The sequence below is a fragment of the Bidens hawaiensis genome, unplaced genomic scaffold (genome assembly GCF_021521415.1).
Source record: "Bidens hawaiensis isolate Kalapana, Puna unplaced genomic scaffold, B.hawaiensis_p1.1 tig00005482_1, whole genome shotgun sequence".
Classification (NCBI taxonomy): Eukaryota; Viridiplantae; Streptophyta; class Magnoliopsida; order Asterales; family Asteraceae; genus Bidens; species Bidens hawaiensis.
In genome coordinates this window covers 1,124,361-1,196,449 of record NW_027491351.1, presented here as the reverse complement: position 1 = coordinate 1,196,449, position 72,089 = coordinate 1,124,361, and the positions used below count along the sequence as shown (strand labels likewise).

The window sequence follows — 72,089 nt, the reverse complement described above, 5'->3', positions numbered from 1 at the left end:
GTGATAAGGCAAAGGAATTGATGAACACGTTTCAAGAATGCACCATCAAACAAGTCCCAAGATCACAAAATAAAAGAGCCGATGCCCTGAGCAAACTAGCATCCCTCACATTTGCACACCTCACCAAGAAAGCTTTGGTTGAAGTGTTGAAAACTCCTTCAATCCAAGAATTGGAGGTTCAAGATGTAATAACTGAAGAAGGTCCCAATTGGATGACTCACATAGAAAAGTTCCTCAAAAATGGTGAGTTACCTATGGACCAGACAGAGGCTGAAAGGGTTCGAGTCAAGTCCCGACAGTATGTGTTGCAAGGAGAAACCCTTTATAAAAAGGCTTACCTTGCACCACTACTAAGATGTGTGGGCCCTAAACAAAATCAATATCTAGTCAAAGAGGTTCACGAGGGAATATGTGGAGCTCATTTTGGACCAAGAACGGTGGTTGCAAAATTGATGAACCTTGGATACTTCTGGCCCACAATGCACCGAGATGCAACAGAACAACTTAAGAAATGTGAAGCTTGTCAAATTCATGCACCGGTTCCCAAAAGCCCCAAACACGATCTAGTTCCCATCTCCTCGGCTTGGCCATTCCATAAGTGGGGAATGGATATCGTTGGTCCATTTCCACCAGCCAAAGGTGGGGTATAATTTTTGTTAGTAGCCGTTGACTACTTAACCATGTGGCCAGAAGTCAAACCACTTGCAAAAATAACGGGCAAACAAGTCATCGACTTTGTATGGGAAAGCATCATTTGTCGTTATGGGCTGCCAGGAGTGTTGGTCACGGATAATGGGAAACAATTTGCCGAGAAGCCTTTTAGCACATGGTGCAAAGAGTTCAGACGCACTCAAGTGTTCAGCTAAGTTGCATACCCACAATCCAATAGCCAAGTCAAAAGAACAAACAGAACCATTGTGGAAGTAATCAAAGCAAGGCTGGGAAGACATAACAACAATTGGCTTGAAGAACTCCCATATGTTCTATGGGCAATAAGAACAATCGAAAAAACAAGCCACAAACGAACACCTTAAAGCCTAGTGTTCGGATCGGAAGCTGTAATCCCAGCCGAAGTCGGAGTTGTGACTCAAAGAACACTCAACATGGATCTCGAATCAAACAACAATGAGACCATGTTGAATTTGAAACTCCTTGAATAAATCCGAGACCAAGCTGCAGTACAAGAGGCTAAGTACAAGCATAAAATGGAAGCTTATTACACTGCAAGAGTGAAACATGAACGTTTCAAGCCAGGAGATCTTGTACTCTGAAACGAGGTCAGCAAGAAAGAAAACCAAGGAAAACTCGGCCCAAAGTGGGAAGGACCATACACAATCCTCGAAGCTCACAAGGGCGGATCCTACAAACTGGCCGACGCAGAAGGCAAAAGGCTTCCAAGACACTGGAATGGCAAAACCCTTAAAAGGTTCCATGTATAGTCATGATCTTAAAATGTATCTCAAGAGATGTATAGCTCTCCTTTTTGTAAACAACAACCTCTTGAATGAATGATGAAGTCTTTATCATAACTTGTCTTTACTATCCTATAATTAGGTTGAGAACCTAGCAAGAAACTCCATGGCAAGGGCCATGTAAGGGGATGAGCTCCTAGGCCATATCGCTCAATAGGTTCAAGGGTTAAATGAACGTATATAAGGGATTAAGGGGTGAGTTCCTATATCCATCCAACTCCATGAGACTTAGAAATTGTTTTCAAACAAAACTTGTCTCATAGACAGGTCTGAACAGCCTACATCAATTCGTTCCTTAAGCTTTGAAAAAGTTTACGAAACAAATATACACTAAGTAATGGTATAAAGGATAGACAACATGTGCTTTTTACCTAATGAAGCCTTGAAGCTAAAGTGATTGCAGAACTAAAACTTCTTAAGGAAAGTTAGTTAAAAAAACACATCAAACAAACAAGACAAGCAACAAAAATGTAACACATCGAACATTACGATTCATAAAAAAGGCCTTTTAAGGCCATAACTAGCATCATCCATAATAAGCCATCTAGGCTAAACAAGGAAATCACAAGGACTCCCATATAAGTTTTCAAACGGCCAACAAAGGCCAACAACAACCATAAAACAGAAACCTTAAGGGTTTCATGCCAAACCTAAATTGTTCAAAGTGCATAACATTGTTTAAGAAGTGCTAAGAAAGCTACGAATAAAATATTCAAACATCAGAAACAGGCTTTGAAGTACTAACCTCACCACTCTTGCCTTTCTTGCACTTCCTCGCCTTCAAATCACCAACGACAGCTGAACCTTGGAGGCTAGCCGCATGAGACCCGTCACTATCTCCGGATAAGGTCTCTTCGCTGTCACCAGAACGAGAACGCTTCTTGGACAAAGACTCAAGCATCTTAGAGCAAACCTTCTCATCAAGCCTGGACGGTTTTAATCCCTGCAAAACGGAAAGAGGTTTACCGAAACAAGATGAAACCTCACCCACATAGGGGTAAGTAAGCCTTTCCATCGCTTGAAAGGAATCTGAAAAGAGCTTGGAAGCTTCACGGTTGAACATAGGCGACTGTTCCAAGGGTTGACCAGCTTCATGATGTTTGAATCCAGCAACAAAGCCCAAGTGTTTCCCATAATTAAGCAGCTTTTTGTACACACCACCAAGCACAGAGTTGAATTCAGATGAATGAAGCAGGTAGGTCACAACCTGATGAAACCGGTGCTCAATCAGCCACCGGTTGTCATTAGTGGCTTGGGTGACTGAAGACTTCAAGCCTTCCTTCTCTATATCAAAGGCTTTCATCTGAACCTCAAAGGCTTCTCGATCAGCTTCCAGCTTAACCCTGTCAGCTTCCATCTTTTTCTTCAAACCGGCAATCTCAACCTCGTGGTTACGGGACAACTCATAAATCTTCTTCACATAACCCTCCTCCTTCTGTGAAAAATCATCAACCTCTTTCTTCATGACTGTCATGGTATCCTTCATCTTTTCCTTCTTCTGAGAAAATTCCTCATACTCTTGCATCCCCTTCTGAAAACGAGTAACGCCCTCAGCTAAAAGGGCAGAAAGGTTGCAAGAACTAAGGATTAACCTTGAAAGCATGGCATCACCTTCCATCTCAAAAATGGTATTACGAACCCCAGGGGGAGCAAAGTTAGCCAGAACATCGGCACAAACCTCCGAATCCTTGAAGCTATCACCAACCTTAACGTTCCACTCAGGAACATAAACATCATTTCCATCCAGCCCTTGAACCGTAGCCATCACAGACTTTTTACCAGTTGATTTCTTCTTCTTGGAAACAACCAAACCCTGCTCATTCTCCGCCTCCACACTCGGACCTTGATCCTCAACAACTTGAACATAATCACTAATGTCCACTGGTTCACGAGAAGATGATGGACCAGGAGATTTCATTAAACGCTGATTAGAACGGCGGGTAGAAACCTTAGGAGCAGCAGCCTTGGTAAAGCCCTTAACGTTCGGTATTCCCACATACCCAGAACCTTCGAACCGACTCTCTTTCCCTCGAACCACAGCAGTATCCCCGGCAGTAGCCGCATCATCCGTAAACCCAACATCTGAAGTGTCATCACTCTTCAAAAAATCCAAAGCCGACATAACTACAAAAACAAAGGAAGTTTGTCAATAACCATATCATGGAAACAACACAAATGCAAGATAAGCAAATGCAAACCCTTATCATCTCTCATAAGCACGGGATCCCGCTAGGCTTATCCCACAACTTGATAATTCCTAAGAAAACGAGAAGATGTTCGGGAAGAGGACGAAGACGTGACAGATATTTCCTAATAGATTTTAAAAACACATCATTCAACTCCGACTCAGCCGACTCCGGCTCATTTTAAACGGCCTCGGGTCGTCTCCAAACAGGTTTGAAAGGAAGAATGGAATCGGAAACAAAGAAAAAATGATCCTTCCAAGAACCAAGGGTCGTAACCCTCGAAGAGACCAAACACGTATCAACCTGAGTATGTTCAAAGGTGAACCAATTGCCGTTCTTCACTAAACGAAAGAAACAGCGAAAACACAAAACCGACGGGTCATACCCTAAAGCCCTACACAAAACCTCAAAATGTAAAATCCTAGCCATCCCTAAGGGGTGAATTTGACCAAAAGACACGCGATAGTATTCCAATACATTCAAAACAAAAACCGAAAATGGATGACGGAGGTTCGAAAACTCAAAATGCCGACAATAAAGAGCAATCGAACCAGCCGGACAACGGTTAATCGAAGCGTCGGCCGGCGGAGCAACCGGTTTAAACTCTAAACCTATACCCCAATCGAGGCAGAATGATTCAACCTCCTCTTGGGTTAATCGGGAATAACTCACCAAAAGATCCTTACGAGCACCCATAATTTTGAAAGAAAAAGGAAGGATTTAGACTAACCTGGTGAAAGGTTGAAAGAAATTTGATGAATGTGTTTGGAGGATATTGTGGAAGTTTAAAAGAAAAAAACTGAACAAATGAATAGTTATTGCAATTGATAAGAGTAGTTATTGGGAACCGCAACCTGCAGTAACCATCACATCAACTGTCTTGTCACCAATTCAAAAAATAACCAAAACCGTTCAAAGCCTCGAAGCCTTTAAGAAATAACAAAATGTGTACAAAAGTCAGAAGCCCTTGAGCCTACTTTTCAAACACCTCTGACTTGGGGGGTTGATGACGGGGGTAGCCCAAGGATTGATAAAATGGCTTTTACACATTAACGCTAAAAAGATTAGAAGGTTAAAAGGTTCGTTTCCCGCCCAATTTAGGAAAACAAGTACGTGAATAGTACAACGTCAAATCACTATTCACATCTCTGTTCCCTCTGAAGAAGGGACACGCTCAGAAAAAGTAATATTATTATAATCGTTAACCAACGGTCAAAAGCTTCCCGCCCATAAAAGGTCAACCCTCTAGCAAACTGGAGGTCCATTAGTTTATCCACTGGACAAAAGGCTTGCATTCCTCCTTCTATATAAAGGAATACAAGTCAGCCATAAGGGACACACCAGATTGGAGAGTTAACATATACTCTCTAATCTTATCTTCTCTCTTGAGAAACTTGCACTTTGCTTGTTTATTCCTTACTTCAAGAACAGCATAGCTTCACCAAGAACTTCATCCAAAAACTGGTTCTAAACATCACGGTCTTGGATCTCCGGTGAACTATAATAAATAACAATAAACTAGTGAACCTCTCTCTACATTTTGCAAACGTAGAAGGACACCACGACCTGCGTTAGGTTAACCGAAACCCTTGAAGTCTGTTAGCCTAACCAGTCAATTCACTATCATTGATCTTATAATTATTGTAGCAACGGTTACTATTTTATATATTTTATAAAGTAATTCCTTAAAAAAAAACTACAAGTGTAGATTAATACTATGATTTTGGTATGTAATAAAAAGAGGAAAAACTTCATCCCCCTTAGATACTTAAGGTTTTTATTTTTAAAATATATTTTGAAATTTTGAATTATTACCTTTTTCAAACAAAACTAATAAAAAGAGTCCCACTGTTTACTCAATCTCCTCTATATTAATCCACCTTTTATGATAAATTATCCAATCATCTCAAAACCTTTAAAGCCCTTTCAATCCCCAAAAAATGCTCACAAATAACCCGAAAACAGGACGTGGTAAAATATATCGGTTCCGAATCCACCTCTGCAAGGTGTACCAACTGTTGAACCGGACAACACGTTTGTGGCGGACTGAACAACACTTCGATTGTTTAACGGGACATGGGTTTGGTTCAAAAAGATGGTTGATAAATGTCGTTCTAGTCATGCAAAAAGTTAATTAAACTATAAGCTAGAGTTAGTTAGGTATTGTAGCCACGAGAAGCATGTGGTCAATATTACACGATCTGTTTGACTATATATAAGTGGACAAACGATGGCAATAGATGTTTTAAGATTGGGATTGTGAAAACACTTTGAAAACTTAACTTAAGTTGTAAGGCAATGTGTAGTGGGCGACAATGTGGAAGAATTTCGGCTTGAACACCGCACCCCTAGGTGACATTCGGGGCGATTGGGGGGGGGGCACGAGAATTTGTCGTTTGTTGTGTTTGTTTATTATCACTATGATTATAATAGTATTTGTGATATATATTGTTTTGGATAAAAATCAGCTAAGGATAATGTATCCAAATCTATTATGTGAGTTTTAGAGCTAAATTGATAACAATGAATATAAGAACGAAACTGAGACGAACACAACAATTTGTTGCGAGGAAAAACCCTTTGATCTTGTTCAGATCAAAAGAAAAAAAAACCCCTGGTGATGACAACTTGTCGATCACCAATTTATTAATCAAAAAAGGTTACAAGTGTTTGGAGATTGTGATCGATGTTACAATGGAATGCTAGTGTATAGAGAGAAATGTAAGTTCTGCTCTAAGTGTGTATGTATACAAGTGAGTCTTAATCGATCATTATCTCGATGTTTATACAAGAAATTACACATAACAATAACTCCTAACTATCCGCCACTCTTACACAACTCCCCTAACGTTCGTTTGACCACGTGTTGAGAGCTTTCCAGTAGCGTATATTAAGGTAGACTCAGTCATAGAGTCGTTTCTCTTGTTGAATAATAACCTACATACGTGAAACAATTGTTAATAACACCAACCTCTGAGGATCCTTGATCTTTGACATGGCTCTGGAACTCTTCGGGAGGATAACTGATCCAGACAGATCTTCAAGGATAGCATATCCTCAGTATTGAAAATATCAGTCTTAACAATTGTCCCCCAAAATGGCGGGTGTTTATGCCTTATAGATGGCATTTTGAAATTTGAATCTTCTGCGAAAACTGAGTGATTAGATGGTTTCCAGAAATATTTACCATCTTGCCCTTGATATAATCATAACCGCCTATATATGCCGTCCCTATATTTCTCTTATAACCACATATCCAGGCGACTATCAGGTATCCTTTCTTTTTTCTCTTATTTTCTTTATTTGATAATAATGTCAGTTGCTTTGTCTTCTTCACCTCCCTCTAAACCATTTGACCAATCTTCCGAAGATTTTGGGTTGTCGGAGATGCAACCACAAAACCTAATAGCCAACCCTTCTATCGAAATCTGCAAACTCACGGATCCCGAAGTCGATGAGTTCCATTCTTTGTTTCCGCCAAAAACCGTGTTTCGACCGTATGATTCCGGCATTCGTTGCGATGTATATTCACAGGCTTAGGTGTGTTTTCCGGCTTGCCCTTTCCTTATCGGCTATAGTTATCCTTTCCCTTCCTTCACACAAAGCTTCTTCGATTCCACAGGCATAACCTACATCCAGGCTATGCCGATGCTTTGGAGAGTGTTGGGAACCATCGAAAGAATTATTGAGGATGAAAAAATTGATTTCGACCTTCTAGAGTTATCATATCTTTACACTCTCACTACCCATGGTCCAGCCCGATTCCTTTTCAAATCCAAGCCTCGACAACCCCATCCACTTCTAAAGGTTACCTTGAATGATTCCTTTTGGAGAAATCAATTCTTCTTCATGAGACGTGATTCCATACCCGGTGGGACTGACCTTCCTTCAAAGTGGGTTAGAAACGGTAGGATCCTAGATCCTTAGTAACGATAGGATCCTTGATGATTAATCTAACTTTGTGTCCTCTTTTTGATTGCAGTTGAGAATTTCGCTTCATTGGCTAAGTTACCTGGTACAGAAGAGAAAACAAAACGGTTCTTTGCACTGGATACCGAAGTTAGAACTTTTCAAGCCCGATTTATCGAAGCTTTTTGTGAGATTTCCTCAGATTCCGATATGTCAAGTAAGTTTTAGTATAATAATTTTAAAAGTAAATAAAATTAGAAGGAATACTTATCTGTTAACTCATTCTTTATAGGCGCCAAGAGGTCTCAGAAATCTGCTAGCAAGTTCTCCTTGGAAGACATCAACAGCATGATCACTCCCCAAGATGTCAAAAAAAAGCTTTCAAGGCAGCAACTAGTTCCGAGCCTAAGACCGTAACTACCAGAGCCAAGTCAGCTGCTTCTAAGAGAAAGAGGTCCTCTGATCCCGAAACCCACTATGACATGGTCCTCACTGTAAGTATCCGGTATCATATTATATTGAATTTAAGGATCCAATATCCTTTTAATCCTTGTTTCTCGTCGGTTACAGGCTATGAATGCTTTCATAGATCATTATGAAAAGATTGTGGGCCTGATGAGTGATAAACTGTCTGGGTTAGGAAACGCAGTGGTTAACAAGGATAAAGCTTTAGCTCAGCTCAAGAGGCATCTAGAGGATCAAGTATCCACAACTGATGCCTAGCGCCATGAGGAAGTTAAGCAGGCTACAGAAGAGGCTAAGATGTTGGCTGATATAATGCTAAATATATATGTTTCCCTTGTTCATTTTAATTAATATTTTAAAAGTTTTTGTTCGTTTTTAATCGAGATTTGTATACTACTAACATTTCTATGTTTCGTAGGTTCCGAGATTTGATCGTGATTAAAAAGTGCGAAAAACGAGCTAAAACGAGCCAAAACGGAGATCCGGAACGCGTCAGGAAGAACCAGAACAGAGAACCGATCATGGGCTGCCAGGTCGGTGCTGCAAGCAAGGATTAAGATGGTGATGGAGGCTGGTGATCCTGCTTTCGATAAGGCGACTTGGAATGTGCAGAAATGGAAGACTACTCTGGCGGCTCTTGGTGGCGAGGAGGATATGGAGATGGCTGAGGAAAACGAAGCTGGTAAGAGCGGAGCCAAGGATGTGGCTGAAGCCCGTGAAGGAGCAGGTGCTGCGGATGGTGAAGATGCATCTTGAATGGGCCATGAAGGATATTGAAGACAAGGCCCGAGCCCATTTTTTTATGTTGATGTTTTCATGGATAATGGTTTATGGTTTGTAATAGACAATAGTAATTAGGATTTAAGGGTCACTGATCCTTAAGACAATTCTCAGGGGCACTGAAGGTGGATGGATCCTATGTTTGTGGGGATGAAACCTTTGGTGCCTCTGACTTTTATTTTCCTACACCTTAAGAACAATTAGTAACACCTTCTTAACCCGGGTGGATGGTCCATCTTTAGAATGGTGAAATCCGGGTTAAGGATTTTAGATAAGTCCATGTGACTTATATTAATAATAATCTAAAACTTTTGACTACTTGCTTGTTATTTATTATTTTGAAAGTTTGTCTGTTATAGTCTTAGCTTCATTGAAAATTTTAAGAAACAATTTTGAGCATACATTTTAGGATAGAAGATCCTTAAAAGAAAATCTTTAGGATAGAATATCCTTAGAAAAAATTCAAGGATTTGAAATCTTAAAACCAGAAATATTTATAAGAGTCTTAGTTAAACAAATGTAAATGGGCAAATAGAAATCATACCATAAGGTCTAAATAGACCTGAGTTATCATAGCTATAAAACCTTCAGTGATCTTTATAGAAATACGCTAAGGATTTTGAATCCATAAGTCTTGATTCTTGTTATTGTACTTAAAATATCTGTTGCAAAGAACTTATAATATTAATTGGGGTTAAACCCGTTAAGCTGGGGACAAGCACAAATAATAAACTGGGGACAAGCCCGTGCAACTGGGAACAAGCCCGTGAACTGGGGACAAGCCCATGAACTAGGGACAAGCCCAAAACTGGGGACAAGCCCAAACTGGTGTTAAACTGGGGACAAGCCCAAATACTGGGGACAAGCCCAAACTGAGGACTGGCCTAAGGATACGGATGTCAACTGGGGACTCGCCCAAACCGGGATTTAGCCCAAACGTGAGTGACGTGAAAACACCAAAACCTTAGCTAACATGAAAATGTTAGAAACCTTTGTCTTGATATAAAGTGAAAACGTTATAAACCGGTAGTATGGTACGTCTACCATAAATCGTAGGATCCTCCATATAGCCGAAGACAACGAAATTGTCAGCCACTAAGCATGTACTGGTCCCGCTGCCTCGGACTATACGTTGGATAGCGTGCGCTCCAGGCGAGAGTGTAGAAACTCTAATTTATAAGAAAGGTGAAAACCTTTAAACCTTAGGGATATGACCATCGGGAGTCATATCCAATCGTGAGCTAGGCCAAGAGAAATAGTAAAGTACCTTTAATGTGAGGGAGAGGTGGCACACCTATTGATCATTAAAGAAATTACTAGAACCCTGCATTGTTATTTAAAACTTAGAAGAAACAAATCGTTAAGAATATATTATTCTTGAAATAATAAATTGAAAAGAATAAGTAATCAGATAGATATTACCAATTTCAGGATCCTTGATCCTTTAAGGAAAATTGATCCTCAGAGGATACTTGATCCTGATCAGAAAAAGTATTTCTTGAGGTGGATGGCATTCTATGCTCTTAGTAACCTATTGCCTTCCATGGTGAGCAAATGATATGGCCCCTTTCCTGCCTCCGACTCGATCAGATAAGGACCTTCCCATTTGGGTGCTAACTTCCCGTCAGCCAGATTGGTTGTGTTTTGGAAGGCTTTCCTTAAAACTAAATCTCCTTCATGAAATCTTCTGATCCTGATATTCTTGTTGTATGCCCCAGCTACCCTTTGTTGATATGCTGCCATTCTGATCTTGGCCAGGTCTCTGAGTTCTTCAACAGTATCCAAGTCTTCAAGAAGGATTTCTTCATTGGCCTCAGGATCACGGATGCTCGTTCTGGCTGTAGGAACCTCCATTTCTGTAAGGATAACTGCTTCTGATCCAAACACCAATGAGAAGGGTGTTTGGCCTGTTGCATTCTTGGGTGTTGTCCTGTCAGCCCAAAGAACATAAGGTAGCTCTTCAGCCTACTTTCCTTTCTTGGATCCTAGCTTCTTTTTCAGGTTGTTGATGATGATCTTGTTGCTTGACTCTGCTTGGCCATTAGCTTGAGGATGCACTGGAGTAGATGTAATCATCTTGATGCCCCAAATGTCACAAAAGCTAGTGGTTCCTTTCCCGAAAAACTGGGAGCCATTGTCACAAATAAATTCTGAAGGAATACCAAATCTAGTAATAATATTTCCTTTAATGAAAGATATCACCTCTTTTTCGCGAACTTGAACAAAAGCTTCTGCTTCTATCCACTTTGAAAATTAATCAGTCATTGCAAGCATGAATACTTTTCCTCCTGGTGCCTTAGGCAGTTTACCCACGATATCCATGCCCCACTTCATGAAAGGCCATGATGAGGATATAGGATACATAGGTTCTGCTGGTTGATGAAGGATGTTTGCATGCCTTTGACAAGCATCACACTTCTTTGAGTACTCCATGGCGTCTCTCTTCATTGTTGGCCAGAAATATCCTGTTCTCAGGATTCTAGAAAACAAAGCTCTACCTCCAGTGTGATTACCACGATCACCTTCGTGAAAGTCTTTAAGCACCTCTTGTATTTCAGGATCCTCGATGCACCTCAAGTATGGACTTGCGAGAGATTTTCTGTATAGCATATCATCTAATAAAATATATTGTGATACCTTAAGTTTGAAGGATTTCGGATTCTCCGTGGCTGGAATTTCTCCAATTTGAATGTACTTCTTGATTGGGAGGATCCAGGATCCTTGGCCAGCTGAGGATAGTGGATCCCAAAGTACAATTTGTTTGTCAGTTGTTATCTCCCCAGCTTCTTGTTCTCCTATTGCTGGCGAGAGTATATGAATGATTGGGATCTTTGTATCTTCTAGAATCTTCAAGGATGAGGCTAAATTTGCTAAGGCATCTGCCCAAACATTTTCGTCCCTTGGTACATGTGCTATACTAAACAACTCGAAGGATTTTGCTAATTCCTTCATAACTCCTAAATATTTGATCATTTTTTCACCTTTCACGGTATAAGAACCGTTAAAGTGGTTAGTTATTAGTAAAGAATCCATATGAACTTGAAGATACCTGATCCTCATTTGTTTGGCTAAAAGTAAACCTGCGATAAGTGCTTCTTACTCTGCCTCATTGTTGGTGGCTTGAAATGCACATGCAATGGACTGGGGTATTATGTCCCCCTGTGGCGATTTCAGTAGTATTCCCAAACCCATTCCTTTTACGTTGGATGCTCCATCTGTGAAGAGGATCCAAGGTTCCTTGGTTTCTTCTAGTTTTTGAACCTCCAAGTCGGCTTCTTTCTGCATGTCACTGCTGAAATCAGCCACAAATTCTGCGAGTGCCTGTGATTTGATGGATGTTCTAGGCTCATACTGAATGTTATATGTACTCAGCTTTACAGCCCACTTATCTATACTACCTGACAATTCTGGCTTTCTAATAACATTCTTAACAGGATAGTTAGTTAAATAATAGTATGAGTCTCAAAATAATGTCTTAATTTAGTAGAAGCCATAATAAGTGCAAGAATTAACTTTTCTAAATAAGAATACCTGGCTTTTGCGTCTAAAAGACTCTTACTTACATAATAAACGGGATGCTGTTCACCATAATGGTCCTTCACAAGGACAACACTTACTGCCTTTCCTGAAACAGCTAGGTAGAGATATAAGGATTTTCCATCAACAGGCAGCTGAGGATAAGTAATCCTTTAATGCTTTGAGGGCGACTTCATGCTTCTTTGTCCATTCAAACTTCTTGTTTTTCCTAAGGATATCATAGAAGTCTTTGTACTTCTCCGAGGATTTGGAAATGAATATGTTGAGAGCAGCTATTCTTCCCGTCAACCTCTGGGCATCCTTAGCATTCATAGGATACTTCAAGTTGATGATGGCTTCTATCTGCTCAAGGCTTGCTTCTATTCCTCTTTTGGTCACCATGTATCCTAGGAACTTCCCAGCCCTGACACCAAAGTGGCATTTTGAAGGATTCAGTTTCATATTGTACTGATCCAGGATGTTGAAAGGTTCTTTAAGATCTTTTAGGTGATCCTTAGCTCATTTTGACTTCACCACCATATCATCTATGTAGACCTCCATGGTTTTGCCTAGCTGATCCTTGAACATCATGTTGACCAATCTTTGATATGTTGCCCCTGCATTTCTTAGTCCGAACGGCATAACAATATAACAGTATATTCCGGTAGGAGTCATGAATGTTGTATCCTCTTGATCAGATGGTTCCATCTGAATTTGTTGAAATCCAGAGGAAGCATCCATAAAGGTGAGCATCTCATGTCCTACCGTCGCATCCACCATGGAATCTACTTGTGGTAACGGGAAAGGATCCTTGGGGCATGCCTTATTTAAATCGGTAAAATCGACACACACCCTCCACTTTCCATTCTTTTTAGAAACAACAACCACATTAGCTAACCATCGAGGATACTTAACCTCTCTGATCATACCGGCCTTAAGAAGTTTTTCAACTTCTTCTTGTATGATCGCGTTCCTCTCAAGAGTGAATTTCCTTTGCTTATGATGGACGGGTTTAATAGATAAATCAAGGCCGAGCTTGTGAGTAATTACCTCCTTAGAAATACCTGTCATGTCTGAATGTTTGAAGGCAAACGTAGACTTTCTTCGTTTTAGGAAGGATATCATATTCTCCTCAATTTCTCTAGGGATACTGGATCCTAGAACACTTTCACAGCTGGATCCTCGGGGTCCAAGGATATTTTCTTTAAGTCCTTCTCATGAGCTTCTAGTACGTCCCTAGGATGTTGATGTGGTTTCTATGTTATCGTTTACTTGGCTGTCAGCTTCATTGATGAAGAATAATAGTTCTTGGCCTCCACCTAATCACCGTTTATCCTCACTACTCCCCAAGGACTTGGGAGTTTAATGCATTGGTGGTAAGTAGAAGCCACCGCCTTCATTCCATGTAACCAAAGCCTGCCTAAAATATCATTGCAACAAAAAAGGTTATCAATAACACAAAATCTTTGGTAAGAATTTAACCCTTTGATATATATTGGGAGGTTAATGTCCCCCAATGTCTTCTTGGTTTCTCCACTGAAACCAACTAGCACTGATGTCCTTGGGATGATCTCGTATTCTGGTATGTTCATCTTCTGAAGAACATCATGTTGGATGATATTGACCGAGCTCCCACCATCTACCAGGATCCTGCATACATAATGGTTAGCAATAAATAGAGTGACAACCAAACCGTCGTGATGAGGATCCTGAATGCTTGATTTATCTTCTTCATCAAAGAATATCCTTTTGTCGGTCGTCAAAGTGGTGGATATAACCGGTCGTTCCCCATTATCCAACTTGGTTTCCTTGGCAAGTCTCTTAGCTGCGGAGAAGGAAGTGCTGCATATGTCTGATCCTCCGGAGATGAAGTTAATCACTTGAGCATCTGGTGGGGGCGGAGTTGCTTTTTGAGGAACCTCTTCAGGATCCTGGATCCTGGACTTTTTCCTTCCCAAGAGCTCCTTAAAGTGACCCTTGCTCAGGAGGTATCCAATTTTCCTCCTTAAACAGATGCAATCATCCGTCATGTGGCCAAAATCCTCATGGAAGGCACACCATTTTAATTTGTCTCTGAAGGTGGTTGACTTTTCGTTCTTTCGGGGCCACCTCGCTTTCTCACCTAGATCCTTCATGGAACAAATTAAACCATGAGTATCTACTGAGAAGCAGTATTCTGAGATGCTTGGGTAGTCTTCATCATCGTCTCTTCTTCAACCGCTCGGACGTTCTGATTGTTGAATTTGGAGTAGGGTTTCGAGTTGTTGTTCTTGAACGAGAACCCTTGCTTCTTGTCGGAGGATTCTTGCTTTGTTTAACTCCCCAGACAATCCTGGATCCTCTTGTCATCTTCCAACTGTATGAATCTGAGTACCCTGTTTCTGACTTCGTCTAAGGACCTGCAATGAGTCATCACTAGATCATCATAAAAGGGGGAGCCCCTCTGAAGTCCCATATTGAATGCTTCAACAACAGTAGCTATGTCAAGATTAGGGATTTCTAAAGCTTCCGTGCCAAAAACTTGTAACAAAATCCCTAAGGGATTCATCACTAGGTTGGATAACTTGGTATAAATCACTAGTTAACTTCTCAAATTTCCTACTACAGGAAAATTGACAGTTGAACAAGTTAACTAGGTGTGATAAAGAAGTAATTGAAAAGGGAGGAAGACTTAGATGCCAATTTAATGCAGATCCTGTCAGTGTGGATCCGAAACCCTTGCATAAACAAGCTTCCTTAAGTCTTTCAGGAATAAGGTTGATCTCCATCCTTTCTCTGTACTGAGCTACATTCTCCTCAGGATCAGTAGTCCCATCATAAGTCTACATGTTGGGGGTCTGGAATCGCTTCGGGATTTCAGCATCACAGATAGGTGGAGCAAATCTGGATAACTTGTGGCTTCCTTCTGGTATCTCGGGAATTGGACGGACCACCCCCGGTACACTGGATATCATATCCTTCAGCTTTTGTAGTTCCTTAGCCATAACTTGGTTGATACCTTCATCCTACATGGAACCTTGGTTAGCATCTAAGGATATAGGATCATAAAAATTACCTCTTTGCTGGGTGAAGGTTGGCATCCCGGATGAGTAGCTGAGGTAAGAAGCGTCCGCTACAGGGGTCGGTCCATCAGAAGCGATGGTCTGCATGGGGATTATATCTCCTTCATGGACCTCGGATGACCTTTGATGTTGAACCCTTGAGGATCCTTGATCATGGAAGAAGGATCTTTGACTGGGGTTGAAGGATCCTAATGGTTGAGAGTTGAAGGATCCTTGAAGATACAGTCCTGAGGATCCTGGTTGAAGGATGGATGATCCTTGTGGGAAAGTTGAGGGTCCTTGAGCTAGTTGACCTATGGATCCCGGTTGAAGATAGATGATCCTTGCTGAAAGTATGAGGATCCTTGAGTTTGCTGACCCAGGGACCCTTGTTGAAGGATAGATGATCCTGGCTGAAACAGTGAGGATCCTTGAGTCTATGGACCCATGGACCATTGTTGAAGGATAGATGATCCTTGAGTAAACTGAGCCAAGGATCCTAGAGTTGTGAAATCCAGCATCCTAGGCATCAAGGGAGTGTGATCCTCCGCTGGCCTCTTAGTCTTATTGAGATTTTCTATCTCACGAAGGATCCTCTGGTTGGTCTTGGTTTGCTGCTTCATATATGCTTTGACCTATGAAAACATATTAGAAACATCATTGTTAGCATTAACCACCAGAGTGGTAGCAATGGTTCTGGAGCTCTGGAAGACTGGCAGCCTGTGTCTTGCTTCCAGCAGCAACAGGCCGTGGTGCTCCCGTGATTGGCGAAGGCATCGGCGGCAAAGTCCTTGATGAGAGAGTGATGTGCTAGAAACAGTCAATTAATTATTAACTAAACTAAACAAGTAATAAAAACTAGACTTAAGACTCAACCACACAAAACACCGGTAAGTGAACCGGTCAATTGTACTAAAGCTAAGTAAGTCCGGAATATCGAACCCACAAAACTCTATAAATTACGTTAATTAACTAATTAGACTCGACTTACGACACGACTATCTATTATTAATGTTTAAAGGGGGTTTTTAAACTAGGATTTAACTAAGAAAGCAAATAAACAAGTAAACAAGAAATAAACAATTAAACACAAGATCGAAATCAAATAGAGAAGGAATCTACCTAGGTAAGAATTCCATGCATCAACAATCATCAAGCAATGGACAAATAACATGATATGGAAACTGATTTCTAAACGTATTCATCTAACAAACCCTAAAGGACCCTTGACTGAATCAAACGAAATCCCAAAGAACAATTATTAGATTATTAAGCAATCAGTAATATTGATTTACTCACGGTTATCAAATAGGGTTAATTAATAGTATCTAAAAAAAGTAATCTCACGAAACACAAAACCCTAGATAACATGATAGGCTAAACACGACATCATGAACAAGAATCAACACAATAAGGAAGAATATTGTCACTACTATCCTAGCATGCAATTGACCAAGACACACGAACAACTCCTCACCTTACAGCTATTGGAATTTAGCAAAAAATTTAAAACCCTAACCAACTGTCAACTAGCTTCTATGATCTGATAGGCCTATTCTACCACAATAATCAAAACACCAAGTAATGATTAAACATAAACCCTAAATCTAAAGAACACAATCAAGAGATATAAGATCTATGTGAAGCTAGAATTAACAATCAATCAAGATAATAAACATTCATATGCATCATGTAAGCAAAATCAAGTCTTTTACTATTAAAATAACGAAACCATAATCAAAGCATAAGTCCAAAGCAAGAATCAAGTCTCAAACATGTTCATCAAACCTAGGTAGACATGAAGTCTAGCCTAGCATAGTTATAATCAAAGACAAATAACTAAAACCAAGTAAACAAAAGAGAATCATGATATAAATTGAACAAAGATAATGAAGAAGAACGAAAGAACCTTCTTAATCGACCCTTGAACAATCGTGTGAAAGCTCTATGATCTCTAATGTAATCAAACTCCAAAAACCTTCAAAACCTTGGTCTTCTATCTCCAAAAACGGCTGCCAAAGTGCTTCCCTCGGCTAGGTTTGCAAGAGATGTTTATATAAGCGAGTAACGGGCTTGGACTTGCAAAGATGGCTGACCAGGGAGCCCTAGGCGCCGCGCGAAGGCATATTGCCTTCTGGCTTCGCTTGTGGCGGCGCCCTCCTGGGGTGGGATTTTGGATTTTTGCTTTTTTTTTCTTTTTTAATCTTGTTAAATCTTGATAATATTCTTCCTTGAACTCCAAGTAACACATGGACCTTCTAGATCTTGTTTCCATTGCTTCTCCACTCCATCATATATATGAAAACATAACAAAATATTAGTGAAGCAATCACGTAATCATCAACAAGCAAAACGAACTTAAACTTCACATGAAATGATAGAAAGAATTGGATTTAACATGCAAGACACCAAAAGATTAAAAACACGATAAATATCAAATAAACTTGACTCAAGACCTTAAATAATAAAATATTAACGAAACATGAATCAAACCGAACTCAAAACATTAAGTAAACATAACTTTACAAGGGAATCGAGATGTATAAATAGGCGTATATCAAATATCCCCACACTTACTCTTTTTTCGTCCCTGAAAAAGTCTAATGCAGTTGGATGAGAATCGGAAAATATGGTCTTACAAACATATAGGTTAATTTTTAAAGCTTAGAAGAACGCAAAAACCGCGATCACCGATATTGTTGTCCACTTAAACCCATGCCTTAATCTTTACCGGGACAAATAAGATTCGACAATTAGTACTCAGTGGTTTACACAATTAAGCCCCGCTTATTTTCAGCTTTTACCGGACCAGACCACCCCAACTTGACTTAAACCTCAAAATTAGCAGAATTAAAACTTTTATTGCTCTATTTTTTTTTCATGAATAGTTAAGACGATCAAGGGTATTGTTTATCCACCTAAGCTTAAGCATCAAAGTCTACCAAGCAGCCATTAGATACGATTAAGGTTCAATTAATTAATAGCTAGTGTTCCCCACAACATGACATACCCCCGTTATCAAGCAATACCCCGAACCCATCACCATAGGTGAGCATGCAAAATTTCATCTGTAGGGCTTACATGTAGCGTGTACCTTGTGGTCCGTTTCTTAATGGTAATGAGACGCGAGCAAGGGGACCCCACATGGCTAACAGAGTGGATGATCAAGTCTGTAGTGAATTTGTACTTTTGTATTCTTGTGATCATGTTTATAGACTTATAAGGGTTTGCTCTTTTTGGCTTAATTTTAAATATCCACAACCCCACTTAGGAATTGTGAATACCCAGATGAATAGATTGCATACAGACCCATGGTCTCCGGACCCGAAGCATCCCATCAATACAGGATTTAAGGTTATAAAACCATACGCCGATGAGGTGTAAAACACTAAACTAACAGTTTTAAGTTTATATCACAGGCTACACGACATACTCTAACGTTAAACCTACCCAAGCATCATATGATAACGTATTCAGATTTTAAAACTTAATGACATTTCCACTTTTCATACCAATAATGGAGGCTTGAGTATGGCCCGATCTTTCATTACTTATCTTCCACGGACAAAACATTTTACCCACAAAAGATTTCCGTTTAAACCATTTTATCAAATTGCCCTTTCATTTTCAAGGCTGAGCCTACCGACACATCCCAAGTTAAGTGCGTTTTCTTTTATTTATCTCATATTATTAGTAGTTTGAAAAACCGATTTCCCGATAAATATCATCATCTCCTACTTTCACGCAAAAAACTAAATTCAAGGGACAACTTTTTTAAACATTTTTCAATTTCTTTTTTCAAATTTTTTTTTTATTTTTTTAATTTTTTATTTTTTTCAATCAATTTTTTTTATTAATTTAAAGAAAAATTAAACTACGACTCAAATATCTTATCCTCACACTTAAATTTTGCATTGTCCTCAATGCAAGGATAAAGACAACTTAAAACAAAAATAAAATAAAATCGGACTACAAAAACTAAGACTCTAAAAATTATAAAAACAAAATAAAAAGTTAATATGCTAGATATTGGAAAAGACTTAGCTGGTAAAATGCGCATGAAACATGATGCTAGAGTCTTCTTCCATTAATGCCCTCCAACTACGAACGTGCTCAGCAAATGGTAACTCCTTTTCTCCCGAACGTAACCGGCAAAACAAAACAAACATGTCTAAAAATGTATCTTATCATATTGATAGATATTAAGCAATTAAAGTATTTCACCAATAAATATATAAAATATAATAATGAGGAGCAAATAAATAAGCATGAAGTATACGGTTCCACTGCTACTCCATCCCCACACTTGTCTTTTTCATTAAAGTCTTCATTGGGGATCATCTCTAGCTCATAAAGCCTCTCTTTTACCTAGCAAGACTCAAAAACTCAAAACCAACGACGAACTACAAAATACTACGTTAGCGAATCGATTAAATATACAAACTCCGCGAAATCTCCCCACACTTGAACTTAAGCAGGAGGTTTCTCCTTTATCTGGACCCTATCTAACCCGTTTAGTTCCACCCGGAATTTATCAAACATTAATATATCAATGATGGAACCACAAAATATTAAATTAGAACTAAAAGTCAGTAACGGGTCAGACCACCTATATTTAAACTTACCTGGCAAGAGCCAAATGCGTTGCAAGTATCGAGAAGACTGGTCGTGTTTGACATGCAAAGGTTTTTTTCATTCCTGTAGACCATCTTCTAAAGTATACGCAATTTCGGTTTTCAGGTAACCTATCATCCCCGTCCTTATCACGTGGTTTTGATTCCTGATCAGCATTCAAAACACAGTCCACGGGCCGGTAATGGTGTTCTTCCTCTAACACCACATCCTCACCTACACTGTCCTCTATAAGTAGGGCCTCGAAAAATGCAACATCCTTATTAACGTCTAATGTGTCTCCCCCGTCATGATTCGACAATCCATCCAACTCCAAATTCAGGAATTCATCTTCCTTATTAAGCTCATTATCAACCTTAACCATATCCTCAACACCAAACATCAACTCATGTGAATCTACCAAATCCACATCATCATCTATCTCTACTTTCTTCACAAACGACCTCTGATAAGCAACCCACTCTTCTTCGTTTATCTCATCATCATAGTCACTCCAAAAATCAATAATAGCATGTGAAACCGGAGGTGGGACTTTAACATCCATTTTTGTCTCTGTTACTTGAGTGATCTCCTCATCTGACTACTCAACATATTCCAAGGATCTCAACCTCTCCATTTCATCTTCTTCATCCAGTCTCCTAGAAATTTCTTCTACTTGACGTTGGAGATCTGTAATAATATCCTGGTGATTTTTGAAGATGGTATCATGCTTAACGAACATATTTGGGGTATCTGTAGCCATGTATTGGACCAACATCTTTTCTATCCTACCCATAGCAGCTACATCCTCATCAGAAAGACTATTAGAAAATTGATCATAACACTGCTCCTGGTTTTGCTGAGGTTGCTGATACGAATTATCAAGATAATACGGAAAAGGTCCCAGTGAAAAATTTTGCACCGGCTGCATAGGAGGGTTAGTACGATTATATGGACATGCACGAGTCATATGACAACCAGCGCATCTATAACAAATAAAGCGAGAACCCTTGTATGGAAAATCATAGTGTGAATGAGGATCACCACATGTATCACAATTAAGGTTACTATTGTATGGACATTTAATGGTAAAGTGAGGTCCATTACAAATTTCACACATAATTACAAGAATCTAAACAAGCAAAAGACACGGACAATTAGACACCTACGACTCAAAGAAAAATAAATAAATAAATAAGAAATAAACACGTAATTATCTAATTAACTAAAACCCTAAAAACTCAAAAGCAAAAACACAATAGCACGTATATAGCAAGCAAGTCCAATCAAAGCTAGCAACGCAATGCCCAAAAGTCCCCGGCAACGGCGCCAAAAACTTGATGTGCTAGAAACAGTCAATTAATTATTAACTAAACTAAACAAGTAATAATAAATAGACTTAAGACTCAACTACATAAAACACCAGCAGGTGAACAGGTCAATTGTACTAAAGCTAAGTAAGTCCGGAATATCGAACCCACAGGACTCTATAAATTACGTTAATTAACTAATTAGACTCGACTTACGACACGACTATCTATTATTAATGTTTAAAGGGGGTTTTTAAACTAGGATTTAACTAAGAAAGCAAATAAACAAGTAAACAAGAAAAAAGAAATTAAACACAAGATCGAAATCAAATAGAGAAGGAATCTACCTAGGTAAGAATCCCATGCATCAACAATCATCAAGCAATGGACAAATAACATGATATGGAAACTGATTTCTAAACGTATTCATCTAACAAACCCTAAAGGACCCTTGACTGAATCAAACGAAATCCCAAAGAACAATTATTAGATTATTAAGCAATCAATAATATTAATTTCCTCACGATTATCAAATAGGGTTAATTAATAGTATCTAAAGCAAGTAATCTCACGAAACACTAAACCCTAGATAACTTGATATGCTAAACACGACATCATGAACAAGGATCAACACAATAAGGAAGAATATTGTCACTACTATCCTAGCATGCAATTGACCAAGACACACGAACAACTCCTCACCTTACAGCTATTGGAATTTAGCTAAACATTTAAAACCCTAACCAACTGTCAACTAGCTTCTATGATCTAATAGGCCTATTCAACCACAATAATCAAAACACCAAGTAATGATTAAACATAAACCTTAAATCTAAAGAACACAATCAAGAGATATAAGATCTATGTGAAGCTAGAATTAACAATCAATCAAGATAATAAACATTCATATGCATCATGTAAGCAAAATCAAGTCTTTTACTATTAAAATAACGAAACCATAATAAAAGCATAAGTCCAAAGCAAGAATCAAGTCTCAAACATGTTCATCAAACCTAGGTAGACATGAAGTCTAGCCTAGCATAGTTATAATCAAAGACAAATAACTAAAACCACGTAAACAAAAGAGAATCATGATATAAATTGAACAAAGATAATGAAGAAGAACGAAAGAACCCGTCTTAATCGACCCTTGAACAATCGTGTGAAAGCTCTATGATCTCTAATGTAATCAAACTCCAAAAACCTTCAAAACCTTGGTCTTCTATCTCCAAAACGGCTGCCAAAGTGCTTCCCTCGGCTAGGTTTGCAAGAGATGTTTATATAAGCGAGTAACGGGCTTGGACTTGCAAAGATGGCTGACCAGGGAGCCCTAGGAGCCGCGCGAAGGCATATTGCCTTCTGGCTTCGCGTTTGGCGGCGCCCTCCTGGGGTGGGATTTCGGATTTTTGCTTTTTTTTCTTGTTTAATCTTGTTAAATCTTGATAATATTCTTCCTTGAACTCCAAGTAACACATGGAACCTTCTAGATCTTGTTTCCATTGCTTCTCCACTCCATCATATATATGAAAACATAACAAAACATTAGTGAAGCAATCACGTAATCATCAACAAGCAAAACGAACTTAAACTTCACATGAAATGATAGAAAGAATTGGATTTAACATGCAAGACACCAAAAGATTAAAACACGATAAATATCAAATAAACTTGACTTAAGACCTTAAATAATAAAAGATTAACGAAACATGAATCAAACTGAACTCAAAACATTAAGTAAACATAACTTTACAAGGGAATCAAGAAGTATAAATAGACGTATATCAGAGAGGAACCGAAGATGGCATGGTTGATGAAGCAGAGTTTGATTGAAAGGCCATTGATAGTGATATGGCTGTGAAAAGGTTGAAAATGATAGGGTATTTTCTGGATTATAGCACCAATTGCCCCACGGTGGGCGCAAAATTGTTTTGGATAAAAGTCAGCTAAGGATAATGTATCCAAATCTGTTATGTGAGGTTTAGTGCTAAATTGATAACAATGAATATAAGAACGAAATTGAGACGAACAAGAAATTTGTTGCGAGAAAAAACCCTTTGATCTTGTTCAGATCAAAAGAAAAAAACCTCGGGTGATGACACTTGTCGATCACCAATTTATTAATCAAAAAAGGTTACAAGTGTTTGGAGATTGTGATGGATGTTACAATGGAATGCTAGTGTATAGAGAGAAATGCAAGTTCTGCTCTAAGTGTGTGTGTATACAAGTGAGTCCTAATCGATCATTATCTCGATGTTTATAAAGGAAATTACACATAACAATAACTCCTAACTATCCGTCACTCTTCCACAACTCCCCTAACGTTCGTTTGACCACGTGTTGAGAGCTTTCCAGTAGCGAATATTAAGGTAGACTCTGTCATAGAGTCGTTGCTCTTGTTGAATAATAACCTACACACGTGAAACAATTGTTAATAACACCAACCTTTGAGGATCCTTGATCTTTGACATGGCTCTAGAATTCTTCGGGAGGATAACTGATCCAGACAGATCTTCAAGGATAACATATCCTCAGTATTGAAAATATCAGTCCTAACATATAATATAGATATATATATATATAATGGTTCAAATAAAAATAAAGATTTCCTAAGAATGGTAAGAACCAATAGATTTTTGACATGTGGCATTACAACCTATGGTATAAGAATAATTCTAGGAAACTATGTCGGTTTTTGGTAATTTTAAATCTCAACCATTGATTAACATGATCCAATGATTATGATTGATTCTTAGTCTTCTTAGAAAATTATTTCTTTTTAGAATAACCCTCCAACACACACACACACACACACACACATATATATATATAAATGTTCAAATAAAAAAACAATTATTTTGTGAGAAGTGTGAGAATACTTTAAAATAAAGTACACCACCTAAATAGGACAGTATACCAGTAAATAGAAAACTATAAAACTTTTAGAAACTACCAATCTTAACCACTAGATCTGATTCACAAAACAATTGTTTTTATGTTAACCATTCTCGCTGTAAAATAACTTCTGAAATGATCCAATACCTATATATATATATGTGTGTGTGTGTGTGTATTGAGCTACAACACTATTACACCTTTAAAACAAAAATCTCACATTTGCTGACTGAGCGTTAAATGTCACAAATCGTCTCATTTTGTAGCCCCTTCATTACACATAGCCTAAGAACAACTGTAAAAAAAGAGTGACCACTCAGGATTTTAGATTTTCAAATATTATGACTTGGTTTCATTCAATGGGACATCCTTAAGTTGGAATCTATATATGCCATTTGAATTAAGGTGATGATTAAGAAACCGAACTTAACGTGTTTTATTAAAAAAAACACCAATATGATTAAATAGGAACAAATTATTACCTGGTTATGACAAGCACATCGCAAATGATTGAATGTTAATTTAACGAACATATAACACCTGACAGTTTAACTTCCAAATCATAAGTTGAGTTAAATAAATCAAAAGATTACAAAACTCATTTCCGCAACTGAACACAAAAACTGAAAATATAAATATTTTACAACAATCATTCTTCCGCAAGTGATCATTGAAAGGTTTTAGCCTTGCATCATTGTTGTGGAATCGTCAATGGTTGAAGGGAATGATGTTTGCATGAAGAAATAAGCTCAAAGGATGATTGACACCTTCGAAAATGTCTTTGGAATGACCAAAAACGGTCGAAGAAAATAAATTGTAACCCCCTTTGTAATTCATCCTCACGGCTTAAAATCCTTAAACCTATTTTATTTGTCAATTGCATATTTTATTTGGATGTTCTAACTGAAAGTGGTGTTTTATGATTTTATAATAGAAATGATCCAACGATATACGTTTTTTAAGTAAGTGTAAAAAGGGAGTTTACACACACTTGTTGATCACGACATGAAAAATCCAGATACATACATAAAGTGTTTGAAAGGCTATAATTAAAAACAACATGCCACTTTATTCTTCTACATATAGACCCAATGAATATTCTACCTAGGGTCGTCTTGTGGGTAAACTAAATCAGGATAGCGTTGCGTTTTAGGCCTTCAGTTTGTCTCCATCTAAAATAAGGGTTATGTATTATGGGTTTTTGAAAATAGAGTTTTATGGGCCATAAGCTAAGAATGAATGTCTCATATCCATTATCATTACATATCATCCATGTTCAATATTATTTGAATACTCACTAGTGTTATATGCCTCCGCTTGAGCTGAACCTGACTTTACCCAATTTATCATGTCATGGTGACTTTCAATTATCTTGCATGTCAGAGTAACTAATGCCTATTAGCATGTTTCAACAGGCGACCTAAAAAGGAAGATAAGTAAGTTGATTTTATTGACACCATGTTGGACAATCTGAAAGGTAAGAAATGATAATATTTTTTTTAGATAATTCCACGAATGGTTCTAGGCCCTGCCTAAGAGTGTGGTTGGGTAGTCGGCGGCCACAGGCCCGACACTCCACTAGGCCTGAAATTATTATTATTTTTTAAATTATATATATTATTTTGAAAACAATTCGTATAATCAATGTTTGAACACAATTACATAACCACTAACTTGGTATAGTGGCAAAGAGGCATGACATCTAACCAAAAAGTTGTGGGTTCTAGTCTTATTTGAAACATTTTTAAGTTTATTTTTATACAAAAATTTTTTACACAACTCAAATCATAACCAAGTAAGCCATTTAAAATTAAATTGTTTAAACCTAACAAAATGTTCTTTTTACTTAAAGCCTAAAAAAAATTTCACCTTTGGCCCAAAGAAATCCCGTCTTCTCAGATCCGGCCCTGAATGGTTCATGTGGTTTGAGCCAAATTTTATGTAACGTTTTTAATGTATAAAACTTGCATGCATGATCCTTAACCATCAACTTTGGTTTCATTGTTGGTCCAAAAAGACAACTAAGTTAACTTTTAGTGTTAAATGTTGCACGTGAATGGGTAGTTTAGTCCATTTAATTCTCTGATCTTTCTCTCTCTCTCCCGTTATTTTCTATCATTCTCTTTGTTCCAAAATTGCACCAACTTGGTATAAGTTCATACCTTATAATGAAATTTTAACTATCAATTCAATTGTTTCTGGTAAGGTAACTAAGATATTTGATTGAGATCATTTATTTTCAGCCGCTTGTGGCAGTGGGGGTGGCTTTGTAAAGCATAAAATAGATGCATTAGAATTTTGTTGATTATTGTGGCCAAATATCAGTTAAATGGCCATATAAGAGAATTGGAAATCAACTTTTGGAGTATATAAGAGTCCATACCATGTTTGTTTTCATGTAGGGTAGATTAAAAAGGAGTACAACTATTAATTTAATGGTCATTAACTCTTGGTTATAATATGTTTAGATGTAACTCTTGGTTACTGAAGCATTTTAGTTGGATAACATTAGTTGGATAACAGATCTATGGTTTCAAAATATAGTTGAGTTGATTCCATGAAACCACCCATGTTAGTTAGGACATGGCACACATAATCACGTAATGTCAAATTATATAATTACATAGTAATCAATATATGGTAAATATTTGGTACATTTCTAAACAATGAAATATTTGGATTTGGTTTTGAGATTAGAAGATCTAGTCTTGAGGTTAGGAATGAGTATGAAAAAGAGTTTTTGTTATATAAGAGGAAATGGAGAAAGATGAAAGAATTAAATGGATCTGACGACCTCTCACGTGCAATATTTAACACCAAAAGTTAACTGAGTTATGTTATTGGACCAATAATGAAACAAAAGTTGCGGTTAGGGACCATGCATGCAAGTTTTAAACATTAGGGGCCATGCATAAAGTTTGACTCAAACCACGGGGACCATTCATGAAATTCTCTCTATTTTTTTAAACAAGAATATATGGATTTCAAAAATTATTGAAAAGATCAAGCTAATTGGTTATCTTGTTCATTAGAGAGTAGTGTTTACATTGAAATGAAAGGCAATCGAGCAACAAGCTGTGTGGATGGTGTTTTTTAATAACAAATTAAGTCGTTTAAAAATTATATTCATATATTTATTTCAGGTGTTACATAACGGACACTCTGATTAAAAGTATACATGTGTTTGGATCCATTCATATATGGTGACTCAAGATTCACTGAGGCCATGCATATCATCAACATGCATCTGGAAGTCTACGGGACTATTTAGAGATTGTATATGATTAATTGTACAAGTACTTAGAGTAATTTTATCCCAATTGAGTTCGGTGCCTAATGAGTAACCACAAAGATATTATTGTTGATTTTACAATGGTAATAAAAATATTTTACAACATAGTCAGCGGCATTCACCACCTGTGTGCTGACGTATTTTCCAACCCATTTGACATGAAATCAGTAAAGTCGGAACAGACAGGAAGATTGGATTAGAATATTGGAGATTTTGTCATTAAATGCTATTTGGTGGCTCAAATTTTATATTTCAAAACATTATCATACTTTTAATGACAAGTATTTGAATTATTAAACGGATATTTAAATCATGAGTTTTCAAAATAATAATATTTTATTCAAAAACTTATGCTAAAAGAATGTAATTATTATATATTTACAAAACATGTACCAACTAATGGGTCACACGCCTAGGCCCTAAGTCGAGGTGTGACACGTATGCTTACTTGTTACATGATTACATACTTACATGGTTGATTGATTCCACAAACGCAAACGCGAACACAAGCTTAAGTTGGTAGTCTGGAGGGCTACCTACGCTTCCCTATAGACTGACTTCATGTTAGGAGTTAACAACAATTTTCATTACATTACTCACATTTACATTTATATTTGATTGACATCATCGTGATATTTGGATTGATTTTATCGCTTTACTGTACATATACAAACTCTATGATTGCTCATTAGCGTTGTGTTGACAAATATTATTTTATAGTGTTGTAGATTAAGTTGCTTGATGAAGTGAAGAACACATAGTTATACCTTTAGGCTTTATAAATAAAAGACAACTGTATGATTTGATTCTGATTTATTGTAAATGCGTACATGAATTTTGTTAATTAGTTAAATAGTTATTGTCGCAATTAGTTAGTGTATTTTGAGCTACTAAACAATCAACGTTGCGCCCCGACATACCTATTCCGTCGTAGGTTAGAGTGTGACACTATTGGATGTTGGTGTTGACAAGATTCTTTGCCTTATATATATCACGCCTATTTAAAAGGATGTATAAGGTAGGGTAGTATCATTCAACTTGAACTCATTTCCGTTCACTATTTTTTTTATCCAAGTTCTTTTAAGGAGGCAACTTAATTGATCCCAGAGTATTAGGGAAAAATAGTACGAGCTGTACTCTTTTTTCCTTAGCTAAGGCTTTGTCTCAATGTGTTTTCCTATCAAAATTTTTAACAAGGCAAAATTTTGAAGCCTATTTTGTTGATAACCAAGAGTGAGTGTTAAAGATAGTGTTATTGTGGCCATCAACAACCATTTAGATAAACCTTATCATATTATTCCAACGCTTGTTAGAGTTGTGTCACTTGTGTGTGTATACATATACTCTTGTTTCTCATTGTATTACACACTTGATCAACAAATATTAGATTCATTCTATTTATATTTTCTTATTGTTTTACTTTTCCAGTAGGCTAGTTTCACTGCACAATTTTCGATGTAATGTTTTCTTTAAGCTAAACAATTTCGAGGGTTTTGTAGCTTACTTTTGGATTTTAAATCCAACAAGTTAATGTACGTTTTTACTTAGACTTAGAGAAATAGGTGGGTCGAGTCGGGCACCATGTTGGGTTAGAACAAGTCCAGGTTCGCAGAGGCGTGTGTCAGAACGGGCTCGAGTCAAAATTTGTGCAAGTTAGAATGAACCAGTTTAGAAAATGGTATGCAATCAATAATAAACAAATGTTAAATCAGAAAGAGAAGAACAAAATAAGAGTGGTTGATGGAGCCCCGTCAAAATTAAGAGCAGAGGAGGCAATATATCCTTTGTTGTAAAGATGAAGGGTAGAAAATGTAACTATCGGATGATAACCAGCAAACCTCGTATACCGAACGATTCTAGGGTTTTCTTTTCATTGTCATCGTACTTGTGTTCCGGTCGACGGCGCATGAATCCAGTTTAACATCCGTTCGTCTATTGTCCACGTCAGATCCATCTGCTGTAAGTACGTTTGTAGAACGCAGTCATCGTGTAATCAATGCTCAAAACTAGCAATTACAAGCTCATTTCCGTACCTATTAATTATGTGGAATCTGAATTCAGTTATTCTGATTTCAATTTTGAATTTGGTTAGGTTAGTAAAAATTGCCTAATTTTAAGAAATTGAACTTCAGCTACAATATCATAATAATGTTGAATGTTCACATGAGTGCAAAATTGTGCCCTGTAAGGTTATTATCGTCATTATCCCCTGTAAATTTGTATTTGTGATCATGTGCTATTATTATTATTATTATTAGTAGTAGTAGCATGTTAACTAACATAAAAAGCTTTACAAATAATTAGCTGTGTAAACTACATGTCATCTCAAGATTATTAAGGTTCTTTGAATCTTGAAGATCCCACAAAATCTATTATAAGCATCTTGTTGAGATGTCATTGTTAATGTAAGTCTCTATCAAAGTCATTTATGATGAAATTGAACGTCTTGATGTTAAATAGTACATTGTTTCATGTACATTGAATCAAGAAATTACTGTCTGCTGATTGGATTGGATTGCTTAAATGAATAATATGGTTTGTGAACAAATATATGAGTTATATCTTTGTGGAAAGATGTGACAGATATTATTCATTGACTTGTGAAACTAGTTTCTTTGTTTGATTTGTATACTATTTCTGTTAGATGTTAAGTTATACGATGTAAATTGTAACTTATTCTGTTTCAATAAAGGCACTCATACTTTTTTCTAACTATACAAATTACTAATGTTTCAGTATTGTTTCATTGTTATTGTTGTGAAATTTTTAATAATTATAAACTAAATGACCAAAATGAACGATTAAGATACTTGAATATTACTTGGTGATCTTTTTTACCTGTTAAACTTGAAAAGAATAATTAATGAATAATAACCAAGTTGCAAATCTTTTTATCTACGTCAGTTTATTTTAACTCGTGTAAGTGTAACAAGTTTCACAATATTAAACATTATTGAAACATGAATGGTTTTTGTAATTATTAAAAAAAATGAGTGACTTTGGTCATTTAGTAGAACAAAGAAGAAACTGGGTTATTAATATTAGGGGTGTAAACGAGCAGAGTCGAGCCGAGCTTGTCTAGGCTTGAGCTCGGTTCATTTAATTTATGAGAGCTCGTGTTCAGCTCATTTCGAGCTCTATTTCTAATGCTCAAGCTCGGCTCGTGAGTATTTTTTCAAGCTCGAACCTGACTCGAACTTGGCTCGTTTATTATTTATTAGTTTATGTACATTTATAATTAATTTTTCATATATAATAATTCATAGTTTTCATATATAACATAAAATCTGTTATGTAGCCTTTTTATCTTAATTTATATATATTATAAAATATATGTATTTAATTTTTTAAATGAAAATGATATAAATAATAGGCGTGCGGGCCAGCTTGAGCTTGATAAGTGAAGCTAAGGATCGGGCTTGTTCATTATACAAGCTTATTTCTAGGCTCAAGTATATTTAAGCTCGGTTTGATTCGAGCTTTTAGCAAGCGTGATCTCCAGTGCTTGGCTCGTTTACACCCTTGTTGTTATTAAGTGAAATGTCTCCATTTTTTATATAAACTAACTAAACGCATTCTCAACTTAGAATCTCATTAACCAGAATGGCCGGAAACTCGATCAAATCTGTTGCAAAAGCCGTTGGTGAATACCAATATCCATGGAGAGATAAGTTAACAAAATACAAAGACGAGCTCTCAAAGGGCGTTTGGGGATATTGGCATCTCGGGGCATGGAAGCCTCTCAGGATAAGTGCAAGACGTAGGGCCCGCCTTCGTAAGGAAGTTATGTTAGCAGGAGAAGATTGGCCGTATGACCCCGAAAGGAAAGAAATGAGAACAAAACGAAAAGGGCATAAATGTGATAGAGTATCGGCTGAGAAACGAGCCAACACGGCTGAATTGATGAAGAAAATGCCTCAGATGCTTGCGGATTATAGAAAGAAGAAGTGGGAGAAGAAGATGAATGAAGAGGATGCTGCAGCGAAGAAAACAACATAGGTATTATTATTATCATCTTGTTTTTCTGGGTATTGGAACATGAATAAGCTGTTTGCTTAATGTTTGACTTTTCAAAGAATAGAATTTGAAATCAAGAAATGTTCCTTTGATGTTGCAGTTTGTTGTTAAATGTTTTTTATTGTTGCTACTGGTTAAAGTTGCTATACTCTGAATATTTTATTGGTTCGGGTTGTTAAACTTACAAAAGACCGCATACGAAGACTTTCGTGTAATTTTGCAAAAATGTTTTATAAACCAAATGCCAAATTATTTTGTAGAGACTACTTTCTAGTGTTATAGAGCTAAGCTGATGCAATTAAAGTGCTTGAGGATGATTTTGTTATTTTAGGTAAAGGTGGCAAAATGGGTGGGTCGGATGAATTTGGTTTGGATCACACCGTTTGTACGGGTTAAAGCCGGTATGGTTGGTTGACCCAGAAGTTTTTTTGTTTAGTTTTCAAATAAATTGTGTGTCAAAAGATTACAAAAATCATAATATTTTAATAACAATATGATTTTATGGGAAAATCTTTTAGTAGGTGTTTTGTATTTAAAATGCACTGTGAGTCTGTGACAACTGTTGATCCTTCGGGCCTGGTAACAAGTAAATAGGTCAAAATTGTCACCTTTTAAATTGTGAATATGCGAGAGAAGTTTTTGGCCCAATGGTGAGAAATCATAGCCCGATTTATTTATTCATATAATCAAAGTATACAGTTTTAAACACTAGGAAATTGGTTCATTTAAGTTGTATTGGTTGATAACTGGTTCAAGGTGTTAAGTATAAAAGATCGACTTGAAATAAGTCAAATGGGTCAAATCATTTATTCATAGAATCAAAGTATACAGTTTCAAAGACTTATTACTAATATTTATAATAATGACATAATATTTCAATGGCTTGTGCAATGCCTTATCGGTTTACGTGATTTAGTCCACCCTCGTACTGAGTACGCCAAAGATGCTAATAGTTTAGGTTATGATGCAAGGATGATGGGGGGTGGTGTGCCAAAATCATTTACAAAGTTATTCACTTTTACATTAAAAGAATATCTTACAGAATGGGGTTTTGGAAGAATGGTGAACCTCAGCATGTCTTTTGCACTTGATCTTTGTTCATGAGTTTTTATTTCATTTGATAGGAGTTTTATGCATCTAGATTATATGAGTTTTTTTATGTGTTAGTTTATATACATCCAGATATACATAAAAGCTTAATATTAACTAAATAATATATATTATGTTATATGTCTTATCTCTGTCAGAAGATAATTTCCATGAATTTGGGTAGTGTATTATTAAAGAGTGCAGATTGTCCCCGAGACCCCATGTATGGTCTCACTTTCGGAAACAGCTTCTAGTGTATAATATACTCGGCACTGAAATCAAATTCATCTCTAATTCTCTCCTATTGGTTGGTTATATACGAATACGACCCAATAGAAAGAGAACTCCAAAATCGGTTTCATTAACCATTCTAATTTGCTTTAACATTTAGCGTTCCCGAGTTTCATCTAAAGGAGAGAAAAGAAAAGGAGGAGAATTACAAGAGAAAAGAAAGTGAGGGGGAGGAAAATGTGTCACTTTATTTCGTGTTCCCGAGTTTAATGAAAATGGAAGGAAAGGGAAAGAAAATGTTGGAGTTAATAGGCAATTAGTGATACAAACACATTTTCTCTCATAATCTCTCCAATTTGTAAAGATGATTATACACTTAAATTTTCTAGTCTTTTCTCTCCCCTCCCCTCCCCTCCCATCCTTAAAAAATCTCTGAAACATGATTCCTTCACATTTTCTTCTCATTTCCTTCCCCTCCCCTTAAGTTTTAAAATTTATTAATAGAAGCGTGTGATCTGATTGTAGGAAATATTAATCATATCTTCAAACAACTTTATTAATATCGAAATATTACAAGAGAAAAGAAAGAGAGGGGGAGAAAAATGTGTCACTTTATTTCGTGTTCCTGAGTTTAATGAAAATGGAAGGAAAGGGAAAGAAAATGTTGGAGTTAATAGGCAATTAATGATACAAACACATTTTCTCTTATAATCTCTCCAATTTGAAAAGATGATTATACACTTAAATTTTCTAGTCTTTTCTCTCCCCTCCCCTCCCCTCCCATCCTTAAAAAATCTCTGGAACATAATTCCTTCACCTTTTCTTCTAATTTCCTTCCCCTCCCCTTAAGTTTTAAAATTTATTAATAGAAGCGTGTGATCTGATTGTAGGAAATATTAATCATATCTTCAAACAACTTTATTAATATCGAAATATTACATTACTATTACTGAGATTTCGTTAACTGGAATAAATTCACTTTTCATTTTTCATTTAAATGTTGGTCTGTTCACTTAAAATATAATTTTGACCAACACATACAAGACAAAATTGCCATTTTTCAACATCAATTTGCAAAAATAAAAGTAATATAAATGTACAGAGTATTAAATAAAGAGCATTAAAAATTTGACAATTAAATACTCTATAACTTGTCATAAAATAATTTGCTTTCTAAGTTAATTAGTGATTCAGAACTAAATTCATATTAAAACTAACATAGTAATGTTGTCATGAACCATTGGCCCAACACCGGCACTTATTTTCACAACTTACGGGTGATTTGGTACAAAGAAATCATGTTCAAAGCATGGAATCAATTAGTTTTTGTCATTAACTAAATGACAAATTATGAATCCATGGCTCAGACTTGTATGTTTAGTTTCATAACATTCGCATGATTCAATACAAACAAATCATGTTATATCAATCCCTCCAACTATCATTCCCAGACTTTGTATATTAATATCTCCTACATGTATCCCCAAATCATCCCTCGTAAACCCTAGAATTTCAGTAAAATCAAAATGTCAGATTACATACCTCTTGAAATCCAGTTGGAAATCATGAAGCGCCTTCCTGTTAAATCATTGATCCAGTTTCGATCTGTCTCCAAAACTTGGAGGTCACTCATCGACACCTCTGATTTTATTATTAAGCATTACAACGGACACCACACGCATGCACAACATCTACTAGTAAAGTATGATGATCCACTTGTAAGGTATAATGATGATGTTGATGATGGAGTTGATTATGAGGAAAAATATGTTTCAGTTGTTGATGATCATACATTTCCAGAACATAAAGGTTCCCCGTTTCTTCCTCCGTTGGTTAAGATGCTTGAATGTTCCAGTATAATTGGCAGTTCTCACGGCTTGTTGGGTTTGTATAGTCGTATAAGCAATGGGTTTAGAGTGGTTATTTGGAATCCTTCTATTAGAAAAGCTGTTGTTGTTGTTGTGCCTCTACCGCTACGTGATATAAAAGAAGGAATATATGGAACTGCTATAGGTTTTGGGGTTTGCCGTGTGACCAATGACCCTAAGATTGTCAAAATTATATTTTTAATTGCCACAACACCAATGACCCTCTTGAAGTTGACGTTTTCACATTAAGCACGGGGGCTTGGAGAAGGTCATATGGCAATATTCCTCGTAAATCTCTTCTTTTTTACCCTTTTACTAAGATATTTATAGATGGAGTTTTTTACTGGCTTGCTACTGAGCAATTTATAGTGGATCATGACATCAAATTTATGATTCTTTCATTTGATATGACAAGTGAAGAATTAACAGAAGTAGCCCTTCCTGATAGTTTACCACTCGAGTTTATGTATAAGCTAGGAGAGTCTCTTGTTGTGGTTGGTCAAAATGAACATTCAGTTTACGAAGTATGGATGATGGGGGGTGGTGTTTCGAAATCGTTTACAAAGCTATTCACTTTTACACCAAACAAAGATGCTACAATAAAGGGATTTCGCAAGAGTGGTGAACCTATAATTGATGTTACAAAACAAGGAGAAGATTACCGTGGACAACTTGCTATTTACGAGCCTCACTTGAAACGTATTAGTAATCTTGGGATTGAGGGATTACATGGTTCGTTTTATGTGTGTAACTACATAGAGATATTACTTCTACTTGATCAACCAGATGGCATGGTGTATAATGGCATTTGAAAGTAGGGAATGGAAACTTTTGATGCATACCAGCAAGATATAGAGATTGAGCCAAGTTATTCTAGGTTTAATTTCAAACTAATAAGCATGTCTTTTGCACATGATCCTTGTTCATGGGATCGAGTACATGGTTTCTTATTTCAGGAGCAGTCTTAATGCATCTTGATTTAATTGATCTTTTTTATTGTAATCAAACTAATATGTGTTAGGTTATATACAAGTACAACCAGATTTATATACACACAGAAGCTTCTAAATTTTTATGATAAAAATAACCAAGCAATATATATTATGTTATATATAAAAGCTATAATTAAAATATGTATAAATCAATTATTATTAAAAAATAAACGAGTCAAATCTTGTGCCACCACCTCTTTGAAAGTTTGACTACCTGTTTGTTAATTATAAATAAAGTTAGAATGACCCGAGCAAACCACAATCTTATATCTAAGAATCCAACAAACCACAATCTTATATCTAAGAACCCGACAAACCACAATCTTACCTGAATCGCTCACTTAAATCGCTCATCAAGCCATGACCGGCCATAAATGTTACACCGGCGCACATATAATATTACGTGATCGTTAATTAGTTTTGTGCTTGAATATGAATGATGGTGTTCCAAAGTCATATACAAAGCTATTTACTATTAATAGTCAACCACTAGATGCATCAGAAGTTTATATGATGGGATTTAGGAAGACTGTTTAACCAATAGTTGAAATTGTATCACAAGATCATGTTGAGTGTCCGTCCAAAAAATCCATTTGAGTAATATTGGGACTAATGGTGGAAGTATATCATTTTCTATGTTTTCTACATGGAAACTGCTTTGATCAGCTCGTTTTTTTTACTATTTATGAAAAAGGTAACGGCCAAATTGAAACATACAAGCAAGGTATAGGTTTTTTTTCTTCTTATTTAAGTTGCATAGATGATTGTTAGTATTCCTGTATGATAAAACCCGAAACAAGAAATAAATAAACAAGAAACATTGAATCGGGCTTGTGTTTGACACAATTCCCTTAAACAGATTCGCGATCTGCTCCTAGGGTACGCCGGTTTGAAGCAGCAGAAGCGTACTGGCGGACTCGATCACTTGCAAGAAACGAAATTGTAATGATGTTGCAGCCGAGTGGAAGAAAAAACTGTGTTTTTTTGGTGTGTCCAGAAATGAAGCATTGGTTTTGGTTTTATAACCATAAAACCATAACAAAAATCAATACTGAATAATGATCATTAAAGTGTAATAAATTCAAATAATGGTCATTAGTGCAACAGTTGAAACCGAAAATAATAATTAATTATCATCATAATGATCATTAATAATCATTGACCAACAATTTCAGTTATGAAATGAATCTATTGCCTCACGTGGGCCCGGGTTTTTGGAGCTGCATTCGTGTCCGCGGAACATGCGGGCACGCGTGGGTTTGAAGAATTTATAGTCCTGAAACCCAAATTTGCACCCCCATGCGTGCGGGTAGGACTTGTGGTAAAATATATCATGAAGCTTCAAATGAGTAGTAAATGATATACGTTATAAACCACTTTTCAGTTTATTCCCAACCCTTATGCGGGACAAACTTTCACCACTTTCCTATTAAGACTTCATTCACACACTTAAACTTAAAACTTCTAACAATCCCCCACATGTATTGAGGTCGAAACAACATTATTCCGATTAGATTTCAGCAGTTGACTCTTAAGTACAATAGGTAGGTGTTACTCTTTGAACATTTGCTTATGAAGCGTACTTAGCCCACTGGCTCTGAGTAGACAACGATGTATTTGAACTCGTCTGCCGTTTGTGTATATGACAATACACTTCACACAAGACTCTCCCTGACAAAGTCAAGTCCTCATAGTTATGTTCGTTATGGTCATGAACATGAGCCTGGTTATAAAAGAGGCATTAAGTATTGTGCCCAACAACACCCTTCGAAACTACCCCACTTCTCTCTCACATAGGTGATTCACCATGCTTGACTACATTGGTCGAATCATTAAAAGTCATCTGCTGAGCCTCACACATGTCACTTTAGGAATGGACTAGGAAGTTTACCTAGCCATGTAGTAAACTCCCTCTTAAATATGTAGGGTTACCCCCCCCCCCAGTGACCGCACTAATTCATACAATTAGGTTTTCCTATTGGACTCAATTCTTGGGATCTACAGTATGTTGAGTTAGATTTCCTTCATATGAACTTTAATTTTCAAGGGCTTCAGTCTCATTCCCATGGACGACTGCTGAATTAACTCTCTACTTAGGCCTTTTGTTAGTGGATCCGCAATATTATCCTTTGACTTCACGTAGTCAACAGTGATAATTCCAGTAGATATTAGTTGCCGTACCATATTATGTCAACATCTAATATGTCTGTTCTTACCATTATACATTGTGCTATGAGCTCTGCCAATTGCTGATTGCCTATTACAATATATACAAATGGCGACCATCTTGGTATATCCACAACAAATTGACGTAGCCATTCTGCCTCTTCGCCCGCTTTATTTAGGGCGATGAATTTTGATTCCATTGTGGGTTTAGCTATAACCGTTTGCTTCGACGATTTCCACGATATAGCAGCACCTCCAAGTGTTAATACATACCCACTTGTTGCTCTGGAATCATTCATGTTAGATATCCAATTTGCATCACAGTGTCCTTTGATAACTGCTGGATATTTGTTAGAATGTAACCCGTATTCCCGAGTGTATCTTAGGTACCAAAGAAACCAAGTCACACAGTTCCAATGATTTGAACTTGGTTGCTCATGTATCTACTTAGCTTGCTCACAACATATCCTAAGTCTGGTATAGTGCAACTCGTAAGATACATCAAGCTGCTGATAATTATTGAGTATTCCAACTGGTTAACATATTCACCTTTATTCTTAGCTAGATGTTGACTTGTGTCAATGGGAGTTCTAGCTACATTAGCGACATTCGCATTATACTTCTCAAGAATTGTGTTCACGTAATGGGATTAACTTAAAACAAGGCCACTTTGGATTCGTGTGATTTTAACTCCCATAGTCACATCCGCGAAACCCATATTTTTCATGTCAAATCTTTCTTTTAGAATGTTCTTTGTGGACGTTATGATTTTGCCATGACGTCCAACAATGAGCATATCATCTACGTATCGACACGAAATGACATATCCATCTGATGTGTCCTTCACATATGCACATTTGTCACATTCATTGATTTTGAATCCAGCATCAAGCATGACATGATCAAACTTTTGGTGCCATTGTTTTGGAGCGTGTTTTAATCCATACAAGTATTTCACAAGTTTACACACTTTCTTTTCTTGCCCAATGGCTATGAAGCCTTCAGGTTGTTCCATGTAATATCTTCCTCCAGATTTCCATTCAAGAAAGCTGGTTTTGCATCCATTTGGTGAACTTCCAAATTTCTAATGGCGGCAATGGCAAGCACCAACCTGATAGAGGTTATTCGCTTAGCTGGCGAATATGCATCAAAGTATTCTAAACCTTCTCGTTTCTTATAACCTTTGATCACTAACCTCGCCTTATACTTATAATGGTGACATCTGGTTTCATCTTCTTCTTGAAGATCCATCGATATTCTAGTGGTTTACATCCTTAAGGAAGATCCACTAGTTCCCAAGTATGATTATGTAAGATAGATTCTATTGCACATTTTATGGCCTCCATCCACTGAGGTCCTTTTGCAAAATTCACCGCTTGTTGGTACGTTTGAGGTTCCTCTTCTACTATGTAGGTAAGGAAATCAGGGCCGAAGGATTTTTCAGTCCTCTGTCTTTTACTCTTTCTGATTTCAACCTCCCCTGTCTCAGATTGTTCCCGAGGGACATCTCCTGCACCCTCCTTCTCTGGAATAGTTTCCTTAACCGGTCTAGAATAACTCGGTTTTTCATTACCCAAGCATGGGAACCCATGTTCAAACAATGATGCATCCTTTGATTCTATTATGGGGCCATTATTTATTCCATGGTTCTTTGAATCATGCACAAGAAAATGAAATGCACCACCAGGATGGGCATATCCTATAAATGCACAATCCACTGTTTTAGGTCCTATTAGTAGGCGTTTCGGTGGAGTCATTACTACCTTGGCTAGGCACCCCACACTCGCAAGTATTTATATGATGGTTTATTTCCCGTCCATAATCTTCATATGGCATTATATCTTTCTTCTTATTGGGTATCATGCTCAAGATATAATTTGCCGATAAGATTGCTTCCCCCCACATGTCTGGGCTTACCCCAAAACTTATCATTATGGCATTCATCATTTCTTTCAAAGTTCGGTTTTTACGTTCCGCTATGCCATTTGATTAAGGGGAGTAAGGAGGCGTGAGTTCATGTATGATTCCATCTCTTTCACAAAAATCAACATAAGGTGAAACATATTCACCTCCTTGGTCACTCCTTAATCTTTTGATTTTCTGATTTAGTTGATTCTTAACTTAGGCTTTAATAAGAAAAACTTATCAATAGCCTCGTCTTTACTTTTAAGTAAGTACACATAGCAATACCTTGTACTATCATCAATGAACGTGATGAAGTACTTGTTCCCACCACGAATAGGAAGTGCTTTTAGATTACAAACATCAGTGTGCATCATCTCGAGGGGTTCAGTGAATCGTTCAATATTTTTGAATGACGATCTCGTTTGTTTTGATTTGACGCAAGTTTCACATTTATTATTTGAGTCGATATCGAATGTTGGTATATAATAAAGTTTAATTAAATTTCGAATGAAATTAAAGTTAACATTAGGGGTGTGCATAAATAGGGATGGGCAGAAAAACCCGAGAACCTAGACCAAAAAAGACCGAAACCCAGGTCTGTAGCATTACTATCGGTTATTTATCGGTCCTCTTAATCAGTTCAGTTCGTGTTTGGGCCAGGTATCGGGCCAAGACCCTAGCAAACCCGAATCTTTCAGAACCGACCCGAAATTTGAATAAATGTATTAAAAGTTCTGTTATTTGGTTACCATGTTTACCAAATTATGCTGATTTTGTTCCCACTTTACAATAAGATTACCTATCAAAAAAAGAAACAGATAATTATCAATCTTATTATCAATCTTAACTGTTTAAAAATCAAATTAACACCACCAAAAAACCTAATCAACAATCAAATCTCGATCAATTCTTTAAGCAACTTTTGTTCAAGAGCAAAGAAATCATAATTCATATTATAAGGTAAGGTATTAAGTAAATCGTTTTAATTCATGATGTGTAGAATGATTACCGTTGATGTGAATACATGCTTTGATCAATATAGTTACCATCTTATTTGTTACATGACATTATAATTGAGTAATTGAATAAGGTTGTTGTAAACATTTATTCTCACATGATTTATGTATAAGACATTAGTTAGTGAATGTGATTATTGCAAATTCTTTTCTTTTCTTTGGTCTTGAAGTTTTAAGTTTTTAAGTATTTTTAAGTTTTAAGTTTTTAAGTGTTATTTCTTTGGTCTTTTCCACTTATAAAGTTACAAGGAATATCCATCGAGGTTTAATATGAAACGCTAATAAGTTAATAATTAAAAATATAACCACTTTAATGATCACTTGAAATCGTTAACCTGTTAGTTTTAGGGGTAAACAAAGCATGATATAGCTGTTAGTTAAAATATATTTGGTTAGCATTTAACAACCTATTAGTTAATATACATATAATAATTTTTAAAAATCTTTTTTAACTTTTGGTATTTTTTTGTTCCTGATTAATCATAGATGGAGTCACAAAATATTCAGAATTTATCAAGCGATGAATCTCACGGAGTAGATGAAAGGAAATCACCACTTGTTGTTGATACATAAAATGCAAAAAGGCCTAAAACGTCTACTTCCAAGAACACGAAAGCTCCAAAAAGTCAGAAATTCTAAGAAGGCCAAAGGATCTCTTGTTTGGCTTGATTTTGACAAGTTTGAAGATGAAGATGGGAACAAAAGGGCAAGATGCAAACATTGCTCGACTGATTTGGCGGCATACACGACTGTAAATGGGACATCGGCATTGATTCGACACTCAAAGATATATGAAAAACACCCGGATTACCATAAAAAAACCTATTCCTCAAGAAGAATGATGATGTTGAGGGTGGTGGTGTTGAAGTCAAGAGTTGGAAATTTTGTGCTGAAGCATGCAACAAGGCTATAACTGAGATGGTGATTCTCGACGAGCTCCCGTTTTCATTTGTGGAGCGTGTGGGTTTTAGAAGGCTGTTGCAAACATTTAATCAAATTTTTAAGTTACCCGATAGGACCACCGTTGCAAGGAACTCTGGTAATAGATACCTAGAGGAAAAGGCCAAGCTGAAGTCATTTTTTGCAAATAGTAAAACAAAGGTGTGTCTAACCACCGACACATGGACGTCAATACCGAATGTCAGCTATATGAGTGTCATGACTACTTTATTGATGACAACTGGGTGTTGCGCAAGAGGATAATAAACTTTAAGGATATCACTAGCCATAAAGGAGAAGACATAGGGATGGCTCTCATTCAGTGTATAAAAGAATGGGAACTAAAGACATCTTAACCATTACACTGGATAACGCGTCAACAAATAAAACGGTGATTGAGTTTGTAAAAGATAGGTTAGATAACCTATTAGGTGACGAGCGATATGTGCAAGTCCGATGTATGGCGCACATTATCAACCTCATTGTGAAAGATGGGTTACACGATGGAGCCCTGCTTATTGATCGGATAAGAAACGCAATTATGTATATCCGACATTCACCTAAAAGACTGGACTCGTTTAAAAAACGTGTTAAGGCAGAAAAGATTGAAAGTAAAGCACTGTTATGCTTAGATATGCCTACCAGATGGAACTCCACATATGAGATGTTGGACCGGGCAGAAAAATTTGAGAAGGAGTTTACGCGCTTGATTTTGCACTCCGAAATTGTAGAAATGATTTGGGCGATGGTGTTCCTAAAGTTACTGATTGGATTTACGCGAGAAAGTCAAGAAAGTTATTAAAATTGTTTAAGGATAAAACAATTAACGATGCAGCTATAAAACATGTGACTATTAACATGTTTTATTATGAAATGACAAATATCTACAATCCTATAAAAGAAATGAAAGATGTAGATCTGCATTCTAAACTTATGGCTGAAGCAATGGAGGAGAAGTTTGCTGTAACATCCCTAAAATTTCGGTCCAAATTTGACAATTAATTAAGATAAAAGACCAATATTATTTCCAAGATAAATAATAAGAAAATAAGAAAAGGAAAATAAAATTATTCCATATTAAGAAAACAAGGAAATAAAAAGATTTCCTAAGGTAAGTCATCCCACGTGAAGGAAATAAGAAAAGAAAACTCCATCCCACATGGAAGGATGTAATAAAGTAGAAGCATTCCACTTGGGTATAAATAAGGAAAATGGAATACATCCCACATGGAAAGTGGTAAAAAAATGGAAGCTCTTTATAAGGAGTAGAGTTTCCATAGTAATATTCTTTTATGCCAAGCATGCACCTAGTGGTCCTAGCGGAGAGTGTGTATTACCCGACGAGCACGAGCACGGGCTTGGGCGAGGACGATGGCAAAGGCGAAGGGCGTTGGGCGCAATGTGGCGCTTTGACGATGCACTTTGCACTTCGCACACTCGCATCGCCGCGAGCCGCCTTATTGTTTTTGAAAGTAGAAGTGAGACCAAGAATGACAAGATATGAAAGTGCAGGGACTTAAAATGAAATTTCTGGAAATTGAATCTCATCGCGATACGCGATGGAGGAAAGGCTAAGGGATCGCGTATCGCGATCTAATGTCGGAAATGCGTAAAACGTGTCGATCCACGTGTCAACACGTGGAAGTGTGATAGACCACGTGGCGTGATCTCATAAAAGAAGGCGTCGCGATACGCGACGCAGTCAAAGTAGAGCCCATCGCGTATCGCGGTGGGACTCAATTTTGGCTATAAAAGGGAGGGTCACGACCATTTCTCCCAACACACCTTCCACACACACTCTCTCTAAAAATACTTTCTCCCTCTACATCGTTTTGCGTGCCAATCTCGTAGTACGTGCCAGGCTCCAAAGTTTTGATGGTTTAAGCACCGATACAAAATATAGAGTAGAAGTGCTGCCCGATAGGTAATAAATATCTAACTCTGAATACCCGTGTGAGGTAGGGGTTCTGTCTAAGTTATTATTTTATTATTATAAATGGCTTAGACCATAGTCGGGGGGTATATCCCGAACCTTGATTACATTTAAGCATAAAATAACTTTTCTTAAGCTAAAGTTATAGTCAAAATATTGTTTCTTCTTGATTATGAAACATAAGAATGTACATACAAATGGTATAGTCAAAATAGTATTTCTTTATGATTAAGAAATATAATATTCATACAAGAGGTAGTTAGGAAATTAATGTTTCTTCTTGAAGAAGAAACTCTATATAGATGTTTCTTCCTAAAGAAGAAACGAACATATAATTGATAAATAAAGAAAATGAACTAAATGTCCAAATTTTTTATATAAACAAATGATTTTATCAAGGTTAAAGCTATGCAAAACGGACTAAAAGTCTGAAGCTAGATAATTGATCTAGTTATTTATACAAAAGGTTATTCTCGTACTATAGGTACGAGGTAATAAATCAAGAAGCAGAAATCTGAAAACAGGAATCAGTATCAGAAACTGATTATAAACAGAATAGGTGAATACGCCCTAGACTTTTACGAACTCTTTTAGAGTCAGAATGTTTGCATTGGATTTACGAATCCTTAAAACCTTGTGTTACAATAATAAGAAATGGACACTCTGATTAAGAGTATATATGTGTCTGATCCATTCATACATGGTGACTCAGCATTTTCCCGAGGCCATGCAAATCATCAAAATGTCTCCGGAAGCTTTATGATAAATGATTTGTGTACATAATTAATTGTACATGTATTTAGGGTAATTTTATCCCAATTGATTTGGGTGCCTAATGAGTAGTCACAAAGGTATTATTATTGGTTTCACAAAGGTATTGAAAAAATTTTACAACAAGAGTTAGCGTCATTCACCAGCTGTGTGCTGGCGTATTTTGTAACCATTTTACAGGAGAACAGAAAGATTAGAACAGACAAGCAAGACAAGATGGAAGATTGGAGATATAGTCATTAGATGCTATCTGGTGGCTTAGATATTTTATTTTACTATAAAGAATTATGTTTTCAGAAAGACAAGTATTTGAATTATCAAACGGGTATCTAAACCCGAGTTTTCAATATAATAATATATTATTCTAGACTTCCGCTGAAAAGAACTTATTTTATCAAACATGCTTTGTAAACATTAAAAGGAATTTTAATCCGATATTTTATAAATGAACATTTTATATTAAAAGACTTCCGCTAAAAGATGTAGGTTCCCTGGACGGATCGCACGAGATATCGCGGTCTACTCAGGTGCGGAATCCCTGCGTAGATCGTTACGAGTATAGAACACAAACACACGAATACACGAAACACGTTATATATTATAACCGAACTCACGTGATGTAAATATCACTGTTACAAAACACACGTTACCGAACAAACTCGATAACCAACACTGCTAACTAACTGATTAAACGATTCAAACGATTCACACTAAACCAAGCCGTAAGCTTGTATTTATATACATGACAACTTCGCCTGATATGTTCAGGCGAAGTTGTCCATAACTTCGCTTGTTCAACAAGTTCGCCTAGGCGAACTTGTTGACAACTTCGCTTATAAACAAAAACATAAATAACAATACAGACTCGATTACAGACACTAGACTATGAACTACTGACATTTATGCACCAACAGACTCCCCCTTGGCAGTAGCTTCATATCTTGATCTTTAAGCTCTTGTCTTGTAATCCTGTATCTTCACGCATGCACTCCTTCTCTAACACATACCGTGACTACTCGCTGATATTTCCTTGCTTCATCCTTCCAAGCAGGAATATAGAATATCTTCTTTTCATTCAACACTTGCAGATCAGCTTTCGATAAGTTAACAAGATGCATCGGATCATACACCCTCAGCACTTCTTGTTCGTCTTCGTCTTCCATCACGGCTTCAGCAGTCTGGCAATCAACGTACCACCATTTTAGATTCTTCAACACATCTTGAGGCATAGTCTTCATTGGAACCTCCTTGATGCATCGGATCGGTTTGTACTTCATCACCATCCATGGCTTGCCATCTGCTCTCATTCCCCTTTCTGTATCCTCCACGAGCTTTCCCTTCTGTGGCTTTAATAATTCAAACTTCTTCTCTTTTATGCTTTCTTTCCACACGATCTTCCCAATCACTCTTGCCATGTTGTCGTCACTTCTATTTATCAGGCCCAACCTGGCCAAATCCTTCACCTCACATTCCGGCAACGTATTGAGAGATCTCAAGGTTCTCTTGAAGTATTGAATACCATCATAACGCTTCACCACAAACAACTTTATCTGTTCATCATATATCCAACAGATAATTCCCTTCTTCGACTCAGCATAGCCTTTGATGTTATAACTCTTCTTGAACATGGCTGGAACAGCAGGCTTCTTGGTCTTAATAAACCAATGAGCACAGCCTTCCTTCCACCTAGGCTGCTCCTCTCACTCAGTCTCATCCATCTCAGTACCCATGTCGGCTTTCTCAACATCTGGGATCTCGTGTTCAACGTCTTCTTCTACTATCTCCCCCTCTTCTTTCCCATCTTCAATCACAATCTGTGCGCCAATCTTCTCAATCTCCTCACACGGCAGCACATCATCATCAAACACATCATCATCTAGCATATCATCATCTAACTCTCTCAACGCATCAATCACATCATCTTCATCATCAACCATCACCACCTCATCACCACCAACTGCACCTGCAGACTACCCCTGAGCTGTGGAAGTCCCAAGAGCTTGAGTAGTTCTTGGCAACTCACCACCTGCACCTTTCGGTGCATTGGGATCATCGACTCTGTCGTTTCTCTTCTTCGTCCTTAACTCGTCGCCTCTACAGCCTGTCTCCCCCTGAGATGCCAAGAACTCCTTCATAGCATCTATAATTCTCCCATGTTCAACCAGGAGGGACGACTGTAGTTGATTTTCTGCTACAAGGCGTTGAATAGCCTGGGTCTGGATAAAGTTGATCCTTGATTGCTCTGCCACGACCCGCTCAAGTGCAGCTATTCTCTCCGAGTCTGAGATGGTTGCATCGAAATCAAATCTCATATTAGATGTATCTGGAGTATACTCAGCAGGGATTTCGAATGCAACTGGGACTTCAGAAGCAGTTGTGGACGTAACCGCAGGTGGTATCGTGACCGACAACCCTGCAGTTGCGACGACCGTCGACTCTACAAACCGTGCCACCACCTCTGAAGGAGTAAGCGTTGGAGGTGGTAACGACACAATCTCCGGAGTCGTCGTCTGTAGTGTAGTGGATGGGATGCCAACAGCTGATGTAGCCACCACAGGAACATCTGCAGCGCTTGTAACCTGTACAGAAGTAGGAACAATTGACATACCTGACAGTGCGGATGGAGCAAAACGTATAACACGTGAAGTCTCTCCAGCTCCGATACCAGCACCTGTCCTTTCACGTCTCGAACGTCTGATCAACTAGTGTATGTCCTCCTCTTCTTCCTCTGACTCACTATCATCCACCATCCTCTTTCTCTTCCCTAACGTTCTCTCTCGTCTCACCATCATCCTCCTCGCCTCATCCATAACCTCGTCAAGATCGGAGTCAGCCACCGTCGTAGCTGCTCTAGTCACAATCACTTCCCTCACCTGTGCAGCAGAGACCTGCACTTCTTCATGTGGATCAAAACGATCCATGTCGAAGAAACCTTGACCGCCAAATGCAGCATCAAGGTCAACATCCTCAGGCACAGTAGGTACATCACGAGTTGCTCCTGCCTGTTGTGGTTGAGGGTCTCTGAACTCGTCCCCCCGAGCTGGCACATACCCCGGGTTTATCAAGTACCCGAAGAGTGGAGTATGCCTTGGACGACGTTCAGGCTTGCTCCTCGCACTCGAAGTACGGCATTGAGCAAAGATACGTTTGCTCACACTTTCCACTTATCTTATCGGGCGTCGTTGAGGCAAAGCTGGAGCCACATGGTTCAAGATCATCTGGATGAATCTTGGATACATTATGAACCGCTCCCGAGCCATTGCCCTCCTCTGTCTATCAATCTCGTAAAAGACCATCTGACTGAAGCTATAACGTTTGTTATAGGTCAGTGCAGTCATTGCGGACTGCATGGTCGCACCCATACCATCAGTGCCCGCCTTCCTCCCAGACATGCATACTATCATAACGTGCATGAGGAAGCGCCACTGATCAAGCAGGAACCCCTTCCGTCTCTGGGTATCGCCCAATGGACCAGAATAGCCCATTCTTAGAAATGCTCCATCACGGAACGGAGCCACAAACTCCGTAGGGTCATCCCTAGTCTCTTCACCAAAACGTAACGCCACCCGAATTTGTTCAGACGAGAACTGAAATTCTTGATTATTGACTGTTGCTCTCATAACCGGGGGCTCAACACGACAATCATACTCCACCATCTGCCAGAAATCCTCGATATTGGGTAAGGATATCGGCAGAGTCGTCGTGATTGCGTGAAATATCCTCGAGTGTATGAGGAAAGAAATGATCTCACGGTAGTCTTCAACACCGCTCATTTCCGGGTCTAAGGTGATGAACATGTTGTGACCCGGAAAGAATTTCCTCTGGTTATCACCGTCATCTCCTCCAGCACCTCCAGCACCGGCAACAGCAGCCATTTCTGCAACAAACGAACCAAGTTAGATAAACATTAAGATATAACACAAGTTCGCTTGTTACCATGAGCGAAGTTGTGATAAAAACTGTACAGGCGAAGTTAAAGTTGGGGCGAAGTTGAGAACAACTTCGCTTCATCTTTAAGTTCGTCTAATAATTGTTAAGTTAAAAGGATCTAGGCGAAGTTAAAGTTGGGGCGAAGTTGGGAACAACTTTGCTTCATCTTTAAGTTCGCCTCACCACAACATCGCCTCAGGCGAATTTAAGTTTCAGGCGAAGTTGAGCATCAAGCGAAGTTACGGATAACTTCGCCTCAGGCGAATTTAAGCTCCAGGCGAAGTTACGGATAACTTCGCCTAAACCTTAACTTCGCCTGAATCTGAAATGGCGACAGTAAGGTTAATCGAAATCCGGAAAACCGGTGTTTCGATTAACTTTGACGATTGAGGAGGCTCAAACACAAGATATTAATGATAACTAAACGACCAGTTTGTACATGAACACGTAAAACAAGTTTTGAACTCGGGTTTAAAGATCGGTTGTTCGAGGTTATTAACCGGTTGTCGAAACAACCTTAGATTAACATCAATGAACATATAACATGTGATAAAAGAACCCAAACAACCTTTAGATCGGTTTGAAATCGAAGAACAAGATAACAAGTTTTGTATCTGTGTAAGTTCGCTGTGAAGACGAGAATAAGTTCGCTGATATTTAGAATAATGAACGAATTGACTGTTGAAAATCCATATATATGGGCGGAGTTATTCAGGCGAAGTTACGGATAACTTCGCCTAGGCGAAGTTATCCACAACTTCGCCTGTTTAACAACATCGCCTATATTTACAAAATCAACCCTTATAATTTGAACATTTTGCAATTAACTTTTAAAACTTTCCTTTAAGAACTAAATGACACGTTCAAGTCCAAGTAACCCGTTATAAACAAATACAACTACAGAAAAAGAAAACTTTAAACAATTTAAGTATAAGGGATCAAATTTCAGTCTGGATAGGGACTGCTACGTTTTAGAAAAGATCCGAACAGGAATCATACTAAGTATGTGACTATCACATAGATCCGTGTTTAGCTGTATTATGACATAAAGAGACAGGTTGTAAGCAGGTAAATAACTTAAGATGGTTTTCATCGTTTCTGTGATACGAGTTAGGTTCAATTAAGCCTCAAAATTTAAGTGGGCAACAACTCAGAGATTATGATGCCTCCTATCTATTCTCAAAGCGTATTTGGCTTTCCCCAAGTCACCCCAAATTGACTTCGACCCTTAGTGTCTGATTAAGTTTGTAATTACTCTTCATCTGCTTCCCGTTCTCTTTCTTACTCCATGAATAAGAAGTCTTGATATTTTGAACTCCAAAATGTTTCAATAACTCATATTTTTTTATTTTTTTATTTTTATTTTTATTTTTTTTTATGATAAACTTTACATAGACTTCAGAGTAGTAACCAACTGCAAGTCCCGAATCTGGATCACTGCAGTTTCTTGAAACGCTATCTCCACGGGAATCAGAACACTTACGGGCTCGTGTATGACTGGGTAATCGCTTTTCTGCCTATCATTCGGAAAGATATATATGAAGACATGCAGAACTCGTAAGGAGTTTCCACGTAAAATTAAGTAGTTTTAGTTTGTATCACATCTACTTTTACGCACCATAAAAAGTTACCATGACATACAATGACTGTCCTAAGGCCTTTTAAGCCTAATAACTTCACCAGTTAAGCACACAAAGTTAGTATATCTATCATATTCCAAGGTTGGATCAATTTTCTGTTTAACATAGCAAACGTACTTCTTACGAAGTAGTAGACTTGAAAAATAATTTCATTTCTCTCAAAAAAATTTGACTTCAATCACCCCGATCAAAACAAAGTCTTCAGGTAAATGGCTATCCCGAAGATCCAATGGATCAGCTGGACCGACCACATACTAGTATGTGTCCTTCTAACTAAGTATGATCGACTAATTTTAAGCGAAAAAATAAAAACTCATCATAAACCGCCCCGGTCACAATCAGTAATCTGGTTAATGGCTATCCTCAAAATCTACAAGTAGAAAATGAGGACCAAAACATATCCGAAGACAAGTCCTTCAAACTGATGTAACCGACATATTTTTAAGCGATAGTGACCCTTTTTTTTTTTTTAAATATTACAAGAAAAGCATGGTTACTCGGGATTGATCATCCCATTTAGCTCGATAAGGTTTTGAAATCTCGTTTTGTCAAACGCTTTAGTGTAAAGATCAGCGAAATTATCAAGCGTATCCACCTTTTCAAGTACAATCAGTTTCTTCTCAGCACAATCCCGTATAAAATGATGACGTATGTCAATATGTTTAGTTTTACTATGTTTCACGGGATTGTTAGTTACTGAGATAGCAGCTGTGTTATCAAAGCAAATAGGAGTAAGTAAGAAATTCAGACCATAGTCACGCAATTGTTGTTGAATCCAAAGAACCTGGGAGCAGCAGTTGGATGCTGCCATGTATTCTGCTTCACAGGTTGAAATTGCGACCGAAGTCTGTTTCTTGCATTGCCACGACACCAATCTGCCACCAAGAAACTGACATCCTCCTGTTGTTGACTTCCGACTCTGATTGCACCCACCATAATCAGAGTCTGTGTAGGCGACTAGCTCCAAGTCTCCTCCTCTCGGGTACCACAACCCCAGCTTCGGTTTGCCCTTGAGATACCGCAAGATCCTCTTCACACCCTTCATGTGAGATTCCTTTGGGTTTGCCTGAAAATGAGCACAAAGACAAACAGCAAACATTATATCAGGCCTAGAAGCAGTTAAGTACATTAAAGAACCTATTATAGCCCGATACTGAGTTGGGTCCACATCTGCATCACCGTCTAACTCAGCACCCAATTTGTGATTGACGCAGATAGGAGTGTCGAATGGAGTGCTGTCCTCCATCTTGAAGCTTTTGAGCACATCATGGACATACTTGGTCTGATGAATGAACATCCCATCCTTCTTCTGATCAACCTGCAATCCTAAAAAGAAAGTTAGTTCACCCATAGCACTCATTTCAAACCTTTTCTTCATGACGTCCTCAAACTCCTGACACATGGAGACTTTAGATGCAGCAAAGATAATGTCATCCACGTAGACTTGTACCAGCAGGAAGTCGCTTCCTTCTCTCTTAACGAACAACGTGCTATCAATTTTCCCTCTTTCAAACCCATTTTCAAGCAAGTAGTCTGATAAAGTTGAGTACCAGGCACGAGGTGCCTGATGTAGTCCATACAATGCCTTGCTTAACTTGTACACGTGATCAGGAAAGTCTGGGTCAGGAAAACCCGGAGGTTGCTCAACATACACTACCTCATCAACTTTCCCATTCAGAAACGCACTCTTCACATCCAACTGAAATACCTTCATCTTCTTATAAGCAGCGAACGCCAAAAACAATCTAATGGCTTCCAACCTTGCGACAGGAGCGAACACTTCATTATAATCAATCCCCTCTTGTTGATTGAATCCTTTCACAACTAGCCTCGCCTTGTTTCTTATGATAATTCCTTTCTCATCTCTCTTGCACTTAAACACCCATTTTGTGCCTATCGCATGCACATTCTTCAGTTTTTCAACTAAATACCAAACTTCCATTTTCTTGAACTGAGCCAACTCTTCTTGCATGGCTTCGACCCACGAGCTGTCCTTTAAAGCCATTTGATAATTTTTCGGTTCAATCTGGCTGATAAAGCAGGTGTACAAGCATTCGTTGGTTATTCCTGTCTCCTTAATGCTTGTGTAAACACAGGTGTGCTCATCCAAGCTACGACTTGTTTGTACACCGGAGGACACATCACCAATCACATTCTCCAAAGGGTGATCTTTATGAATTCTCGTGGTCGGAACAGAACCGACATGCAAATTGTCTTCCAAGTTAGAAGAGAGCTCGTCAATGGTTGTTTCATGCTGAGAGTGAAAAGGATTGATAAATTCTTCTTCAGTTGAGGCAGCAGGGGTATCGATAGTATTTGATGAGGAAGGTTGACATTTATCAATCAGCTGTCTTTGCAATAGATTTTCTTCCTCATCGAGGATCATCTTCGTAGCAACTCTTTCTTCTTCTTCAGAGATATCTAAATCCGGTATGTTAAAAGACTTAAAAAGTTTAACATAGTCGAAAAACTCCGCAGGTCCGTTGCTTGTGCTTGGTTTTGGCGGTTGGTAACTTGTGATATCTGTGTTACACACCACCTCAATCTTGCTTGTCGATGTATTGAAGACACGTCTTTGGGAGTCCCAACAACATAACCGACTAAGATTCCTTCATCGGCTACTTCACCAAATTTAGAATTTGTCTTCAAAATCGAACAAGGGGACCCGAATGGTTCTAGACCACTCAAGTTGGGATTTCTTCCATGCATAAGCTCATAACATGTCTTACCCAGTCTTTTAACAGTTAAGACTCTATTCAGAACATAACAGGCTGTAGCAACAGCTTCAGCCCAAAACACCACAGGAAGCTTTGAATCAGCCAGCATAGTTCTGGCTCCTTCAATTAACGTTCGGTTCTTCCTTTCAGCCACTCCATTCTGTTGCGGTGTATAAGGAGCGCTGTATTGGTGTTCAATCCCTCTCTGAAGACAGAAGATCTCCATCTCAAAATTCTTGAACTCTGTTCCATTGTCACTTCTGATGAACTTAACCCTTTTATCCATAACGTTCTCAACTTTGGTAATCAAATTCTTCACCATCTGTGCCGTTTCATCTTTTGATTTCAGGAAATATACCCACGAGTATCGTGAGTAGTCATCAGTGATCACCAAGCAGTATGAAGTACCTCCTAGACTTTTTGCATACACGGGACCGAAGAGATCCATGTGAAGCAATTCTAGAGTACTGGCAATTGAATTTACTTTCTTGGTGAGATGGGATTTCTTGTGCTTCTTTCCCTTCTTGCATGCTATACATTTATCTTCAAAATTGAAATTTTTCAAGGGAACGCCCAGCACAAGCCCATTCTTGACAATGTGGTTCATCTTCCGAAGATGAATGTGTCCCATTCTCCTATGCCACAATTCGGACTCTGTTTCACTCGCTTTTGTCAAAAGGCATGACTCTGCCGTGGCCATTTCAGTTGATCTCATATCCATAATGTACGTATTCCTATCACGAGGAGCCTTCATCAAAATCCACTCCTCTGGTATCTGAAAACCCGGTTTCAGCACGATCGCCTCGTTCTTTGTAAAATGAACGGTGTACTCCTTATCACAAATCTGCGACACACTCAGCAGATTGTGCTTCAATTCTTCTACAAAGTTGACATTCTCCAACGTCATCTTTCCGTTCGACACCGTTCCCTTTCCAGTAATATTGCCTCCACTTTCTCCGGCAAAACTAACTCTCCCTCCTTGAACAGGTTTCAAATCGTGTAACAAATATTTGTTACCCGTCATGTGCCGGGAACAGCCGCTATCCACAACCCAAAGATTATTGGCAGCCCTGTTCAACTGTTCCTGCACAACAAAGCAAAAGATTAGAATTTTGGGACCCAAGACAAATTGGTCTTGGATCTATACATCCCAAACTTTGGCTTTCCAAAGTTAGTATCTCGGTAACTCCTGTAAGTCCTATTAGAATATCTCATTGAAAATTGATTGTAAGGCCTTCCAAACCTTTGAGAATTGAAAGAATTATAGCTTGTGGTTTGGTTATTAGTAGAGTAAAACTGAGATTTGTTTCTATGAAAACCTGAATTATTCACATTTTTGAATTTTAAGTGGTTTTCATTTTTAGGAGCATGATAATTACTATTAGGTCTATTCTCAGCTTTAGTAGGCCTTACACCTCTGAATCGCTGCTTCAGAGGGCAATTTGCAACAAGATGTCCTAACTGATTACATCTAAAACAACACCTATGCTCAACCTTTTTATCAACCGGTGTTTTAGATGTCGAGGCTATATTACCGCCCGTTCGTCTCACATATGGTGGGACGTATGGGTTTAGTGGAGTACTCTTTTTATTCATTTTATCTTTTTCTCCACTCTTGGGTAACACAACCTCCTCTTTTGCCTTACCAGACTCGGATGACTTATCCGAATCTGACGAGACTGGACTTTGATCAGAAATTTCAACACTTGAAACAGGCGAACTTGTTTCGCCTCTACTAACATTTGGTTCTTTAACAGTTACCTTAATTGGCACTGTCTGAGCAACCTCAAAATCAACAGATTTCTGAACACGAGGGTTAAAAGTGTAATTGTGATTGTACGGTGGTGGAACCTCATGATAACCGATTCCTCCTCTCTTAGTAGAGGAACCTTGATCACTAACAAGGTGATCAACAATAGCAAAAGAATTTCTGAACTGCTCCAGTTTTCGATTTAGTTCCACCACTTTCACCTGGTGGTCAGCAATCTGTTTTTCTCTCTCAGCAATTAGTTTGGTCTTTTCTTCCAAAACCTCATAACTTAAATCAATCACTTCAATTTTTTCAGCAAGTTTAGTTTTTAAACTTTTCACATCTTTTTCACAAGCTTTAATTTTAATTTTATAATTATTTTCTCTTGATTTAATAAAGTGATGATCTTCTTTTAAGGTTTTAAATTCAGCATCCAACCTAACATACTGATCGGTTACGGTTGCAAGTTGCTCAGACAAGTTCTCACATTTTGAACAAGTTGGTTTAGAACATACCTCGGAGAGCTTGTCATTAACGTCTGCCATAAGAGCTTTTTCCTCTCCAGTAACCTTCTCATTTTCTTCTGTTTCAACCTTTGCCAAATTTGCCTGCTCGAAAGATTTTTAGAAAGCAGGTTCCAGTTGTATTCTTCATCTGCTCTAGACATCATGGCACTGTAATCTTTTCTACCCTCACTTTGCAGTGTAGACTTTCCTTGACTTCGTTCTACACGCTCATTCCTACATTCTTTTGCAAAGTGACCGTTTTGTTGACAATTGTAGCACCTTACCTTTGACTTGTCGAACCCTGGTCTTCCTCCGACAAACTTTCTACCGGTCTTATTCATAAACCTCTTCACCCTCCTTACAATCATGGCCATCTGCCATTGTAGATCCATTTCTTCCATATCGTCAGCATCAATCTGATCGTAATCTTCATCCAACATAGCTGGATCAACAATCTTCCCTTGAATGTAGTTCTCATAGGAAGCAATGAAAGAAGCATAGAGGCCAAACTGCTCTTCAGCAGACTTGACACTCATAGGCATCTTGGAGTAGTTGTTGCTGGGAGCACTTGAAGAGAAACTACTCTTGCTTGCCTGGGGTTGAGAACCACTAGATCCAGCTGCTACATAGCAAACATCCCCATTTGTGTTAACTGACACATGCCCCTCATGTGATGAGTTGGGGCCCGACTCTCCCTTCGAGTAGTAAGCAGCCGATTCAGTCTTTGATCCTGAGCTAGTGTTGACTTTAGCTCCATACATACTTGGATCTTGAACCTGATCCATAGATGTCTCCTTTCTTACCATGTTAAGCTCAAAGGTCCTGAGCTTGTTGACTTTCGTTTCGAGATCATAAGTGGGAAAGTTCTTGTCTTCCCTCATCAGCACAGTGTACATCTCCCATTTTGGTGGGAGAGCATCCAGAAGCTTCTCAACTATCTCTTCTTCTCTGTAAGAAATGGAATAGTTGCTCAGTTCAGTCATCAGATGATAATATCGAGTGATGATATCATCTAATGATTCATTCTTCAAATACTTGAAGACTGAGAACTGGGTCTTGAGCAGTTTTATTTTTGAAGCCCGGATTCCTACATTTCCTTCAAATCTGCTCTCAAGGGCTTCCCAAAGCTCCCTTGCTGAAGTGTACTTCCTAAAAGTATGAAGGATCTCCTGTGGAAGAGCCATGGTAATAGCAGCATGAGCCTTGCTCTCAGCCTCATACATCTTCTTCTCTTCTTCTTCCATTTTACTATACTTCTTGATTTGGTCACGACCTTCATACTCCATAATTGGTGGAATATAACCATCCTGGATGCATACCCACATCTTCACATCCTGGTATTTGACGTACTGTATGAACCGATCCTTCCATGCAACGAAATCGGTTCCCTTCAGCAATCTTGGGGCCTTGGTAGCTGACCCTGCTTCAACTTCCATCTTCACCAACTCAGAGATGTTGATCGACGATATGTTTCCCGAAAAGTAAGCAACCTGAAAAAAATTAAGAATTTTTTTTTTTTTTTTTAAGTACTGAAGGCGAAGTTACGGATAACTTCGCTTGAAGTAGGCAAAGTTGTAGAGAACTTCGCTGAAGAACTTCGCTGACGAACTTCGCTGATTAACTTCGCTGAGATAACTTCGCTGAGATAGGCGAACTTAAGAGGTAGGCGAAGTTGTAGAGAACTTCGCTTGAGAAGGCGAACTTGTGAAGGTAGGCGAAGTTGTGGATAACTTCGCTTAACCTTATATCTTCGCCGAAACCCTACGTACAGTGACGGCAACTTCGCCTGATGAACACAGACGTTTTTGAAGATCTGGAATCTGGATTTAACAAGGTTTTTGATGGTGCAAAGGCTTGAATACTGTGGTAGTAGGTAAGATTGACTTAGAAACACGAAAACACGTCCCGCGAATAGTCGAAACGGGACGAAATCTATACCCGCGTGAATATCCCGAACCTCACAATCGAGCAAAGGCTCTGATACCAATTGTAGGTTCCCTGGACGGATCGCACGAGATATCGCGGTCTACTCAGGTGCGGAATCCCTGCGTAGATCGTTACGAGTATAGAACACAAACACACGAATACACGAAACACGTTATATATTATAACCGAACTCACGTGATGTAAATATCACTGTTACAAAACACACGTTACCGAACAAACTCGATAACCAACACTGCTAACTAACTGATTAAACGATTCAAACGATTCACACTAAACCAAGCCGTAAGCTTGTATTTATATACACGACAACTTCGCCTGATATGTTCAGGCGAAGTTGTCCATAACTTCGCTTGTTCAACAAGTTCGCCTAGGCGAACTTGTTGACAACTTCGCTTATAAACAAAAACATAAATAACAATACAGACTCGATTACAGACACTAGACTATGAACTACTGACATTTATGCACCAACAAAAGAAACCCACAACTCTGATATATTTACAAAACATGTACCAACTATTGGTCACACGCCTAGGCCCTAAGTCGTGGTGTGACAGGTTGGTATCAGAGCCATCAATCTTAGCGAATTATGTATTTAATTATACCTAGGCATTGGATAAGTTTCAAAAACTTATTATACAAAATATTGATTCAAGTAAATTAGATACTTGGTTAAAAAGTATCGATATTTCAATCAAAACGATACGGATAAGATATAACAAATAAGGATAAGATAAGGAGCGTCTTCCTATCCCTAATCTAACTTCACACAGATGTCCAATCGGCAATCTATTCATGGGTCATTGAAGCCTTTATCAGGTAAACGAAAAGGATTCATAGGAACAACTTTACTTTCAATACCTATATCTAGTGATGAAAACTCATACAAAACATCAATGGAGGAAGATTCAGATTCATCTGATTATAACATCCCACTAGTACATATCATTACAAATAAAAATATACATGGAACAGGATCAAGCAGATCAAAGAAATCAAAGGGAAAAGAAGTAATGACCTATCCTGAAGAATATTCCCAGGGATAGGAATATTTTAATTTTTCGGCAACTCAAGATCCTTACTTTGCGCACACGGAAGGTCTACAAATAAATTACAATTTCTTAGAAGGAATGTATCACATTGAGGACAACTCAACTCATTATGAGATCGATGTTACTAAACTAGCAGAAACAATTCTCCAAAAGGAAATGGAAATGGAAGAAAAGGAAAAGGAGTGTATCAAAAATACCAAGAAAGATAGCAAAATTAAGAAATTAGCTATTCGCTGGAAGAAATAGATAATAAGAACCTTAGTAGTTGTAAAGAATATAGTTGTAATAAGTATTGTGCATTCTTGTAACTACAATGAATAAAATATATGTTTTTAATTCCTCGAATATTGGACTTATCTTTTAAAAATTTATTGTACTATGTCAAGAGAATAAAACGCAAATTCTCACAACAGTCTTCCCAAGAAAACTGGAAATGAACAAAATGTTGAAAATAAAATTAATGAAATACCCGCACAATATAAAGATGAAATCCAAAAGATGATCAAGGAAGCTATAAATCCAGTTCTTGAAGAAATCAAGGACATCTCTACAAGTCAAAGTCAACCAAAATCTAACAAGAGAAGTCAAAGTAAGCCTGTTCATTCGAGAAAGGAAGAAGCTCATGATAACTCTACATCTGATAACAGTTCAAAGGACAAGAGACGAAAGAAATTAAAAGTCCAAAAAGGATGTAACTTTAAGACCTTCAATCCTAAAGAATTTTATGGAGACACGAATGCTATAGCTGCTATGAGATGGCTAGAGGAAGAAGAACCAATTTTTATCATAAGCAAATGCACCGGTGAGGAAACTATCCAGTATTCTTCACAAATGTTCAAGGGAGAAGCTCTTGAATGGTGGAACACCTTGATCCAAAATAAGTGTCGAGAAACAATGTATAACCTAAGTTGGGTAACATTCAAAAGTCTTGTATTAAAGAAATTATGTCCAATCCATGTAATGGATCGAATTCAAACTCAGTTATGGAATCACAAGGTTGTTGGTACAAATCTTAAGGAATATAACACTAAATTCCTAGAATATTACCGATTGGTTCCAGTTTTAGTAACTTCAAAATATAATAAAGTAACTCGTTATATAAATGGGTTACCAAGAAAAATAAGAGACATAGTACGATCTAATATTCCACAAACAGTTGATTCAGCTATGGAATTGGCCAGATACTTAATTAACATTTTGATAAGAAATCAAGAAGAAGAAAAGAAGAATTACAAAGAAACCAAGAAACCAAAAGATTTTGAGAAGTTAGAGAAAGAAGAAAGTACTCACAAGTCAGCCTGTAAGACTTGTGGAAGAAAACATACTGGAAAATGTAGACTAGAAAATACAGATAACTGTGCCTACTGCAAGAGAGCAGGACACACAATAGATGAATGCCGTAAGAAGTTAGCAGTATGTTTTAAATGTGGAAAAACGGGCCACTTTAAGACTGAATGCTAGAAAAGAAAAGCTAGTCAAGACTAATGATGACTAGATCATATAAAAGAAATGTCAGATAGATTAGTTATCTTTTGTATATTAATTGTAACTCGTTTTCAAACGAGAAGTTTTGTAATCAAAGAAGGGTATTAAAGTCCCTAAGTTATAAATGAAATATTAACATACAGATCATGTTAATATACAATATTGCTTATATTCATTACCTCTAATGAATAATCAGAGATTCAAACATTGAAAAGTTTTTCTGAAACTTAGATTGAATAACACGTGGAGATAACGTATCATCTAGAAAGATGACTAGAAAGGAGATGATACCTCAAACATTAGAAATTAGCATTTATACAAGGATATTATATTATCGAAAAGGAATTTTGATTAACCACAAGGCATTCAAGAAATACAACTAATAGAATATTATATTACCTATCAGGTAGGGTTGACTAAAAAGTCAAAGAAAAAGAGCTCGAAGATATTTTAGGAATACAATTGCTAAGTATAGCAAAGGTGATTAAGCCAAAGTAAAAAGATACTGTCAGAATACAAAAGAACATTAATGATTAGGATCAAAGACGGAATAGATTCAACAGACTGAATCCAAACAACAATGTAGATAATATCAGTAAATGTTTATAATACAAAAAAGTAAGGTAAATAGTTAAACACAACTGATCACTGTATTTATCAATTTATAATTACTAATTATATTATGAACTATTAACATAGTGCATTATTCAAGGATGTAAGTTCACCACAAAACTGAAACCTCAGCAATTCTGCATTCAGATTATAACAAAAAGATCCAGATTAGATAGGATCTAATCATCAATCGATACATAAGAACCATTCACACTTCAAACAACGAATCTCGAGTAAGAGATTCATTCCAAGGTAGGGAGGATGTAACATCCACAAAATTTTGGTCTAAATTTGATATATTAATAAAGATAAATGACCGAAAATATTTTCAAGATAATTAATAAGAAAATAAGAAAAGGAAAATAAAGTTATTCCATATTAAGAAAACGAGGAAATAAAAAGATTTCCTAAGGTAAGTCTTCCCATATGAAGGAAGTAAGAAAAGAAAACTCCATCCCACATGGAAGGATGTAATAAAGTAGAAGCATTTCGATTGGGTATAAATAAGGAAAATGGAATCCATCCCAAATGGAAAGTGGTAAAGAAATGGAAACTCTTTATAAGGAATAGAGTTTCCATAGTAATATTTTTTTATGCCAAGCATTCACCTAGTGGATCTATCAGAGGGTGCGTAGCACCTGACGCGCACGGGCTCTGGTGAGGACGATGGCGAGGACGACGGAGAAGGGCGTTGGGCGCAATGTGGTGCTTTGATGGCGCACTTCGCACGCTCGCATCACACCGAGCCGCCTTATTGTTTTTATAAAGTAGAAGCGAGACCAGGAAATTACAAGATATGAAAGTGCAGGGACTTAAAATGAAATTTCTAGAAATTGAACTTCATCGCGATACGCGATGGAGGAAAGGCTATGGGATCGCGTATCGCGATCTAATGTCGCAACGCGTAACACGTTTCGAGCCACATGTCAACACGTGGCATTGTGGCAGACCACATTACGTGATCTCATAAAAGAATGCGTCACGATACGCGATGCAGTTAAAGTGTAGCCCATCGAGTATCGCGATGGGACTCAATATTGGCTATAAAAGGGTGGGTCATGACCATTTCTGCCTCTACATCGTTTTGTGTCTAGATCCATTCATACATGGTGACTCGGCATTTTCCCGAGGCCATGCAAATCATCAAAATGTCTCCGGAAGCTTTATAAGAAATGATTTGTGTATATAATTAATTGTACATGCACTTAGGGTAATTTTATCCCAATTGCGTTGGTGCCTAATGAGTAGTCACAAAGTTATTATTGTTGGTTTCACAAAGGTATTGAAAAGATATTACAACAAGAGTCAGCGTTATTCACCAGCTGTGTGCTGGCGTATTTTCTAACCATTTTACAGGAGAACAGAAAGATTAGAACAGACAAGAAAGACAGGATAGAAGATTGGAGATATAGTCATTAGATGCTATCTGGTGGCTCAGATATTTTATTTTACTATAAAGAATTATGTTTTCAAAAAGACAAGTATTTGAATTATCAAACGGGTATCTAAACCCGAGTTTTCAGTATAATAATATTTTATTCTAGACTTCCGCTGAAAAGAACTTATTTTCTCAAACATGCTTTGTAAACATTAAAAGGATATTTTAATCCGACATTTTATAAATGAACATTTTATATTAAAAGACTTCCGCTAAAACAAACCCACAACTCTGATATATTCACAAAACATGTACCAACTATTGGTCACACGCCTAGGCCCTAAGTCGGGGTGTGACAGGTTGGTATCAGAGCCATCAATCTTAGCGAATTAGGTATTTAATTATACATAGGCTTTGATTAAGGATAAGTTTCAAAAACTTATTATACAAAATATTGATTCAAGTAAATTAGATACCTAGTTAAAAAGTATCGAAATTTCAATCAAAACGATACAGATAAGATATAACAAATAAGGATAAGGAGCGTCTTCTTATCCCTAATCTAACTTCGCACAGATGTCCGATCGCCAATCTAGTCATGGATCATTTCAGCCTTTATCAGGTAAAGGAAAAGGATTCATGAGAACATCTTTACTTCCAATACCTATATCTAGTGATGAAAACTCATACAAAACATCAATGGAGGAAGATTCAAATTCATTTGATTCTAACATCCCACTAGTACATATAATTCCAAATCAAAATATACATGGAACAAGATCAAGTAGATCCAAGAAATCAAAGGGAAAAGATGTAATGACCTATCCTGAAGAATATTCCCAAGGACATAAATATTTTAATTTTCCTTCAACTCAAGATCCTTACGTTGCGCACACGGAAGGTCTGCAAATAAATTACAGTTTCTTAGAAGGAATGTATCACATTGAGGGCAACTCAACTCATTATGAGATCGATGTTACTAAACTAGCAGAAACAATTCTCCAAAAGGAAATGGAAATGGAAGAAAAGAAAAAGGAGAGTAGAAAAAAATACCAAGAAAGATAGCAAAATTAAGAAATTAGTTATTCCCTGGAAGAAATAGATAATAAGAACCTTAGTAGTTGTAAAGAATATAGTTGTAATAAATATTGTGCACTCTTGTAACTACAATGAATAAAAGATATGTTTTTAATTCCTCGAATATTAGACATATCTTTTAAAAATTTATTGTAGTATGTCAAGAGAAGCAAGCGCAAATTTTTACAACAGTCCTCCCAAGAAAACTGGAAATGAAGAAAATTTAGAAAATAAAATTAATGAAATACCCGCACAATATAAAGATGAAATCCAAAAGATTATCAAGGAAAATCCAGTTCTTGATGCAATCAAGGATATCTCTACAAGTCAAAGTCAACCAAAATCTAACAAGGGAAGTCAAAGTTAGTCTGTTCATTCAAGAAATGAGGAATCTCATGATAGCTCTACATCTGATAACAATTCAAAGGACAAGAGACGAAAGAAATAAAAGTCCAAAAAGGATGTAACTTTAAGACCTTCAATGCTAAAGAATTTTATAGAGACACGAACGCTATAGCCTGTATGAGATGGCTAGAGGAAGAAGAAACAATTATTATCATAAGCAAATGCACCGGTGAGGAAGCTATCCAGTATTCTTCACAAATGTTCAAGGGAGAAGCTCTTGAATGGTGGAACACCTTGATCCAAAATAAGGGTCTTGAAACAAAGTATAACCTAAGTTGGGAAACATTCAAAAGTCTTGTATTAAAGAAATTCTGTCCAATCCATGAAATGGATCGAATTCAAACTCAGTTATGGAATCACAAGGTTGTTGGTACAATTCTTAAGGAATATAACACTAAATTCCTAGAATATTGCCGATTAGTTCCACTTTAGTAACTCCAGAATATAATAATGTAACTCGTTATATATATGGGTTACCAAGAAAAATAAGAGACATGGTACGAACTAATATGCCACAAACTGTTGATTCAGTTATGGAGTTGGCCGGATACTTAATTAACAGTATTATAAGAAATCAAGAAGAAGAAAAGAAGAATGACAAAGAAGCCAAGAAACCAAAAGATTTCGTGAAGTTAGAGAAAGAAGAAAGTACTCACAAGTCAGCCTGTAAGACTTGTGGAAGAAAACACACTGGAAAATGTCAACTAGAAAATACAAATAACTGTGCCTACTTCAAGAGAGCAGGACACACAATAGATGAATGCCTAAAGAAGTTAGGAGTATGTTTTACATGTGGAGAAACAGGTGAATGCCCGAAAAAAAAGCTTGTCAAGACTAATGAATGACAAGATCATATCAAAGAAATGTCAGATAGATTAGTTATGTTTTATATATCAACTGTAACTCGTTTTCAAATGAAAAGTTTTGTAATCAAAAAAGGGTATTAAAGTCCCTAAGTTATAAATGAAATATTAACATACTGATCATGTTAATACACAATAATGCTTATATTCATTATCTTTAAAGAATAATCAGAGATTCAAATATTGGAAAGTTTTTCTGAAACTTAGAACAAATAACACGTGCAGATAACGTATCACCTAAAAAGATGACTAGAAAGGAGAGGATACGTCAAACATTAGAAATTAGCATATATACAAGGACAGTATATTACCGAAAAGGAATTCTGATCAACCACAAGGCATTCAAGAAATACAACTAATAGAATATTATATTACCTATCTGGTAGGGTTGATTAAAAAGTCAAAGAAAAAGAGCTCGAAGATATTCAGGAATACATTTGCTAAGTATAGAAAAGGTGATTAAGCCAAAGTACAAAGATACTGTCAGAATACAAAAGAACATTAATGATTAGGATCAAAGCCGGAATAGATTCGACAGACCGAATCCAATCAACAATGTAGTTAACATTAGTAAATGTTTATAATATAAAATAGTAAGGTAAATAGTTAAACACAACTGATCATTGTGCTTATCAATTTATAATTACCAATGATATTCTGAACTATTAACTGAGTACATCATTCAAGGATGTAAGTTAACCACGAAACAGAAACCTCAGCAATTTTGCATTCAGATTATAACAAAAAGAACCAGATTAGATAAGATAGGATCTAATCATCAACCGAAACATAGGAACCATTCACACTTCAAACAACGAATCTCGAGAAAGAGATTCAATCCAAGGTGGGGAGGATGTGATGTGCGAAAAGCGTATATAATATTAATAACCAAGTTGACTTGGTTGAAAAACAATATCTTAAAAATATGACACCAAAGACCACTAAAGTACGCTAGAACGCCTCCCGACCTCACCGACGACACTCTAGAACTCTAATGACATGTGAAGCTCAATTGTAAAAGGTTTGGATCACGTCCCGGGTTCACCTTACCTAATAATACTATGGTACCCCAAAACCCAAATCACCTCCCGGTCTCTTCGAATACAATATATATTAATTTATAGAGGGTATTTTTAATTAATTTGAACACAACTTGTATCACAATAATCTAAGGGACATAGGATAACTCACTCCAGTGAAATTATTACCCAAACCCGCAAAAGACAAAGATGACACAACACTAAATTGCCTCCCGGCCTCTCTAGTGAAAGACAATAAAATCTAATACTCTTTCAATAATTATTCCTACGATTATTTCGACCATAAACCGCATACAAGTTGAAAACACAAAGTAGACAACTTAATCACCTCCCGGTCTCACCTTACCTAATAATACTATGGTACCCCAAAACGCAAATCACCTCCCGGTCTCTTCGAATACAATATATATTAATATAAAGAGGGTATTTTTAATTAACTTGAACACAACTTGTATCACAATAATCTAAGGGACCTAGGGTAACTCACTCCCGTGCAATTATTACCTAAACCCGCAAAAGAAAAAGATGACACAAAACCAAATTGCCTCCTGGCCTCTCTAGTGAAAGAACAATAAAATCTCATACTCTTTCAATAATTATTCCTACGATTATTTCGACCATAAACTGCAAACAAGTTGAAAACACAAAGTAGACAACCTAATCATGCGTCTAACAATCACCAAAAACTGTTAAACTCAAGTGGAATAATTATTAAAGCATTAATCAAATTTAATTACTCAACAATATCATGAACAAACCAATTAAAAACTTTACCATAATACCAAATCAACCAAAAATCAATAATAGTTCGTCAAACCATCAATCTAAACTAGTAATCAACCAAAACCTTGGTAGTATAAAAGTTTAGTTACTCATAATAAAATACGAAACAAAAAGTAAATATTAAAGTTCATAGAAAAAGAAATAGTGACGAAAATTGACGTGCCTGCTTGCTTCTCTATTATTTTTTTATTTTTTCTTCTTCGGATTCTTTCTTGCACAGCGGCACAAGCTCCAATTATTGTTGGAACTTTTTTTCTTTCTTTCTTTCTCGAAACCTTGCTAACCAAGAGAATAGTAATTTTAATCTTCTTCTGTTGACTCTTCTATTTTGCACAGTGGCCGTAAAACCCCTACGTATCCTCCCAATGCAAAAAACCTATATACTATATTCTTCTGTCTGCGACTGCTTTTTATATTTATATTCTTTCATGTAGGGTTTTTTCTTTATATATATATATTCCACCATCACCCATGAATATATCCCTTTCATTCCAATATGAAGAGGTAGGTCCCAGCAGAGCCCAGTTGGACCCGCAAGACTCACCTTGAAGAGGGACGTCTGCGCAACGACCAACTGCTTCAGCAGGACCCACCATGCTCAGAGATGAAGACCTTACGCGCAGTACGCCAGCTGTACCCGCAGGGAAAGCCTCCCAATGGTGAAGTACCCCGCTTGTTCCCGCAGTTGCGGATACAAGCCATCAGGGAAGGCTACCCGCACTGATAGCAAGGCTACACGCACAAGGCACTAACTCGATACTTTAGTAATGTCACCTGAAGGAATGAGCAAGGCGGGAATACTCCCGCCCAAATGAGCCAGTCCGTATGCTTCTGGAAGATCTTTTGTACTATACCTGCCAAGGTATGGGCAAAACAGACGATCTGACCAAAACAGCCCATGAACCAATCACAGAGTGACAGCTCACCGACAACAGTACGAGGAGGAGCACCCTCTAGTACTGTTTGTCACTATTAGCCGCTGCCTACTCACCAACCCTTACTATGGGACGTGCGTAGCCTACAGTTGGTGGAACAGTGCATAGCCGGCAGTAAAGGAACAATATACAGCCGGCCTTGTCACTATCGGCCGCAGCCTATCCACCAACCAGCATGGCTTGTGCGTAGCCCACTGTTGGTAGAACAGGAATACTATTCAGCCGGCTGTACCTTCTTGGAAACCTACCTTCGGCTATAAATACTCCAACACCTTGGAATGGTAAGGACATCATCTGATATCTCATTATCTTATCTTCTCTAGCAATCTCTTAATATACACTTATATTCAGAGCAATCTAGTCTGATTCTCACGCCGGAGGGTGGTCACAAGGAGGAACCCCCCCCTTCTCAGTGACGAGCTTACGGTGTCTGTTTTGCAGGTCACCTGAAGAACAACTTTCTTTGCTGGACCTCATCCTCGTGGGAAACATCTATATAACCCCCAGATTATCCGTAATCTGCCCGGGGTCACTTAGTGTTTCTTCATTGGCGCCATCCGTGCATAAAAGCTAGAACTAATTCTTAGTCTTTTCAAAATTTCTGAAGAAATGGTTAACGTTACTCCGGTCCCAAAGCCAGTAAGTGACCAAGAAACCCCGGTAACCACAACCCCAGCAGCTGGGGGGAACACCGACGGTTATACAAATTTTTCGAACACTACCCCGGTTACCCAAGCCGGGACAAGTGCAGTAAACAATATTTCACTGGGGTTCACTGATGCCCAGTTGGAGAAACGGACGAGGGTCCCTCGCCAAACACTCGATCAAGTTAAGGCGTGGGCCGAAGCACGTCAGAAAGAGTTCCAAGCTGAGTTGGATGAACGCTTGCGTTCACTTCAACAGGCTGACGAATTCGGCAGTACTCGCCAACATCTCAACATGAACAGTGAGTGCGAGTACTCGAACGATGAGCGGGAAGAATCCGATACCGACGCAAACCCTCGCCATAAGGCAAAAGGGAAGCGTAAGGAAACGGACTTCCAACAGACAAGGAATTTTGGAGAAACCTTTAAACCAACGAACGCGGGGAGAAACCCACGTGACTTCTCCAAAACCTTTAGACCAACTTCTGCAAATGCAGGAAAGTCCAAGTTTGCAAGGGACATTGCTGAAGCAATCGCCCCGAGAAGTGCCAAACAAATGTCCAACATCGGCACTTATGATGGTCTATCCGACCCAGACGACCACTTGAACAGATTCATTGCGGGGGCAACCGTCAGTAACTGGACGGAACCCACGTGGTGTTATATGTTCCAGATGACTCTGGTTGGAGCGGCCAGGGCATGGTTCGATCGTTTACCGGTCCACCACATCTATGATTGGGCGGACTTTCAGAACAAGTTCAGCCAACACTTCAGCCAACAGAGGAAATATACTGAAGAACAGTGGACGATCCTCAACTGCGTTAGAGAGGAGGATGAATCTTTACTAGACTTCATCACTCGCTTCAACTCCAAAAAGCTGAGTCTGGGCAACATAAGTGAAGATCTTGTTCGCGCAGCTTTCATCCAGGGCGCCGAATACCCAGAGCTTATCCGCACATTGACGGGTAAGGACGGCATGGCATCCACATGGGATGCCATCATGACGGCAGCCAAGCGCTTTGCCGAGACGGAGAAGCAACTGGGAAGGGATCTTCCCCAGAGTACACACCTCTACACGCAAAGGACTAGAGAAAACAATGTTCGGATCGCCCGGCAGAACAAAAAGAGGAAGCTAGGTATTTGGCAGTCAAGGGTAAACTTTGACACCTCATCCAGCTCTCACCCTCTTGTTGGCGGAAGAGATAACACACACCCTTCAAGCCGAAAACACCGGTGGACGCCAATCACCAAAAGCGTCACGGAGATATTTGCCACCGAAAAACTACCATGGCCAAAAGCTCCAATGATCCGGCAGCGACCTAATGCGGATCAAAGCAAATCCTGTGACTTCCACGGGACAAAAGGTCATAGTACGGAGGAGTGTACATCCTTGAAGGATATTGTTGAAACATTCGTCAAGGATGGAAGACTTGCACACCTTGTGGCATCAATCAAGAAGGGAGGAAGGAATGATAACCGGTACAGAGGCAACGGACGAAAGCCCTTTGACATCAGCATCAACATGGTTCATGGCAACATCAGAGGAAGAAAAAGGCGAGCGACAGAACCATGCGCGTGGAAGGAAGCTGAGGTGCGCTTCCCGCGAGTGCCAGGAGGACCCAGCAAAGAAGGCCCTATCGTCATCAAAAGCCAGCTGGGGCACTACATCACTTCTCGTACTCTTGCTGACAACGGCGCCTCGTCAACGGTGATGTACAGGCAGTTCTTCGACAAGCTAGATGACGAAGACAAGGAACGCCTGGAAACGATCTACGCCTCGATGGAAGGGTTCGACGGCAGTACAAACACCCCCCTGGGTATTCTATCTTTCCCCGTCACTCTTACGGACGGGAATCACTCACGCACAGAAGACGTGGATTTTGTCGTGATGAGGAAGCCACACCACACATACGACATTCTCTTCGGAAGAGACGGGATGGCAAGATTCAACGCCGTGGTATCTTCAGTCCACGGCATGATGGGATGGCCAACAGCTGAGGGTGTAGCGATGATCACCGGCATTCCCCAGGTATGCATCGCATCTGTCTCATCTAAACCCAAACCAAAGATGGCTAAACCAACCATCACCGAACCGGAAAGATGGGCCTTCAACGGCAAATACCCTGACCAGGCCGTTACTATTGGCCCAACAGTTGTTGATCCCACACGCACCTTACTCAAACGCTTACTACAGAAAAACGCTGACATCTTCGCGTGGACACCAGCTGACATGACTGGTGTACCCCGAAGTAAGGCAGAGCATAAGCTCAAGTGCGATCCGGCTGTTACGCCAGTCGTACAAAAGAGCAGAGTAATGGGGCCAGAACAAACTAACGCGTGTAGAACCCAAGTCAAGGAACTCCTTAACGCAGGCATCGTACGCGTTAGCAGATATCAAACATGGGTTGCAAATCCCGTTATGGTACCGAAAAATAACAAACAATGGCGCATGTGCATAGATTTCAAGGACTTAAACAAAGCATGCCCCAAAGATTGTTATCCGTTACCCGAAATTGATCTTAAGGTGGATTCGTTAGCACCGTTTCTCCTTAAATGCTTCCTGGATGCGTATAAGGGGTACCATCAAATCCACATGGCCGTTGATGATCAGGACAAAACCGCTTTTCGGACGCCCGATGGCACATTTTGTTACCAAATGATGCCATTTGGATTTAAGAATGCCGGGTCCACATACCAACGCCTAATGGACAACCAGTTTCATGCCCAAATTGGGAGAAACTTGGAAGTCTACATGGATGACTTGGTCATCAAAAGCCCTGACGCAGAAGCGATGTTGAAAGACATCGAAGAAACTTTCAACACGCTCAGGAAGATAAACATGAAGCTCAACCCGAGCAAGTGTGCCTTTGGAATGGAAGAAGGGAAGTTCTTGGGGGTTATCGTCACTAAAGATGGCTTCAGAGCGAACCCTGAAAAGGTCGAAGCCATTATCAAAATGGAATCACCTACTACCATCAAATAGGCTCAGACACTGAATGGACGACTAGTCGCACTTAATCGCTTTTTGGCAAACAACGCGGATAAGTCGTTTCCTTTCGTGTCAACGTTGAGAAACTGTTTAAAGAAAACGCACTTCCGCTGGACACCAGAAGCGGAAGCAGCTTTTCAGGAGATTCGGTCACGCTTGATCGAACTCCCAACGCTCACAGCACCAAAAGCGGGGAGGAGTTAATCCTATACCTTTCCGCAACAGATAGAGCAACCGGGGCGGTCCTGCTAGTTGAACGGAAAAGCATCCAGATGCCAATCTATTATGTCAGCCGTATCCTAACAGACGTAGAAACCCGGTACTCTACCCTCGAAAAATTAGTCTTAGCACTTATACACGCTTCACGCAGGTTAAGACGATATTTCCAGGGTCACCCAATCACCATTCTCTGCAACTTCAAACTTGCAAACGTTCTACGCAAACCCGAGTTATCGGGACGCCTAGCCAAATGGGCAATTGAGTTGGGGGAATACGCGATAAAGTATAAGCCAAGACCAGCCATAAAAGGCCAGGTTTTGGCCGACTTTATTGCGGAAGTGCCTGCATCGCGGGAAAAAGAGTGCCAGGAAGAGGCTCAACCCTCTCCAGCACAGGACATCAATGATGTCTGGCGACTCTACACTGATGGAGCAGCCAGTAACGAGGGTTCAGGCGCAGGGCTGAAACTAACCAACCCAGCAGGCCAAGAATACACTTACGCTATTCGACTGGATTTTCCAAGTACGAATAACGAAGCCGAGTATGAAGCATTCTTGGCCGGGCTGAGAATTGCGCGTAAGATGGGAGTGAAACACTTGGAAGCCCACGTGGATTCCATGTTAGTAGCCAACCAAATCAACGGGACGTACACGGCCGTGAACGACACAATGGCCCTGTACCTCGCACAAGCAAAAACCCTTATGCGCGATTTTAACGATTGCAAAGTCATACATGTCAAGCGTAGTGAAAACAAATCTGCGGATGCGTTAAGCAAGCTTGCATCATTAGCCTTCACCCACTTGGGAAAGGACATCCGCATTGAACTCCTCGAGGCACCTTCAGTCCCGCACAAGGAAATTTGTGTCATCCAAACCGGCACAGAAACGTGGATGACACCAATAATAAATTACCTTGCGGCAGGTACACTACCAGAGTCAAAAACACAGGCAAGAAAACTACGCTGTAAAGCACTGAATTATCAACTCATCGATGACATCCTTTACAGACGTAACTTTCTTGGCCCACTCTTAAGATGTGTGGACAACCAAGATGCTGACTACCTCCTAAGGGAAGTACACGAAGGCATCTGTGGAGTACATGCAGGTCCACGCGCTGTTGTAGCTAAGCTAAACAACGCGGGATACTTTTGGCCGGGGATGCATACGGATGCGCTGGCATACATCAGAAAGTGCAGGTCTTGTCAGCTCTACGCACCCAACACGCATCGCCCGAAGAATGAACTTGTTCCTGTCACCTCTTCATGGCCATTTCAGAAGTGGGCCATCGATGTGACAGGCCCATTTCCTACAGCAGCAGGAAATGTTCAGTTCCTAGTGGTAGCCATCGACTACTTCACCAAGTGGATAGAAGCAAAACCCTTAGCCCAAACAACCGCGAAACCCTTAGCCATCGACTACTTCCACAGAATTTGGTGAGCGATAACGGCACCAACTTTGCTGACAAGAAGCTACAAAAGTGGCTGGAAGAACTTCAAATCACCCACACTTTTACCTCAGTGGCGCACCCGCAAGGTAATGGTGAGGTAGAAAGAGCAAATAAGAGCATCGTCGAAGGCATAAAGAAAAGACTCTTGGAACACAGATCCGACTGGGTGGACGAGCTTCCGCACGTCCTTTGGGCAAACAGAACACTGAAAAAGGCCAGTACGGGAGAAACCCCGTTCAGTCTCACTTATGGCACTGAAGCCATGGTCCC

At 38.3% G+C, this 72,089-nt stretch overlaps 1 protein-coding gene and 1 pseudogene across 5 annotated transcripts; both read left to right on the top strand.

Annotated features, from left to right (window-relative positions):
• Positions 1-29,350: 29,350 nt before the first annotated feature.
• On the top strand, positions 29,351-31,488 carry LOC143629928 (uncharacterized). 5 transcript variants are annotated; one of them, XM_077099074.1, is made up of 2 exons: positions 29,351-29,433; positions 31,077-31,488. In XM_077099074.1, the coding sequence occupies exon 2, from the start codon at positions 31,078-31,080 to the stop codon at positions 31,471-31,473; it is 396 nt and encodes a 131-aa protein (XP_076955189.1). In that variant the 5' UTR covers positions 29,351-29,433; position 31,077; the 3' UTR covers positions 31,474-31,488. The 5 variants fall into 5 exon arrangements, with proteins under 5 accessions (XP_076955189.1, XP_076955186.1, XP_076955188.1 ...); XM_077099071.1 differs by having other exon boundaries at positions 31,062-31,488; XM_077099073.1 differs by having other exon boundaries at positions 29,351-29,437.
• A 2,686-nt stretch (positions 31,489-34,174) lies between these two features.
• Positions 34,175-35,573, top strand: LOC143629923 (F-box protein CPR1-like; annotated as a pseudogene).
• Positions 35,574-72,089: the final 36,516 nt, after the last annotated feature.

Bases quoted from the DNA above. Each gene is read 5' to 3' on its own strand.
- LOC143629928 (XM_077099074.1), top strand. From the start codon at position 31,078: ATGGCCGGAAACTCGATCAAATCTGTTGCAAAAGCCGTTGGTGAATAC.